Consider the following 72,089-nt stretch of genomic DNA (forward strand, 5'->3'; position numbering starts at 1 on the left):
TGTCTCACAGAATTTACACTCCGTAGGCGGCTGAACTTTGGCAGATTTTCAGCCTTGTATTGTTGCCTTCAGTCGCATCACATTTCCCCACCGGCCCTTTTAAAGCTGTTTTCGGTGTCCTGTCTGTCTTCCTTTATTTTGCTCCTAGCAGGAGCTGACAGCCTCAACAGGCTTGAAGGAGGTTCATCTCAGGGGGTGCAGTGGCGGATCAGAGTGGGAGTTGGGAGAACAGGGGAGAAAGAGGCAAGGCATGCATGGATGTAGACAAGAACACAAGCAGGAATCCTAATTGTCTGTTAAGAGGACTTTTGTTCTATTGCGCAGGGCTGACAGCATTTTCTTTATGTACCCACTAAAAGGTCCAGTGTGTGTCTGTGTGTGAGTGTGTGTCTTTTACATAGCCACTAACAGGTCTCGGATCACTGGGTATGAAAAGAGCGGCTGGTAACCGTTGTGTGTCTGCCGGTGGAAGTCTGCCCTGTGATTGGAGGGCTGGAGTCGTGCTGCCCGCTGCAGGCAGGAAGGGTTATTTTGGATTTGTGAATGGAGGCCATGTGGGCTGTTGGGTAATCTGTGTGACGAGTCACTGGGTACTGGTGTATAATGGTGCAAAGAACGTGACTTCTGTTGTGCACATGTGCTCCCATTCACCAAACTGATAGTTGTGTTTTAAAGGAGTTTAAAGGGGCATTTCCACATTTCCTAATTGTATAAACTAGGGGTTATATCTTGAGATATTAATGGCTTGTGCAAGTAACTAAATGCAAGTTTTGAGGCTGGCTAGAAAATGCTAATTTTGTATTGCCTTTTGAATATTTTACCTGTAAACATCATTACCATTGGATACTCCACCAATTTAGTGTGGCATTGATGGACAGTTAAAAAAACACAAAAAAAAACACACCTTCTTAGTCTCTGTTATAACCATGGATGATGTCTGTTTTGCTGGTGTTTGTCAGTCTACTAAGTAGATATTGATATTTAAATCAATATAAATAATTAAGTCACACTTTTTTTAATATATATAAACATGTGATGGAAATTTCCCCCAAATCAACTAAAATAAATAATTATCATTGGAGTCAGGAGTTGAAACTGTTCTAGTTAGCTTTAGTAGGCTTTTAAGAAGATTTTATTGAATCAAATTGTTGCCTCTGGCTTATGAAGGCATCAGTTCCACAAAGTGGTTTTCACATTCAGAATTTTTTTTTTGGTCATTTTAGTAATTAGTAATTTTTGGCAGAAAAAGTTTTAGTTAATCCGAGTCTGCATTTTGATTTACAAAAATGTGCTTGTTTTGTAAATTTTGTCAAACAGTCAAATCCTGTGCTCTCATTTTGTGTACTTCCGTTTGTGAACTAACATGCTAGTGCACTTTAGTGTAGTTTCTTAAATTACGTCCAACTACAGTTGTCTCAAATTGCACACTGCTATTCTGTATTAACCAGAAATAACTGTAACATTTAAATGCATCATCAGCAAACATATCTTCCAGCATAATTTGGTTATTTTGCCTAAAAATGAACGTGTTTTCATTCCCTCTGTTTCACAGAAAAACACTTTTGTGTGGACATGTAGGTACAGCTTGTATTTTCATAGTACAACTGGATGTTGTTCCAAAACAGCAGCAGCTTCTCGCCTCTCGGTGGTCTCGGTCTCCCTATTTGTGGATCAGTATAAATACACTATCCCGGTACTCATAGTACACTGCATGTTTCCATACCTGCCAATGTGAACACACTTATTCACTCAAAATAGCAGGTGTGAGTACATTAGTACATCGTTTAAAACATGGCCCTGGTCTTTCCTCATTTTTGACTAAATATGTATTAACTTAGTGATTCACCAGACCTCACCGTGGCAGCACATTACCATTTGATGAATTTGGGATTGTTATCCGTCTTGATGGAGGCGACACTATAGTGCTCACCACAGGGGCATTGGTGGAAGCTGTGTTGCACTCTGGGGACTCTGAGGATCGATGGAGGGGCGGCTGGCTGCGATCGCCTCTGCTCAGCTGAAATAATGGCAAACAGCTCCGGTCTCTGTGGGAGTATTAGAGCATGTTGATAATGGCAAGGCTGCTTTTGAGCAGCTTAGATGTGCTTTAAACAGAGAAACCAAGCACTCAGCACCACTTAAAAAAGAAAAGGAAAATAGAAAATCATACAATCAACCCTTAAACACAGACTTTTCTAAATATATATTGTAAAAAAGTGAAATTGAGATTGAGTTTTTATGTACAGTATAAGACAATGTTTTGATTGGAATCCTGTGATGTTATTTGCTCTTCTACTCAACAGGGATGAAGGCAAATATTGGCAGATTGGGATTTTAGCTCTTCAAACATTTCTCAGGGCAAATATGCTTTGGAGGCAGGAATAATATTGGCTGATCTGAATTGCGTGTTCACATGTAGTGTTTATTTTCCTAAAAAATCCAAAAGAAGTGACTGCAAGGTGTTCCAACCTTTGCTGTGTCTCTCCTCTGACAGAGGTGGAGCAGAGATTGTGTTGTTCAGGTCACACAATTAAAAATGTTGGCCATTATTTGTGCTGGAGGGAAGCAGTTTGATGCAGTTTCTATCTGGATATAACAATCACTCTCCTTAAATGAGTCTGCCTTTGTGCAATAATGTCAATAGGTTTTATGGCGGGTTCAGACTATTGGATGCTCACTGTGTCAGATTAGATGAATGTAGAGTAAAATACTCAGACAGGACACATGACAAGAATACACGTTGGACAATGACTATCAAAGCTCGCCATTTTGGGCGCCCTCCATGATGCCATTAGGAAAGAGGTGCCAGAGACCTACTTCAGGAAACAATGGAGGTTTGTATGCTACTGACTGTTTTGTACTTAGAAAAGCTGAAAACAAACAAGCAAACAAGCAAACAAACAAACAAAACGGGAAGACATAATATATATAAAAAAAATAAAAATCAGACACTATCAAAGTAAAACATCTACCAGCATTCAGACACTTGATTTGTTCAACTAATAAAGACTTCGACTTGTTGTTTTCCAGCCTTTATGAACGTCATTAATAATGGCTGGATTCATTCAGGTGTGACACTTCCACTGTCCTGTCGTTGTGAATCCCGGTTTACGCTGGAATTACACATCTCCAAAAAGACACATAAACATCTCTGCAGGCGTACACAGCGAAGTGTGTTCTGGGTAACTGTAGATCACAGAGGAGCTGGTGTACACACATCCAAAATCTTAACAAATGAGGACCCGATTGAATAATTTAACTTCTAAGGGGATGCAGTTTGAAACTGAGATAAAATCAAATGTCAATGTAATATAAGCTAGTAAAACAGAAATGTATCCAAGCGTCTCCAGGAGAGGTTCAATTCCAGCCTGACTGGAAATAAGAAATGAAAACTCATGTTATTGACTACATCTATTATTTTTCTGCTGTGACAAGTCTCAATGTTGTTGTAGGGAAGGTGCAGGACTCAGCCGAGGCTAATCATGTACTTTTGGGGAACATCTCTTTGTAATAACAATGTCACAAATGATTACGTGTATAATGCAACACATGGCGGTCGTAGAGACGTTTTTCAGCTCCTTATTGTCGTCTTCTGGTCTCAACTCTACTGTTTAGGTTCATTTTTACTCCTTTAACAATCTTCTCTCCAGCAGCAGGCGGCTGATTACAGTGAAAAACCTACAAAATAAGCCCCAAACTAGTCAGCACAGTTGAGCAACTGCAGAGAAAGAGAGTAGCCTGAATACTGTTGGAGTTAAGTTCAATGTCTCTCAAATGACTTTAGGACTCAAGTCAAGATGACACAATTTAAATCTGTCTAAAATTGCATGTTGAGTTCTGATATTAAGAAGAAAGAACTCATCACTTTCATCTTATCTTATTCAATATTCTATTTCTCGTGCATTATGGCACTCTGAGGTCAACAGGGGTCAACATGCTAACAGTGGTGTCCGAAGATTGTTCCACATAAAGACAATAAAAAGTACAAACTGTCCCAAGAGTGCTCAGACTGTGTGTGTTAGTTTGTCTGTTTATTGTTGTGTACTTACAAGTGTCTATAGAGCAGCATATATCAAACTCAGTCAGATGGGCTTCTGTCTCAGTGGGAATATACACAGTAGTATACAGCTGGCATTCACAAGGGACACACACATGGGAACAGAAATATGTGCAAAGCTGCCCCAGTTAAAAGAAAGGATTATTTCTACTGTATAATTAGTAGTTGTGGGTATCAGGTGGATTTGGGGCAATTCAGCATCAAATAAAGTAGTTGTCTTTTTAGTGCTGCTCAGATACAGCTAGGCCTCATCAAAAACAAAGAATCTTAATGATCAATATGATAATTTCACATAAAACCTGTCACTTCTTGGTTTAGCTGTGGTTTTTTTGGTCATGTGGTTTGTTTTGATGATGAGAGGTTGCCGACTTTAGACGAAGAGTTAATGTTTGGCGATAAATGCCCGTTTTGTTTGGAAAGGCTTACTTTGTGCTGTGATGTCATCAGCAAAGCTTCTATTGAATGTTTTTAATCACAAAAATACAAAATTGCAAAATTGTAAGCCCCCACAATTATTGTGGAGATTGCTTGTGTTTGGGTTAATTATTGTGATTGCAAGATTGTGATTTCCTGAAGGGACAAATAGTTGAAACCATTTAAGAATGTATTACAGTATATATACAATGTATTAAAATATATAATGGCAATACAAAACAGCAACATATTTGTCAAGATATATTGTAGTATTAAAACCTGCATTTGTAGCAACCAAACATTTGTGAATAAGCCTCGTGTCCTTACACATAAATGTATCAGGAGGTGGAGCTTCACCGAAACAATATTGCGGCCGCTTTGACGCCTCTGCAACGACAGCAGTCGATGAAGTATCTACGTTTTTCTATATCTATTACCCAAAGACTTAGAGAAGAGCATCTCAATCCAGACAAAACATATTACCGCCCGTGTGATCACTCATGTGTACTCTGGTGTCTCCATATGTGTGTGTCCTATGAGGAGCCAATGAGATGAGGGCCCCGAGGGGCCGGCTAAATGAACAGGGTGATCATTCTCAGGCGATTTTCTGCTGTCAGGACCAGAGCAGAGGAGAGGACGGTGAATTGGAGGATGTATACTGCATTTGGGCTGAAACGTGCACATGAGGATGACACTGAATAGGTGATATTGAGTATTGAATAACGCCTGGAGCTGCAACAACGTCAGAGCGACGGAACAAGAAGTTCAGGAAGCTGGTGTAAGGAAAGTAACAAAAACGAGAGGAGAGAACATGAAGCGGATTTAAGCTCAATTTTGTGGATGATCTAATGTCCTGCTTTTCCCCGAAAATAAATTAATCATCTGTTATCCTGATGTGAGTAGATTGCAAAGTTTCTGTGAGTAAAATCAAATATACCCGAATCAATACTTGTACACCAAAAAAAAATGAAAGCGATGAAAGATAGGCAAATACATTAAGGGATGTAATCCTGTTTGAGCTCAGGGGTCAAAGGTGGCGCTAATCTTGTGGTATGAGATGCAAGAGGGAAAACTTAATCCCTCCTCCAGCCGTGCATGAATAATTTTTACTTAACATACCCCACTTTCGTGATCTGACACATAAACACGGGCTAATATACGACATGTGTTGCATTGCTCTTATGAGAAAAACACCATCAGATGGAAAGATAATGGGTCAAATAGATGAATGATAACGAGCGTGATTAAAAGTCCTATTGTTTAAATCTGACAGAAATCCAAACTGTGTTAAATCACGACATAATAATGATACAATCTTTTATTATTGTAATCAGGGAAAAGCTTAATGACGGACTGAATGTATAATTATTCCTGTAAATCCATATGAGCGGTGCTTAGGAAGCATTTTATTTTACTGTAAGCCGCTGAATGAGAAAATGAACAACAATGACACGTGAATTAGATAGGAAGAATGTTTTTGAGCCTCGAAATGAGCTTTTAAATTTTTATAAAAACACACTTGTGGAAACGTTTTCACGAGGAGAATCCCCTCTTTCCATGACAGCAGGTTTTTATAAAAGGTGAAACCGGAAACTGGATGGGATTACTCCCATATTGCGATACTCTCTCTCTCCGTCTTTAATCCCCTTGCAGAGAGTATCCCTGTACAAGCGCTGGATAACAGATTTATCTGGGATAACATCCATGTCGTTACATAGTCTCCCCTCCTCTCAGAGGCCAAGGGGAGCAATAATCCATCTCGCTTTACAACAGGGATGTTAAACAATGCTAGCAGATGTGTCTGGAAGCCTACGGAAATGAGGACAGGCTTTCCAGCAGGTAGTCTTAATCTCTTTTTTTCTCTCCTGATCTGTCTCTGTCTCTCACACACACTTGTACTTTATCTCTGCCTCCGAGTGCCGGGACATTAAACGGCCCATATTTCCCACTTTTCTGGTGTTTCACTTGCAATTTTGATATCCATAACAAAATATTTTTGTGGTTTTAATTATCAAAAACTTCCTTAACACTACCTTAAAGTATTTTCAGGGTAATTTCACTACCTTCATTTATTTGCACATATCTCGGTTATTGTTGGGGCAAACCATTCATGCTATATCTTGTTTTTTTCAGGACAGTTTAGGCTATCTGGATCTTTCATCATATTGTTTAATAATACTTAGATATTTTTTTATATTAGCCTTTATAGCAAGGAAAATACTATTTTCGTCCTATGAGATTGTTTTGTTTTTACATGTATCTCACCAGAATATATAGTCAGTAGAGATATTTTCTTTTACAGTTGTGTAGATGAGATTGTCTCGAATCTGGTAATATATGAACCATGTTTGTGGGACTCAGCAATTTGAAAATAATATTTGCTTCGTTCCTGACAGAAAATAAATGTAACTCCTGGTGGCCCAAAACCAGGGACTCACACCCCCTGTGATATGTGCTGATAACAAATATGTTGTCATTATTATTTTTTTCAGAGACAGTTTGATGTAATATCAGCCCTATGTTGGAGACAATATGGTCAGCTGTGATTTCAAAACTGAATTCGCTTAAAACAGTTTGTCGTACAGAGAAACGACGGGTATCAGCAGAAGGGGGAAATTCTACTGTTTATTTTGACATGCAGTATGTTGAGAAGCGATTAGGAACTTCAACTTCGATTATCTCTGCACCGCTTAATCACACATACAAGGCAACGGACATTTCTGGAAAGCTCAAGTCGTGCAGTTTCATGGGATATAAACTTACATCTCAGTGTAATGAAAACTCTTTGCGCTGTTCAACCGAAAAGAATGCTCAAATTTTAATTTTAACGCAATTTGTGTTCATTGGGTTCTAAAGGTTAATATAGATTCGCATCACCTTTCTTAAATGTTTCTCTGGAAATCTACCAAGAACAGGCTAGTTTGTGTCTTTGAGACGTATTGGTATCATTGACCCTTTCTTTTGATTGGCTGACTCTTTACTCTCAACCGCAGGTTTTCCTCAGACTTGTAGCTCATTAGCTCCGCGATGGAATGACCGCTTATTGTTTTTCTTTCCATGTAAAAACTCGGACGTAGGGTCGTGCTGAGAGCGGACTTATGATGCGAGTGTGAGTTTGTGACATCACAAACTTACGCAGGTCCAAGCAGCACCGTTGCTGAATACGGGCTGTGTGTATTTCTCCATGGATTGAACTTTGTGACACTTTCACAGTGTCTACGAAGCACCTTGACCTGTTTAATAACCAGAAGAGAAATGGAAAAAGGACTTTCTACAACACGGGACCTTTAACCTGTTGTCTCCAGCAGTTACAGTTCAGTAGTTTGACTTCGTTGGATGCGACCAGATAAGTCCGTGTGTGTGTTGGTGAGCATTCATGCGTGTGCGTACAAGTGCTGCTGCCTGTGTAATAATACATTTTAATGGCAGAAAACTGGGAGGTAAACTACATCATGCCGCTGGTTCTCCTTGTAAAACCCGAATCAATATGGAATGTGAGGTGTTCATGCTTCAGCTAACTGCAGACGGGTCAATACCAAAAAATGCATCAAGGCCCAGAGAGAGGCTCTTTGCAATTACAACTCATTATTATTCCATTAGGTTCCATAGAGGAACACTTTTGTCGATACGGGGAGAGCGGTGCAGCACCTGCAGGCTCGTTCCAGCTTCTTAACTAAGTGTGAATGTTGTCTGTTCTTCCATGCGGAAAAACACCTTCATCCCTTCAACTGTGTTAATCTTGTAATTTAAAGGAGTTAGAGGGTGTGGCTCTGGTGATTAACCCAGCTCTGCTGCAGAGATGCAGCCATTCTGATAGTAGCATTGTCACCTGCAGCTGGGCATTAGGGCAGATTAAGGTCACCCTCGCGAGCCCATACAACCCCTCTGACTGTTCTTGAGCTGTGGAGGCGGCACGGCACTCCACGTCTTGCCTCAGCAAGATGTCGGACAGTCGAGATATAGACGGTTAAACAGGTCAACCTAATTCCCAACATTGGAATTGTCAACATGCAACTGTGTCTGGATAATGACGTCAGAAAACACACACATTTGGTCTAAATTAAGACCAGAATTAGACACTTTACCTCAACATTCAAAATATAATACCATAGAAATATGTTACTTTTTAAAGAAAAGAAAACAAATGAGCTAATTCACAATTCAGCAAGCTTTTCAGAGGCACATAAGATATGACAAAAACTCACATGAAGCATTGAAACTGAATGAGACATTTTTACAACACAGTATTGTTTGTTTTAAATACTGAAAGGCTACATTTTTTGTACAGTTGTGATAATATTTTTTCTTAGCATTTATTACACCCAGGTTATTTATTATTTACATTTATTAAAATATTTTAAACAGCTAGGCACTGCAGTAGAAATGCTATAGGCTGCCATAAAAGTAGTAGTATTGTTTTGTTATGAATAGTGGTTAGATGAAGGCTCCATGTCACTCAATTTGTTGAAATGAAGTTTTTTCAGGAGTTTATTGGACAATATTTTGCCTTGGTGACAAAATTGGTATCTAGAATCCAAGAATTTCAGTCGTACTATTTCGACTACCAAATTTCTGGTATTGTGACATTTCTGAGAAGTATAAAATGTGACAGAAACCTTATTTGAGTTTTAAGGTTTGACTCATGTTGTATCTGCTTACATGGAGGAGGCATCGTTTTAGACCAATAGTGCAACCAGCGAACAGCAGTGCTATCTTTACATACAGTGTACGGTGGTCACACTGTGTGGACCGCTTTTACACTAAGTTGAGATCTAATCACAGCGCATTATGCATTTATTTTCCACGTAACAGCATGTGTTCTTTGGATGCAGATCACATGATGATACCGAGTGTAAAAGGGGTACCCAGGCCTTATTGTGCTGTGAACGAACTTGGTCGTACAGCACCAAGCGTAAGTTAGAAAAGACTGAAGTACCACCAGATTTGAGGAAGGCCTGGTGTCCTATGCTGTGTTCCAAATGATGAAATAATTAAATACTGAAATAATTAAAAACTGCAGATATTTTGACGGGTGATGTGTTCACATGCTGAGGTTATTTCCACTGAGTGCAGAATGGTCGTATGCAGTCGGAAACAACACGACTCCTGCCCTACACGAGTTAGAGTCCAAACATGTAAGAGGACTACTTGTTAGTGTACTGAGGGAAGTATACCATTGGGAACACAGATTTCTCCTGACTTGTGACTCCTTATTTTTCTTGAGGAACCTTCCATCCTTTGAATATCTTTGGTCATCCACAAATGAGGAATTGTACTAATAGAGAAAACGGTGAACATTTTTGGTCAGGGTCTGTTTGAAGTCTCTGTGATGTTGCACCCAAACACAAATTGAGCCTAAATTTCCCCAACTGCTTGATATTAAATCAGATTCCTGAAGAGTATTCTTTAGGTTTTGACTTCTGTCCTCAAACTTTAATGTCAACAGAACTTTACCGTTTACTTTTTAAATTTTCGTCTCCAGTGCTGATGATTCAAACAGACATTCACTAATGTTAACTTGGACACCCTGAGTCCTTCCACTTCTTTTTTTTTTTAACACTGTGTTCAAAGCTGATGACAAAATAACAAGTTAAACATTCTTAAATTGAATTCAAAGTGCTGTGAATGTAAAAAAAACTAGTTACAAGCTCAGTTTTTCTGATTAGATTTTGAACCTGGCTGGCTGATGTGTTGATACATCAAAGAAAGCTGCAACTTCTCTGCTCAATGCACTTACATAGACTACTATCTTCTGAGGGTGGAATTTAAGTAGCAGTACACTGAAGGTTGGAAAAGCTCACAAATAAATCCTGCTCACAACCTACAGACTCACTTAATTCAAACAGCGTGGTGGTTCAGTGGACCATGACCTGTATTTTATAACTACACAATAACCTCATTGCGGCCACGACATGGAGGGGTCAAACAAGCAGCTCGCTCATTAAAACCAAAACCATATACACATGAAAAGGCTCCAAGGCTCACACAAAGGAACCGAACACACTCAGACAAATACGCACACTCACACACACACACACACACACACACCACACACACACACACACACACACACACACACACACACACACACACACACACACACACACACACACACACACACACACACAAAAGGCCCTCCCCAAAGCAGCATAAGTAGAGCTTATCCTTTCTTGGAGAGCTGTGATCTGATCTGGCTCCTACCTCTGATCCCTGTTCACCCTGTGGGTCAAACGCACACTCACGCACACACTCACTCGCTCTTCAACGGGCCACTGTGTGGTTTCTTGGCCAGCATGAAGATCAATGACAGGTGGAGAGGCTGCTGGGCGAGCAGTAGGTGCAGCCCTCTGATCAGGGTGGGGCTCTGGCAGGACTCAGTGACCCAGCAGGCCTCCGATTCAGGGACACAAGCAGGACGTCAAGGCTCTTCGAATGGAACCGTGGACACTGTATTTACTGTATTTATTTACTGTATTTAGGACACTGTGACATTACCTGTTCTCTCCAGAGTTAAATGAAGAGAAACATTGAATAAAGTCACATGTAAAAATAACTCAGTATCTGTTTAACACCATGATAACCTAATTAAATCCAGACTTTAGTCTGTTACATAAACAGGTTTTACAGATAATCAAATTTGTACTTAGCAGTCAGTGTTGGTTGTCATACTAGCTTGTATGTGGACAGTTTTAGTTATTAGAAATAAAGGAACTTGGTGGGAACCCATAACATGTTCAGCATGTACATCCTCACATTAATAAAGATAAATATTTTCCTAAATTGTACAGTTTGGTAGATACCTGTCAGCTCTAGCTGACCAACATAATGCATATTGGGGGGACGGCTGTGGTTCAGACGGTGGAGCAGGTTTGATCCTTTCATTTTCATCCTCCTATCGACGTACCGAAGTGTCTTTGGGCAAAACACTGAATCCCAAGTCGCTCCTGATGGGATCTGATTGGAAACCCGATGACACTATACCCGCCTAGAGCCCCCAGGCCTTTCAATCAAACAGGCACACCCCTAAACATACCTCTGTAATAACTCATTATTATAGAATTTTTTTCCAGGTGGACCACCAGAACACGGATCGGAAGGAGTCAATCTATAGCGAATAACACAATAATAAATTGTGGAGAAATGATTGATTTCTTATTTCATGACAGAAACCAAATGAGAGTCTGAGGAACCAGAGGCTTTTTGGAGTGAACCCCTAGAGGCTCTCGGTGGCATTGCACTTGAAAGCACTTCTGCATTGCCCTCAGTTTTCAGAGCCGGAAGCTACGTCCACTTTTATATACAGTCTATTGAGTGACCTGCACAAATCCCAGGGAAAACGCTGGCTGAAATGTATTATTACAACTCCAGAATTCACCCCGTGATGCACACTGATCCTGAAATCATAGGCATAATGTCCCCTGTGATATCCACCCGCTCGTCCAAACATGGTCGCTTCAGGCTCCAAAAAAGAGATAGCGATGGCCAAAATGCCAGACTCAACTCTTTAAACCAGAAGTTCACAAAGCAATGGATGATGTAGCCTAACGGTGGATTTTCACTTGTTGGCAACGTGAACGTGTACAAAAATCCTGCTTTTTACCATCAAAATATTTCAATTCCTGATGTGTTTCTGTGCAAATCTACCAGCTATTCAAATCCAGAGCTCTGACCAGAGCGCTGAAGTTAATGACTAAATCGGACCTCTCAGTCACTGCCATTTGTTTTCTAGTCTCCCCTGCATACATGCACTTCACTGATGATGTTGCTCAGAAACCTGATCCACACATCCCCCTTTGTACTATTGTTACTGAGTTATAGTCTCTTAGTTTGTGCCTTTTTTTTTTTTTTTTCTAATTTCAGCTCATAGTTTCACAGAAGAATTGCAAGCATTTTAAAGTAGGTCATGTCAAACAGGATTGATATGATAAAAAAAAAGAGCATGACACATGGGGCTCTAGTGACAAATCAGTTTTAAAAGGTCACCTCAGCCAAATAATGGAAAAGACATTTTAGTTTTGTTCAAACTGCTCGAAGCCACTTAGTAGAAAAATGTTTTTTTGGTAATTATTGTGATCGGACCTTGTAAGAGCCGGACAAAGACGACTTCAGCGTGGCCTTTGGTGCTGAGAGAAGTTAATACCAGGTCCTTATGTTTGAAATGGATGGTGAGGTCAGCGGTCAGCGAGTGCGGTTCATTAGTTTGTGACTGTGATTGGCTTGCAGGCATAAGGCTCTCCGCAGAGTGACTTATGGCTGTAATTTAGCCTTGATTACATATACCATTACTTTAACTCTAATTAGACTGTCACTCAGGGCAGGAATGAAGGCTGCAGTCAAACTGGCTGTAAGGGATTCATACTAAAAGCAAGGGTTAATGGCAAATATGTTGATTTCAAAGAAGCTCACTAAAACACCTCTGAAGCTTCTGGAAATGTTGAAAAACAGAAATCTAAACATCATCAGAGTGAGTCATGTTCACATTTTAAATAGTAAACACTTCTGAACCTCTTTATTTCATACATTGTGATGCAGCAGTGTATTAATCATCCCGCTCCATCCCCGTGTTGAATAATGAATCACTGCCTGGGCTCCGGCCCTGACCCCAGGGTCACGCTTTTATAGACGACCACTTCATCACGGAACAATCTGCCGGGCGACTGCAGACAAAAGACGCACTGCCTCACCTGATGACCTTGCCTCGTGATCCATGGAGGGAGGTTGAAGTATAAAATAAACAGGAAATAATAGGATATACAACCTATAACTGTTCATCACTGAGGAACATCAGGGTTTAAATTTGATGCTGCCTCTCTTCATAAATGTTTGTCATGATGAGGTGGAGAAAAGAATACTTTGGAGTGACTTTGGTCAGTTATTAAGTAACTGGAGCACATAATGATTTCCTTCAGGGTCGGTTGAGCAACTGGACGGACACTTCAGAGTTGGGTGGTTTTGGATATCTATCAGAAAAACAGAAAGTCCCTTTAAGGAACTGCCACGGAAGTTGAAGTAGTAAAGAAGTAGAACACATGTATTCTATCTTTATATGGATGCTTTCATTTGACCAAATATCTAATAAACATTCACTTTCATCGTAAGACCAGGGCAATCCTTTAGTGATGGCCATAAGCCATAAGCAACCCGGAAGGCTGATGAAGTGTGAAATAGACACGCCCATCCACTACAGCAAAATGTGAGATTTTCCTGTAGTGGGCAAAAATTAAACCTACTGCATGCTTTCAGCCATGTGATTTACAAGAAAATGAAACTTACAAAACGTGTAACTTTCACGCCAAGAAAGGCCAAAGCGTGGCTACATTACATATTTTGCTGTACTGGACAGACGTGTCTATTTCACGCTTTGCCGTGAAACTGGGTTGACAGACAGTCATGCAATGCTGACATCATATCTTCAATAGCGGAACACTTACTGATTTTGCAAAACCTAACTTTGATGTGTATCACAACAGAGTGTGCCTGATCTGGACCTGAATCCATCTGATCCAAACAGACCCAGTCGCACTGTGCCGGGCTTTTGGTACACACTGTTCCCACTTGTCAAACCCTCTAGACTTAAGCTCAAATGCACAGTGTGAAGTAGCAAGTGTGGGAGCGCTCTTACTCAGTGTTACCAGTATCAGTTGTATCATCCATGACTGACCTGATGTACAACTGTAAGACAAACTAATGCAACTAATCAATGTAATAATACTGAAAAATGTAGTTATTGTTTTGACAACATTTTATAATGAGAACATTTTAGAACAATATTCAGTCTTGATGAAAAAATGTTTTGGGGCAAAACTGCCTTGTTGAGTGTTTATCCCAATGGAGTGAAGTTGTTTTTTTTTTTTACAAAATAATTAAGAAATATATTGACACCAGTCAAGCCATGAAAAATAAAAAATGTAAAAAGATTTCCCCTCGGGGATTAATAAAGTAAATACCTACCTACCTACCTACCTACCTACCTAAAGCTACATAAAAACTGTATGTTTGCTTATAAAAAAAACTCCACTATACATTTGGCATGTGGCTAAAAGTTGAAAAAAAAAACACAACCATATTATTTTGATCATAATTATGAGCAACTGAGTCACAAACCCTTTCAGACCCTAGACAAAAAAAAAAAAAAAGGTCTAAGTGTAAGTCAGTCTGAGATTCTGGGAATTTGTGATGATATCTCCTACAGTGTTCATCCATCACTGTCATTTACAACTAAACAAAATCCAATATTATCACTAACAGATTTAGAGAAGCCATACCCAGTTTCTTCATGTTTGGTAATGTGACAAGATGTCTCAGTGGAGTAACCATCCAATAATGTGAATAACGCCCCCAAATTTAGTTGTAAGAGATTTTCCTGATACTCCTGTTCTCCCAACATTGTATGTGTGAACACCTGCTGTGTCCCTGTGGGATGTTTTGGGGTCGAACACACCTCAGTTGAGTGCTGGACATTGGAGGTCTTCACAGATCTGATTGTGCTGGTTAGGCTCTTGTTTCATTGTCATTATGTCAAATACACGAGTGGATCCAAATGGACCCACACATGAGCTATCTCTTCTCTCAGTGGCTTCGACTGTTGGTGAAACGGGTGAAAGTAGACAGCATCTGTCCTTTAATCACAGAAACAAATGATTTTTAAGTTACTTCACATTCTCCTGAAGCATTATTATTGCTATTATACTGCTGCTGCTTGTTGGAAGTGACCAGTTTTAACAAGTCAACTGCATTTTGTGTAATTATCCTCTAGTTTTTTTGGAATGGGACTGGCTTGCGCCCGGTCCCACTTAAATGTGTGTATGCTGGGTTTGGGAAGTTTTTCCACGGGTCTGTTTCTGATCTTGGACCCATGAAGACATCCACCAGAGATGACTCAACCAGGCTGTTGAAACAGACTACTGTAAGGACCATTAAAAGGTTAACTTCATGCTTTCTTTCTCTCTTACAAAGTTTTTTGCTTTTTGATTGTTGCCTCTCCATCCAGTTCCTTCGCTCGTGTAGTTTCTGTTCTTTCTTTTGCAGATGTCCCGTCATGGAGCTGCATGTCTCTGCTCTGCAATTGTCAGCCCCACCAACAGTTCATGTATTGGATCTCTATGCTGTCCTTTTCTCTCTCTTCTCTTCCCTCCCCTCCAACTGGTCGAGGCAGATGGCTGTCCACTTCTGACCATGGTTCTGTCGGAGGTTCCTTCCTGTTAAAAGGGAGTTTTTCCTTCCCTCTGTCTCTCTTAATGACAATAAAGTAAATGTTGTATTCTATATTTTTTTTAACATCCTCAGCTGCACTTGTGTATCAAGACATTCAGAGGATTTGAAGTCTCTTGGTTTTCTGAGGAATTAATTTCCCTGGTCTGATGGCAGCTGGTTAATAAAGTGTTAAACAGGAAACAGAATAATGATAAAGGGACTATTAGGACTTTATTGTATCAAACTAAAATAAATTACATCCCTTTTCACTTACTTCCAGATGGAAAGTACCAAGTTATAAGTCATAAAATAAACGGTATCATCATTTACCAGAAGTGTTAACATTTTATTTAGCGACCAGTTGTTTTCTGTCTCTATTTTAAAAAGAAGAAACAGCAGCCAAATAAACAAAGTTTTCTGCTGTTGTTTAAATAGATGGCGGATCTCTTTAGTTATTGCAGGACAATGCAGTGGTTTAATGGCACGGGTCACATCTGCTGGGGGATAATGACAGGGGTAAGCCAAATGGAACATCAAGTATGTGCGTATTTGTAAGTGTGTTGGGGGTGAATGTGTGTGTATGTGCGCACGCGTCCGCTCATGCACGCGTGGTTGGGAGGGGGAACTAATGAGTCTCCTATGAGCTATTACCCGTACCTTAGCTTCGCACTCTGCAGTAATAAAAGCTAACATTGCCGAGCTCCCTAACAGGAAACAGCAACACAACACATACTGCGCTGATAATGTAAGTGATGAAGCGTCCACTTGTGATGAAGAAGCCTCTTCTTGGATCAAAATCAATTGTTTCTTTATTGGTTTGTCATTTGATTAAGAATTTAATATTTCTAATGAAAAATTAAGAAATCAAACAGAATAAATGTCGATTATGTCTGAGAAATGTCTGAATGATTACTGAATGTGGCTTCAGATTGTCTTTTGGGATCAGGATCAGTCGACTATTGGCAGCTGCACTATATAGTCTAAAACTGTCTAACCTCTAAGCCAATTACGCAATAGGTCATAAAGTACAGTGTCAGCAGAGTGATAAACCCAAATCCAAATGGCACCACACTTGTTTATATCGAGACAATAATCGGAGCCTTTCTTTACTACAAGTGATTGTGTCGTAGAAATAATAGTATTACATGGGTTGTAATGTGGCACGAAGTTGCAGAGGATCCTGCATGATATATTGAAGAATCTAAATCAGTCAATCACATCAGATTAGAGTGATAACAGCAGTGGTTTGTGCACTTATTGCACATTATTTCCCAGGTTCCCCCAATAAATATACCACTGGAATTAAAGTGCCTCCGGCCATGACCCAGCAATCAAAGGTATCTGAGGTGAAAAACTGAGAGAGAGAGAGAGAGAGAGAGAGAGAGAGAGAGAGAGAGAGAGAGAGAGAGATCCCTGTATGCGAATCACCGTGAGCCTTGGTGGAGAGACGCAGAGTAATCCCGTGGAGTGAAGAGAGAGAGAGAGAGAGAGAGAGAGATCCCCGCAGCCGCGCTGCTCGGATATTAGAGCTTTATTCTTCTCCCCACGTTGCCAGGATGGCCGAGTAAGTGGGGGCACACACTGGATGTCACGCAAAAACTACTTGTACTGATTTGAGGCTGATTAGTTAGCTGGTTTGGGGCGGGAGTGCTCAATGCGCTCCGGACGCGCAACATGAAGGAAGGAGCGAGCCGCGCAGCGCACTGACGGAGACTCTCCAAGAGTTAGCGGCATGTTCACGGCGTTAGGATGTGAGCTGAACTTGTGGTAGAATGGCCCCTCATCTCGCGTGGATCTCTGAGGGATGGCAGCTTTTCACCACCACCACCACCACCACCACTACAACCATCATCATCACCACCACCACCCAAGTGTGGACCTGCGGCGGATCTTCCACCGGCTCACCATCGCGTCCTCTCTGAGCATCCTCTGTTTCTCCCTGGTCTATCTCCTCACTGGATGCTGCGAGTCGGAATTGACAGAAAACTCTGAAATCAAGTCACCCACGAGCGAATTTCTCGTGTCCGGGTCGGGATGGCCGTACGAGAGAAACGAAACCAGGGTTGCCAAGGAGGCTGCCACCGCGGCTGGAGAAGGCGCGTTCAGCAGCGGTCATCCCGGGCTGGAGGCGAACAGCTCGGGGAAAGAGTGGACAGCCACCCGGAGGTTACCCCAGGCTCTGATCATAGGGGTCAAAAAGGGAGGCACCAGGGCTCTGTTGGAGTTTCTGCGGCTCCACCCGGACATCCGCGCGCTGGGTTCCGAACCGCACTTTTTTGACAGGCATTATGCGCGGGGATTGGACTGGTACAGGTACGCACACTTTACGCAAGGAATCCATCCCCACGCAGTCACTTAATTTACTACTGAGTGTTCATACATGATTGCTATTTTATTTTTCTTTTTACAAACTTCATTGACTGGAATATATCTTATTTAAGCAGAAATGTGCAATTTCTGGGTAAAAAGGAGACGATTTTCTCATTCCTATTGCAGTTTTTTTCGCCTTTCAGCACTCCACTAATACATTAGTGATTAGTGACTCTTGTCATTTTATTAGTAAACTTTGTACAAGTAGTGAGTTTTTACATTGCATGTACATCGGAGAGGAACCTAATTAGGAACCTCCAGCTTCCTTTTGAAGAAACCAATCTCTTTTTGTTGTTTGCATACCCAAACATATCCACAGCTATTCTGTGGAGGGTTAAGTGACAGTCAAAGAGGCTCAGCCATCTGGCTATGCCAATCTGTGCATGTGTACATGCGTGTGCCTCCAGTGCTTGCTATAAGTGGTGTGTGTGTGTGGGTGTGCGTGTGCATGCATATGTGTGTGTGTGTGTGTGTCTGTAGAGTGGAGAGAGCGAGGCCTCATATGATGAGTTCTCACAGAGCAGCAGAGTAATCATCTCTGGAGCCGGAACCAGATGTTACTGTTGTCATGTGGCTCTGTTGTCGGCCTGTTCCATGAAAACTTGGAAATACTCCGAACACAGCACATGAGTGAGGCTGAGGGGAACCACTTCTAATTGAGGTTACTTACAGCTTTTTGATGATAATTTGTGAGGAGAGGTTTCTCAGATCACGCAGGGTTGCAGATTTCTGGGCTTCATTCTGCATACAGTAAGCGCATGCACCTATAGAAGCACAAACTGCTCCAAATATGACAGATTTAAAACACATCCAAATCTGTGGTGTGCTGCTAACCAGCTTACAGTATATTACAGGGGCTCACTAGTGGCATTGGCTCAGCTCTGGTAGCGTGTTTGGCATGTCAGCAGACAATTTAACCTATGACAGAGATAAAGTGAGAGGATGAAAGTCCTGGCTGATGTTTTTACACTGATGGGAGCACACGCACTGACAGAAAAAACAGCACCACGCCACAGCTGTGGGATGTAAACACAGAATATTCTGAAAATCTGGGAGTACTGGGAGAACCACTGTTTCCTCACATCTGCTTTGTGTGTGTGTGTGTGTGTGTGTGTGTGTGTGTGTGTGGACGTGACACCAGATTGTCACATATTCCCTGCAGGCCATATGGGCCTCGCTGCATGTCGCCTTACTTGACATCACTGTCAGCGCTGTCAATTGACCTCTGACTCCAGGTCACTTTAGGCTGGGAGTTAATGATGTGTTCACACCACTTCATAACAAACAGCACACACCCAGATTATACAGACCGACAAAGGACATGTCTCTGATGTTTGGAAAAAAAAGTTGCAAAATTATTTTAGTTTTTTGTGCTTGTAAGAAAATTCGTTAACAATTCCGAGGATGTTTTTACGAATAGAATTACAGTTTATTACATTACATTTTTTATTTTTTTTTTTTTTTTTTTTTTTATCCTTTATGATTAAATTACCAAAGTAATAGCTGAGGTCTGGGAATAAACAAACATAAGTCTAGACGAGGCACAACATTCATACACAGTTGAATCAGATTACTAATCCGTTTTACAGAGAAGGAAAAAAAACAGTATGACAAGTCAGATTGGAACCAGAGAGTAAACTATGATGGTAAACTCTTTACAAACTGTTTCAACATGCTTCCTGACCTGATGCTGATGTTGTCTGAAAGTTACAACATACACGTTTCAGTAAAATATGTATTTTTTCTTCTGTGAAAGTCACACATGAAAAAGTTTGAAGGAAAGTTTTTATCATACAGAAATTGGAAAGTCAGTGTAACAGGGTTCTTAAATCTCTTTCATTAAATCTGATTCAATTTATTGCTTTCAGAAATATTCATGACGATAATGCCATATTTTTGAGAGAGGTTAGCTTACAACAAGTCTTTATTTATCCTTAATTTTACTTACAGTATGAATCACAGCTTTTGGAAGTGTGTTTAATGAAAAATAGTCCACTGAAGATTTTTGTCTGTCTTTTGACCCGTGCGTCTTTGCAGCGGCTTGAAAAGAGTCTTTAAACTATGATGGACGTTTACAACAAACAGGTTGGGTAATCATTTTAGTGTTTGCCTTCAATTTGGTTTCCAGTTAAGTTTAACTAACCTGCGAGCTTGTCTGAATGCTCGTATTTCATGCAACATTTCCAGATTTCAGTAATAAGATGCATAAGTTCCAGGGGAGGAACTAGATACATGTAACACAATTTCTTCAATAAATTACAAAATAAATGTAATTATAATCAATTATAGTTACTGAGAAAAAATGTGTAGTTAAATATAAATTAGCATTCAAAATGCTGCTAATTACAAAGGGGTTACATCTTTTTAAAAAGCGTATATAGAATATAACATTCATTCTGCTGCTTTCCATTGTTTTGCCTTCTGTTTACATCCAGACATGCTCCATTCATCTGGCAGTATGTGCTCAAATTTGGAGCCTTGTTTTTGATTGGTTCTCTTCTTTGAATTTGCTCCGCCTCTCATCTGTCAATCAAATCATTGTGTGCGCTAAGCAACCACAGCAATGTTGTCAGAAAAGACAAAAAGATATTTCAAAAGAGTCCCTTAAGAGCCAGTGTCAAAAAACTGTGACCAGTATCCAACTCATGACTCAGCACTTGCAGAAAAATACAACATGAATTTACCCTGTTTACCACGTGATAACATGGATAAAATATGTGGAAAGGCTTAAACATAAAACATTTCCAAAACTACGATTGCCATGTGCAAAATCACATGTTTTCTATCCCGCATGTGATCACATGAGTTTTTTGGACAGGTGAAGTTCATGTGTTTTTTCTGTAACAGTGAAGTTGACCTGAATACAGATTTGGATTAAAGTTATGGGAACATCTTTCCTTTACTTTCGTCGCTTGTGATCTACATCCTCATGATTTGTTTTAGTGGTTGTGCTTTAAAATCAAAACATTTTGATCTTAATTCAAGTTATAGTGAAGAACTTTCAATAAAAGTTTGACAGCAATCAGCGTTTAGTTGTTGTGAGGTTTATGACCTCTGTTACATTTACTTTTCAGGACTTTTCAGCCCAATTTAAAACATTTAATAGAAAAGTAAACGAAATCTAACACATGTAATAAATTACATTACTTTGATGGAGTCATTAAAATTAATTATACCATTTTTATCAGGGTAATTAGTAATCTGTAGTTATCAATCGTACAATATACAAAGTAATGTAACACTGATGGGTACAATGTCAATATTACACTTATGAATTATGTAATAAACCAGAATCATACCATAGTGCCCTTTTCCCATTACACAGCACAAGGACGCTCATCTGTAGTGCTGACTCGGTCAACATGACATTTCCATGTAGCTACTTTTCCTTTCCGACCGTATAATGGACTATTAAAGAAGATGAGATATAATGTATCTTCCTTAGAATCATTCTTGTATTTGATAGTAAGGGGCAAGGGAGATCAGAGCTCCTGACAAAGCTCCACTAATGGTGTTTGGACCGGAGATTGGATCTGAGAGAGCGCTGCGATGAGCCCCGAGATGGGCTGGAAGTTTCCTCCTCACTGTGCTGCCTGGGATCGATAGTGCTATCTCCTCGCTCTGACCTTGGGTTGACTCCAGCATTAGAGCGGTTAGCTTTGGTCAGCTCGGCTTCTGTTACAATTAGCAGGAAGCTTTATCCTACATTGGCATAACCCCCCCCACCCCCTCCACACACACACACACACACACACACACACACACACACACACACACACACACACACACAGGGGGTCATGTTACACACAGCTTTTTCTCTCCAGCTCCAGAGGAATCCATTAAAATTACTCAGCTGGAAATTCACAACTCACTCATGATGCTTTCGGGGTGAAAGATGGCATGACAGGCGAGTGGTGAAAAAAGGGGCGATAAAATAGAGGGAGCAGAGATAAGGCTCGGGTGAGCTCGAGGTTAAAGGGTAAAGTCAGTGTTACCGCAACCTCACACATCTCTGCTGACCTTTGGTTCAACCCCGGGGACTGTCATTAGAGCCGGCCTTGTGTGTGTGTGTGTGTGTGTGTGTGTGTGTGTATAAAAAGGCGGACTTCTTCAGGGTCTGTCACAGTCTGGAGACCGTTTTGTCCTCCAGACAGCAGGGCTGGTAGTATTTTGTTCTTGAGGTACAGCGAGATTTATCAATATATTATTGACTCTGAGTTACTGGCACAGCTTTAACCTGAGAGGTTGCTTCCTCAGTGATTTCCAAGAAGTGATGATTTCACAAAAAAGGAAAAAAATCATAGACAGCCCGACTCTCTGCAAGAGAAGCAGCCAAGAGCTTTGTGTTTGGAGGCAGATATGAGTTTATGCCAACGTAAAACTCTGCAAATCAGTTGAAAACTCACGTCTCCAGGTGACATGTTTCCCTATAACTGGTTTTAAAAGAAGAAGCTTGTAAAAAGGCTTTAAAAAAACAGCATCCACATGACGGCTACATGTGTGTTATTATGGTCGAATACTGAGGAAAAGGATGACAAATAATTGACGAGTTAATGCTAACTAACGTAGCGCTATTGAACTCAAGTTCAGTGCCATGTAAACTTCCCGAAACTGAATAAAGAACAAGACTTCACTGCTAAGCGCCACTCTAACTTAATCTTCGATATACTGTATACTAGTTACCTTGGCTCCCACCTTGTGGGTGTCCCAGACCCCAAAGAATATTTTTCTAATTACCTGTAATACCACAAAATATGTAGTAAGGTAACGATGAGCGCCGTGTCAGGTGAAATAATTCTAAACTCATGTTTTAGTGCAGATTCAGCTCGACACTGTAGCACTTAAAAAAAAGAAAAAAAAGAAGCTTACTTAATTATCTCTGAGTTTGGTTCAGATTTACATGCTTTTTGTTGGTTTTGGTGTGTTATGTCTCTGTTTCATTGTCTTTCTGTTTATGTTGGAACTACTTTCTTTTGAGTTTAATCAAATTGAAGAGCTTTATAATCCAGTTGCAGGGAGAGGTGTTCCCAAGCTGCCACCTTCATGAATGTGTAGGCGAGGGTCCCACATCGCTCCGTGTTTGGATGGTTTTATGAAATAGTTTGTTTTTTTCAAAATAATCAAAAGTGTTTTCTCTAATCTCTAATAATAACAATCTCATAGGGCCTTAGTTTGTTTGAATTAATTTTGTGACGCCCTTTCTCTCAGGACGTAGAAGGATGAGAAAGGAGGACTGAAATTACTCCGTCTTTTCAGAGTCAGCTGCTCCGATGGCACCCGTTCATTTGCAATTCATATTGAACTCGTTAAGGGAGGCTTTTAAATTCATAGCCATACATTGACGGCTTTGTCCCACCGATGACACAGCACATGGTGCTACTTGTGTTTTTGTGTTTGTACAATGGAATATAATTGCCATGCAAATCGCAGAAGAATGGTTGCCAAAACATTTGATGTTCAGCGGGATTTAGTGGGCGGGAATTAGCAGTGAACACGAAAAGTGGATTTTCTGATGAATCGGATTTGATACTTTTTGTATTTTGGACTTGTGTTGGCACTGAAACATCACACCGAGGTGTGAAGTAGTTGAAGCTACAGGAACAGAATTAGTTGTGGCAGCCGTGTTGGGTTTTGTTTGCTGTGTTCAGGCTGGGGTTCAGGTGTGGTCCGTCCTGTCCCAATACTGTACTGGAGGTGATCAACATAAGGCCCAGACGGGTGGGGCAATCTAGCCCTCATTAGGGCCCTCTCCTGGGGCGTGGAAAGCAGAGGCGGAGGGGGTGGAGGTTGGGGGATGGGGGGGTCAGGAGCCCCCCTCTATGATGGATGTCTCCTGGAAGTGGACAGGGCACAACCACAATGGACCCGACCCCTTAATGGTCCCCCATTCAGAGGAAATGGATGAGCGGCCCCCCAATAACACACTCATGCATACGTGCGAACACACAAATACACACCCAAATCTCATATTTGACTCATAAATAAGCAGCCAGGTGTGTATAATGAACACAGCCAATATGCTGCTGTTCTTTGATTGGCTATTGTTTTCTCCTTGGATCGAACATCAAAGATGAACCGACCAGATTTTACATCTTTGATCCACCACACCCTCAAATCCTCCGATTCTTTGATGCATATTTCCTGCTGTATTTGTGATGGACATTGCAATTGTTTCCTATTTAATCACACACACACACTCACACACACACACACACACACACACACACACACACACACACACACACACACACACACACACACATTAGCACAACACACATCACATGACACAGCATGCTACTGATGGGGCTCCAGAGGGTCCTGGCTCCCCCAGTCTCCACCTGCCACTCTTGGTCTCAGCTGAGGCCCAGTGCTGCATTACCATTCTCAGTCCATCGCCTCGCCTCGTACACCACATCAAATCGCACTCATCCCAATACATGTAATCCCTACTGTTCCTGGTTGTACTCCGTCCACACCCTCCTACACGTAGTTACCCTAAGCCCCCACAGGATCAATAGCCAGTGGCCTTGACTGGCCTGAGGTAATTCACCAGGGAGGTGCGCTGAAATATTGGAAAATGGATGACAAAAAGAGGTTCCTCAAAGCCAAACAGAAGCTTATTATAAGCCGCTGGATAATCCCTGTGTTCATCATCCTGGACGTTTGATCTCACACTCAGTAGTAAATGAGCAGTGTAAGGATGGAGCTAAAACAGGGCTTTTAAACTGCCAATTAATTCTTGCTATCTTTTTTTTGGAGGGGGATTTCCTCTGTCACACATGGTGTCTCCAGCCGGGTCCATTCACCTGCCAGTGTTTGGGTCGAACACATGGGAGGTTACTGTTTAGGCAATCGAACCGTCCAGTAGGAGTCACTGCTGTGGCACAAGGAGCAGCTTCTCACTGACTGGCTGACCTCTTAAATAGCAAAGGTGGAAGTAGAGGGACATTTGTTATACAACTACTGTTAAAAAACATATTTGAGAAGCAATTTCACTTTATAAACAAGTGACTTTGATTTGGGAAACTGTGGATCATGTCTTGCTTCTACCAACAGACAGTACTGTGGTCTCTCAGCCATGATGGGGGGTTATTTACTCACCTGGGAGGGGAGGTACTGTGATCAAGAAGGTGGATCACTGTGGTGACACTCAGCCAGTGAACTCTGGTTGTGCTGACTCCTGTGAATTCCCCAAATTTGTGAATCTTGACTGCATAATTTATGTTTTTTCTGGGGCAGCTGTGACCTGGAAGTTTAGTTGCAGTGCTGTGGACTATAGGGTTGCCAGTTTGAGTCCTTTCAAAACATTCAAGGCCAATGTGCTCTTGAGCAATGCACCTAACCTCCAACTGCTCCTCAGGTCGCCTACTGCTCTGTCTCTCTCTCTCTGTGTGTGTGTGTGTGTGTGTGTGTGTGTGTGTGTGTGTGTGTGTGTGTGTGTGTGTGTGTGTGTGTGTTTTCACTTCTCGTGGATGGGTTAGATGCAGATTGTGGCTTCCTGTATCTAACTCACTAGCAAATAAGATGAGTCTTCTTCATGTCACTCTACTATTCAGGTCAGTTTTCACTTTGGCTCTTGTGTGGAAACACTGGATATACAGACTGGATCTATAGAACTGTAGATAAAGTCGGGTGAGGCGTCACCGTTTCCTCCCACTGTTCAAACGTGAAGCCAAAATGTTTCGTGAAGCCATTGACGTCATCTCTGCAGTCGTGTCTGAGGTGGAGACGTGGTCGCGAGGCTCAGCCCACTTCTGATGACACACTCCACAAACTCGGCTTCCATGGACTGTAGTGGATTGACTCTCATCATTTATTTAATAAAAAATAATTTGCAGTTGCTATTTGTCTCGCTAGCCAGCTAGCGACATATCAACTGCATTTTTCCCGTAGATTGGCTGTGCTCTTAGTTTACAAGATAAAGATTAGCATAAACTCACAAATCGATTTTATTTACTTCAAAACACAAACATGCATTCTTTTTATAGTAACAAATTTATCGCAATATGATTTTATGTTTTGTGTTTATGACCTAAACTGCACCATCCATGTTCATGTTTTCCATGTTTATTTACAGTCTGTGTGTGGAAATGGAGGAAGACATCGTGACCAATCAGATGGAAACATGTTTATAGGCCTTTTTGGGAAGTGAAAGCTGTGAGGAGAGCTACACCCTTCAATCATTCATGGACCTGGTGCCAACAGAAGTTTGCCAAATTAGCTACTAACAATTCCTGTTGGTGATGTATTCATGGATGTACAGAAAACTATCACTGGATTACTTTAATACTGAGGAGATGTGACATGATTCTCAGGCAACTTCCAAACTGTATTTTTGTCTGTATTTCCCCAGTGAATTTATGGAAATGTATTTCTCAGGGTGAACATTAATGGTACTGAAATTAGTTTAGTTTTACATCATTAACATCTCGAGTAATTTTTTTTTTAAATCAAGTGAAGAAGTAAAAAAACATATATTATCTTGTAGTTATAAACAATTAACTTTACCTTTTTTTAAATTACTGTTTATTTTTGTAATGGGAAGTATAAGTTACAACATCGACAAATAATGTAGGAAAATGTGAGAAGCTGATGAGTTGCTTTTTACTTGTTACAATGTTACAAACCAAAAATATACAGTATATGCAGTATATGCAGTATATGCAGTATATGCCACACTGGCAGGAAGTCCTTCGCAGTGTAAATCATATTTAAAAAAATGATTTACCTGCTTGTAATTCAGCAATTTTTTTGAATGTTGAACATCCTCTCCGTGAACACAAAACTATTACACCCCCAAGGGAGTAATTATTAAACAACACAGAAGCTGTAGTGTGTCTGATTCTGAGAAAATGTTGCATAACTAAACCTCCAGTCTTCATTTATTCAGGCATAAAATCAAACTGAAGTCACAGTTAACGTCACAGACGTTTCCTCCGGATCACAAAGTTTTCTGTGCCAGGATAAAGCCATACTTAGCGATTAGAAAAACGAACAGCTATTTTGTCTGTCAATTAGTGCGTCTGTGCTCACCTCATAGCAGAAGCATATTTATGATAAATCTTTTCTTTTGATGGGGCTCTTAGGGGCAGTAATTAGCTCTTTGTGCTAAGGTAATGGTATGGGGCTCTTGGCTCTGAGGCTATTCACGGACAGACTTCTAATGGAGGCGTGTTTGTATCCACTCCCATCATTCCTTCATCAGCCACCCACCCCTTTCATTTAAAATGCTCCAGCAAATGTTCACACACACACACACACACACACACACACACACACACACACACACACACACACACACACACACACACACACACACACAAATAAAGAGTCTTTAAAGGGTCTGGTAAAAATCCACCACACCCACCCTTTATGTCTTCAGAGCGTTTATGTGTGTTGAGTTCTTCTGAAAATGTATTTTTCTACGTGTATGTGTGTGTGTGTGTGCTAGACTGTGAGAAATGGGTCCACTGGGAGAACAGAAGCATGATAGCAAATGCTTGACTAATGAGTGAATAATGAGTGTATGTTTGTGTTTTGCAGTGTGTGTGTGTGTGTGTCTCTTTGTGTATGTGTGTGTGTGTGTGTGTATGTGTGTGTGTGTGTGTGTGTGTGTGTTTGTGTCTCTGTGTGTATGTGTGTGGCCATGTACACGTGCCTCCATGCATGTGTGTGTGTGTGTGTGTGTGTAACAGACTGTGCGGCTCCTCCTGCTCAGGGTATTGGAGTTAAAAGGGAAGTCTTCAGGCTAAGTGGCGGTGAGCACTGCCTCGCTCTGATCAGATCAAATGAGATCACTGTGTGTCTGTGTGTGTGTGTGTGTGTGTGTGTGTGTGTGTGTGTGTGTGTGTGTGTGTGTGTGTGTGTGTGTGTGTGTGTGTGTGTGTGTGTGTGTTTGTCCGGTTTATGAAAGTGGGGCCTGTTTGGGGAGTAGGAGGTGGGTGTATTGACAGGAGGTTGTGTTGCAGGCGCATGTGAAACCCGAGCCGATACTGGAGGACAGTGAGAGCATCCTGTCCTCTGCTGAGTGTGTCCCCTCCAGTCTCTTTCTGTTTATCCTCCTTTTATTAAAGTCTCATTTATAACTCCCCGGGAACAATTTTTATTGACTCTGTTTTGTAATACTGAAAAGAGGAGACTGCGTAAAAGAACCAAGGGCACAACGTGAGGGTATAATGTGAGGGACGACCAAATCAAATACAAAAAGCATCATGTAACACGGTGATAGTGACAGTGAACCACTTAAGCTGGACTTATGAATAGTCTCATTTTAACAATGGATCAGATGAGTGTGTATTGTTAAAGGGGCCACTCAAACCCACACAGCAGTATCACCAAACTCTGGTTTCCATGGCTCTATGGGGCATTTTAGCGTCTTTCAGCCGGTTGGTTTGGTTTTACAGCCTGTTCTACCGTTTTGGTTCAGTCTGAAAGCTCTCGTCAACCTTCCAGATGCAGCAGCAGCTGTTTCCAGTGAAAAAGCTCCAGTAAACCCTTTGAACATTATTTGCCCATCACCAAACAACAAAAAGACCAAGTTAGCAACTAATTGGTGAACATAATGGAACAGTTTGCAGCTGAAGATATAACTATTTTTCCATGAGTTTGTAGAAACCTTAAACAGAGAAAAAAGGAAAATTAATATTTAAACTGTAATATGTTTAATATCTGTTTACAGCCTGCTCAGCTGCTCACAAGAGGTCAAAACAAACAAACAGCAAGAGCAAACAAGAAAAATAAGTTCATGTTGCTTCAATATATTGAGATGTGCAGCGGTACTTTCATCATATTGAAGAATGGTCATCAGTTTTATATGTAAATGAAAATAAGTGCATTTGTAGTCATGGTTCCAAAGGTTTGATTTTCATGGATATTTGAAGAGGATTTGATTGATTAAACAGTTAAGTTCTGGACAAACATTTATTGTTATCGTTTGGGAAGTTTTGGATCAAATCCAACTTTTATAAACCCAAAGAATCCCAGGTTTTTATCTTTGTTTGCTTATTTACTTCAAATTATATTCAATCACAGTAACAATGTAGCATTTTTTTTAACGCTCTTTTCTTTTACAAATTTTGAATGTATTCTTTCAGACATTTTAGACAACCACTAATTACCATTCATAAGTGAACTAAAGCAATGGCTGAAGAGTATCAATTCATTTTATTTAGCATATTAATATTAAATATAAAAATGAACTTCTAAAATAAAAACCGATACGTTTATTCAACAGGAAGAAAGCTACGTCTAAACATGAAGCCTACGTTTGAAAACAGTGAGAGAAAATATGAAGGATTTGTAGTTCCAGTAATACTTAGACTGAGACTTTAGACTTTATTAATCCCACATTTTTAAGATGCTGACTCAGATCATGTCGCTGAGGCTGTGAGTGTTTGGTCAGTCAGGTGTGCGGCAGGTGTGATGGCAGATGTCCCCGAGTCCCCAGCCGGTCCTTCGGGGCCTCTGGAGTCATTTATCTCTAAATGAGTCCCATCTGCTGGGCTTCTGGCGCGGAGGTGAACAGAGAGAGACACATTCAAGGAAAGGTTTCTGTGTTTATGTAGCGCTGCTGTCACCGGCGTGTTTGTCTGGATCAACGGAGATCTGCTGCACGGACACTCTGTCACTGCTCACACTGTCAGAGTACGGTGTGTGCCAAAGTAACGGATGGAGTGTGTGTTCATATGACTGAGTGTGTGTGTGTGTGTGTGTGTGCTTGGTATCACTGTATGCTCTGAGATTTCATGACTTCACTATTTACAGAATTTTTCACTCAAATATCTGCGTGTATCCTTAACTTCATGAAATAATGTAACTCTGCATCTTTACTCATAATTGTGCAGGTTTCAAGCCTGGCTGAAAGGCCAATAGTTCATCTTTTTGGAAAATACATTCACTTTCTTGCCAGCATTTAGATGAGAAGATTGATACCATTGATATCGGTTTGTCAAATGATAATTTTATGTTTTTACACACATTTCAATATCCCATTTTATGGTAGGTTGTGGAGAAAATGCTATAAAATGAAAAACAATCTACCTCCAATACTTTCACTTGATGGTGCATTCATGAAATATGGTTTGTTTTCCAGATAAATTGAGCTTTATTTTATAGCAGTTCCATCATATTTAACTTTTTTATTTGGGATTTTAAGTAGATCCTATATAAAATCAAGTTTGTGGTCCTACGTTTAGAGAAGAGGAGCTTGACACTTTAGTGATAAACGTTTCCGCAACTGATTTGATCTATGTGGAAATATATATTTTTAGTTGTCTGCCTTTTATATGATCTATTGCCTGCATATCATATCAGCCTCATACTAATGGGAATCTAAGATCGCATTGAGGTCCATCTGCAGCAGCCTATTTCTATAAATTCCATATATTAACCTGTTTGTTCTCATGTACTTCCAGAAGTATGATGCCCAAAGCCCTGGACGGACAAATCGTTATGGAGAAGACGCCTCGTTACTTCGTTACCGTGGATACACCAGCACGAGTCCATTCCATGTCCCAGGATGTGAAGCTGATTGTGGTAGTCCGAGACCCTGTGACCCGAGCCATATCTGACTACACACAGATCATCTCCAAGACCCCCGACATCCCTCCCTTCGAGAGCCTGGCCTTCAAGAACCGCACCACAGGTACGCTCTTACCTCTCTTCCACCGGGCCGGTGCTGGTGTGGAGCCATTTCTGCCTTGTTACCTTCTCACCTACCTTGTTTCGCTGTTATATAAACTGTCTTTGCATTTAACAATAAGACATCGAACATATAAGGCCAACCGAGACGATATATAATATGTTGATTAAAATATGGGTTACTCTTATTTACAAAGCTTTGATCATTTAATGGTGAAATGGTGTGTCCCTGAACGCCTCATCAACTCTACCCCATCTAGACCAAGTGTGTATTGTACTCAGACCTTAACCCGCCCACAGACACTGTCGTCAGTGGTTCCAATCTTTTGGACCAGCAAGTTTCTGGAGCTGTTTTGATGGCGGCTTTATGCTCTCTCTTAACCATCAATTTGATCTCTTTGAACTAACTCAACCTATTAAGCATTTATAAGTAGGATAACCACATAATAGATTATTCCAAATAAATATTACACTATAATGTAGTTGTAAGCAGATGATTTAAGGGTTTATTAATGTAAAATAAAGTGCAGTTCATCAACAGTTTTAACTTCTTTATCTAAGCTCTCTAATAATGTCATATTTTATACTATTTCAACTGTGTAATAACAATGTCATTCATTATCTGGTCATGCAGCAGATTCCATGTATGAGTGTTCAAGAGTAATAGGTGTTAACAAATACTTTATTAAAAACATGTGTCTGCTTACAACTACATTATAGTGCGCTAGAAACCATTTATTAGACATATTAGCCTATATGCTGCTTATAAATGCTTATGAATAAAGATATATATATAAAATTATAATGCAGGTCAGCTTTGTGAAAACAACGGAACATTTCATAATCTTTGGTAAATGTTGCTTTTTTTTGACATAATGAGAAGATTAGCATCACTGTAATGCAGGTAGATTGAGGAGCTCTCGGAGGGCAGAATGTTGGAGATATCTGGTTTACAGAAAAAAACTGGCCAACAGAGGGAAGCTCGCCTGACCAAAGTTAAAAGAAATGGACCTACCAGCACCTCTAGAGCTTATTGTTGTTGTTTACCATTTGAATTCCATACAACCTCTAAAAGACTCCAAATAATTAATTTAAAAATGTAAAAAGTATTCAGATTCACTGATGAGCCAAAACATTGTGACCACCCCTGCCTAACCTACTGTTGGTCCGTCACGTGCCTCCAAAACAGCCACAACTCACTGTGGTATGGACAAGACCTCAGAAGGTGTCCAGCGGTATCGCGCACTGAGACGTTAGCAGCAGGTCCTTTGAGTCCTGGAAGGTGCCAGCATGAGCAAACTTGATCTAGCACATCCTCTGACAGCAGTTTATGGTTTGTCCCTCCTCGGACCACTCTCGGTTCACTCTTGGTTGGTACTCACCACTGCTGACTGTGAACACCACAGAAGCCGTGATGTTTCAGAGTTGCTCCAACCTCGAAGTCTGGACATATCAGTTTGGAACTTGTTAAAGCCGTGCATTTCTTTACGCATGCCCATTTCAGCCACATCCGACATGATGGTTTTGAGAGCCGAGGGTTTCCTCACCAAGGCCTTGACTTGCAGTGTTGTTACGAGATAATAGTATTCATCTTTGTAATGTTTTTGGTTCATTGGTGTGAGACCCAAGAGAAAGAACCATGGGACAATTAATGATTACCTGCTCATGCTTAGCTACATCGATTAAAGACAGTCTCATCTTGTTTGATCCGGCAGTAGAGATAGTGGGCCAGTGGCCATTTATTCCAATAAGAATAACGACGATTTTGTACAAATCATGAAGTGCCCTTTCTCCACCTTCTTTTTCTTTGTCTGTAGGTCAGATTGATTCTCTGTGGAGCCCGCTGTGGATCGGCCTGTATGCCCAGCATATGGAGCGTTGGCTGGCCTGGTTCCCCAGGTCTCAGATCCATCTGGTCAGCGGGGAGAGGCTCATCTCAGACCCGGCTGGAGAACTGGGCAAAGTCCAGGACTTTCTGGGCCTCCAGAGGATTGTCACGGACAAGCACTTCTACTTCAACAAAACGAAGGGCTTCCCCTGCCTGAAGAAGCCGGAGGGCAGCAGTAAACCTCACTGCCTGGGGAAGACGAAAGGGAGGACTCACGCCTCCATCGACCCGGAGGTGATGCAGAAACTGAGGGATTTCTACAAACCTCACAACCAGCGCTTCTATCAGATGGCGGGCCAGGACTTTGGGTGGCAGTGAACCTTTGATTGTGTGGAACTCAAGGCTTTTGTTGGGGCGGCTTTGCTAAGAGGGCTGTGCAAATCTGGTGTCTGATTAGGACAGATGCAACAACTCAGAGGGCAGAAAAGAGAGCCAATGATCTGCTTCTGAGCAGCCGTGCAGCATCTCAGAGACTAAATAATGAAAACCCAGTGTCAATACTTTCAACTCTCCCAATCAATCACCTTGTTTATAGCAAGAAGGCTATGTCATTTTATATACCTTAAATGTTGGGTCAAAATGGTTAAATAAAGCATTTTTGTGCGAAGCCGGTCATGAGGCCGTGGTTGCTATAGGTTGCGGTTGTATAAATGTTGAACAGTGAATCACAGTGTAGCTTTTAGGTCTATGGTCTGCTGTTAAATCCTAATGCTCAGTAGGGTGTAGTAGCGCAAGGAACCCAAGAACCGATGCATTTCCACATGAAACCCAAGAACCGACGCATTTCCACATTCCTGAATTTCCAGAGCTTTCCTTTTCTACCTGTTTGTTCTCCTGTCTCACTGGTTAAGAATTTAAGGGCAATCAACACATCCATATTGAGTATCGTCCTCCAAGCATTGTTTTAGAAAAAAGGGGGGATGAATCTTTTATGTGGCAAGCAGCAGAGGGGTGAGCGAGAGAATCTTTGTATGAGCTCAGATTTGACTGAGTGGTTTTGTATTCTTGAATAATGAATGTGGATAAATGGATGTAGGGGAACTAGTGTAGATCACTTGCCTCTTGGCACATTAATGTGCTTGGGCTTAGGTTAGCATCCTACTGCAGAACCAGCCGGGTGTGCTGTTCCTTGAAGGAAGTAAAGGGACCAGTGGAGGACAACCGATACAAACTGGGTCAAATCAATGTGAGGAAGTTCGACGTATCAGTGACCATTTCTGTGGACGTGATGTATGAAGCTGTCTTTGCTTCTGCTTACAGGGTTGTCTGTTTTCAGTTTGCATGTATTTGCACTAGTTTGAAAGCATACAAAATAAAACTATTTTTAAGCAAAGACATTTTTTCTCACAGTTCCTTTTTCTCCTTGTCTGCTGTTGTTAATGAACCCTTATGAGTAAGGTTGTTGCAACTGCTGTGCAAATGTAACATGTAATAGGGTTGCTGGGGCTTCAAACTGCTTCGGTAATGCGATACTAAGAGTCCGGAGGTCCCTATAATAATGTGAATAATGACCTGACATTCTTGAATTTATTCATTCTGTTGGATTGTTTGGGTGATTGAGTTCAGAAATGCTTAATAAAACATTCCCTGTATGTGTGCATGTGTATGAGTTGAAGATTTGATCCGAAATGCAGTTGCTGGGTCTTCATCATCGTTAACTTCAGAGTAAGGCAACACCGCCATCTTGTGGTCAACAAAGGAAAGTTTAGAGGAAAAGTCCAGCAGAAAAGATGGTAAAAAAAGTTCTTTATTATGATATATGCTCATCTTTTAGCTTTAAATTAAATATTGTTATGGATTTTTTTTTCATATTAATATATTAGGTTGCAAATAATTATCCACAAAAATGCAACTAAGGAACACTACACAAAAAGTGTCACAAAATAAAGAAGTCATGACACATAAAAACACAGCAATCCATGCTTCAGCTTATACTGCAACCCAGGGTGGTGAAACTGAGTTTAAACTCAAGCAGAATAAACCAGAAAGTTGTTACATTTCACTTCGAACTCAACAAATAAATACGTTTTTTCAAATGCACTTAAATTGAGTATAAATAACAATCCTGATCTGTGTCTCTCAGTACAAGAAAAGTACCTCATTATCAAGTAAATATTAACACAAAGAGCTTCAAAAGAGGCGCGCTCCTCTCGCTGATGAGTTTTGGCAGTTTGCACAGACAGCTAGACATTTCTTCTGAAGCAGTATTTAGTCGGAGAAACAGCGTCACCCTGGTTGAAATGTTGTGAGCGCAGAGCATGCTGTGTGATTGGAGGCATGCTGCTGGAGGAAAAGGCACTCAGCGTGGCCTACGGGTGTCCTCCACCCGTGGAACCAACACCTTTGTATTCCTCTGCGGGTGGAGGAGCAAAATCCACAGGTCCACCCTGCGTTGCTACAATCCCTCAATCCTCAGTCCAGGGTCTGCTAAACACTTCTTCACAAAAACTCGGAATTATCTTGAAGTACAGGGAATTACACTTGACAAGGTGTGTTTTAAACTACTTAATGCTATTTGGTTCACATTTTAGGTGGGAGGCAAAGTATAATCACTAATACACAGTATCTGCACCATATTACGACCAGTATGTGGGCCTCTCTATCACTAGGCTGTCTAACAATGTGTATCTACAGCTGAGTCATGGACACACAGCTGTAGCAACTTTGTACACTTTCCTCAATGACTAAACTCCAACAATCCAACCCAGTATCACGGCAAAGCATGAAATAGACACGCCGGTTGACTACAGCTAAACGTGAAATAGCTACGCTTTGGCCTGTCTAGACGTGACAGTTACAGGTTTTTTTAAAGTGTGAAACTTACACGCACGTAGATGTCTTGTGACGTGGGATCATGTGACCAAGGTCCCACTACAGAGGCATCGAAGGACATTCCCTGGTGGAAGGGGTGGCTTGGTGGCATTTGTCATAGACTGCCATGTGAAACATTTCAAATCCAGGACGTGACAATGGTTTTGTTGAGTTGTGTTTTGTTTCCCAACCCACATGTTTTTTCTCATAACCCCAACCATGTGCTTATTCAGGAACCCCGACCACGTGTTTTAGCTGCAAGTTGCATTTTCCTGTAAATCACATGACTCTACGCGTGCAGTAGGTTTCATTTTCATCCACTACAGGAAACATGTAACTGTCACGCCTAGACAGGCCAAAGCGTGGCTACTTCACGTTTTGCTGTAGTGGACGGGCGTGTCTATTTTACGTTTAATACCGGGTTGAACAATCATTGAGGCAAGACTCTTTGACTCGAGTGAGCTGGTTGCAGATGGTAAAATGTTGGCGGGGAGTGGTTGGGGTGGGGTCAATGTTCATCAGGTTACTGTCCTTCCTTTCCTTCTGGCTTTTGGCTTTTTTTCTTAAGTTTACTCTCTTTTTAACTCATAGGCTTTAAGCAGTGACCCTTCATAGCAGTATTGCTTCGGCAGAGGTATATTGTTTGTTTACACCAAGTAACGCAACCGTAGAACCGATATGGTGGACTCAGCGACATGTTGAGTGGTTCAGACCTTAAAAGTGCTACGTGTAGCATTTTAGCATCGATATAGCCGGGAGTATCCTGGTTATATGTTGTGGTCGTTTACACATCTTATCCTGGTTTTGGAAACGTGGATAAGGCCTTAACCCAGTTTTAAAAAGCCTCGTATTTGAACTTTTTTGTTGACACAGAAAAAAGTATCGAAGATGAAATCAAGACTGCCGACCAGAAAGCGGGACACTGTTTGAATCATGTAACGTCATATGCTGAATATCGTCAAAACCAAGATAAGATTTAATAACCAGGATACTAATTTCCAGTAAACACAATCAATTTGGAGATATTCTAGTAGTTACTGTGAACAAGTGAGACCACTGTTGAGGAGACTACAAACCTTCAACTTCTTTTTCTGGTGAAAAAAAGCTGAATGATGACAACTTTTTAAAAAATATTTACTGGGTATTTTTGTGATAATTACCTTGAATTTAGCATAGTGTTAGTTTGTGTTTTATCTTTCTGACCACTTCTTCTAAACCACAACAACAATAATCTAACTGGCTTAAATTGTTGCTAGCTCGCTACAGTAACCGCTGTTGTAACCTATCTAGCCAATATGAATAAAACATTGCATGTTTAAAAGACCAAGAAAGATACTTTGGAGGACATTAGAAATGTTTTATAAAATTCAAATGTTGAAAAGTCTCATCTTTTATGTTAGTTGTGGAGGTCTAAGAAGGCTACGTGGGACAGTCGGCAGCAATGTTGTCAATTCTTAAAAAAGTCCCAAAAAAAGTAAGGAGCCACTGCGTAAAATAATAAATGTGGATGGTGAGAAAACCAAAATGGAAAATGTAGTTTCAACTTTAAAGCTGCATTGCTCAGTATTTTTATACCAACAAATAATAAAATGACAATGCGTAATATCCACAGTGATGAACCCAGATAGAATTATTACCCACTCAGCAGGTCTTCTTAGCTCTGCAGAGCGTTATAATGACTTTCAGCTCATTCTTTTGGTTTTGCAGGTTTTTACAGTTTTTAAAAGTTAGCAACACCTTTCATGAGTAAGTATTTCAATTTATGACACTTGATCAACATCAGCACCTGAGTTACACACATTTTTGTGAGTATGGATTTGCAATTTCAACATGGAAACTTGAGCAGAGCACACATTAGATTTTGTGTCAAGTTTTTGGGGAACAGAAAGTCGTTACAGGGAGCCAAATCCAGCGAGTAGAGATCGTCAGGAGCGTTGTCATGTTGATGAACCAAAGTGCCATTACACCAGAGTTCAGACCAATAGCACCAAATAATCAGACGCCTCAGAGCATCACGGCAGATCTCGCTATTGACAGTCTGACCCTGCGGGGTCCAAATTCATGGTGCACAATACCTCCAATGAAAAAAAAAAACCTTCTGACAGTGTTGTTCAGCTTTTGGAAACACCTCACCCAAATCATCACTTCACTGCTGTAGGCTCTCTGAAGCATTTCAAGGGTCTCTGTTGGCAATTTCCTGATTTTGATGCAAAATTGGATTTGCGTTCTCTGCTCAAGTCCATATTGAAATCACAAAAGTGCACTTACAAGTGGTCACAAAACGGTGTGTAACTCAGGTGTTGGCTAAGTGAGTGACCTTGTAATACTTACTGATGAAGGTCGAAGCTTCCCTCGGCTCTGTACTCGTCACGGTGCTGCGCTCAGTTCGTGCGCGACAAGACCAGACTAGACTTTTTGACGCCTCTCGTAAAATAATAAATCACCAGAGCTCTCAACTATGGTCTCATTTTGTTTACAGTATTTACTCACACTGATAATGACATATCGATCTTTCAAAATGCTACACGCTGCTCGTCTAACAGTACTCCTCTCCCTGTGAGTCGGGCAGGTCGTTGAGGTCCAAGAAGATGGAGGTGTTGGAGAGCTTGCGGCCGTTGGACGACAGGTCCAGCAGCTCCTCGGCAGTGCTTGGCACCGAGCTGATGTACATGTCCCACACCTGCTCAGGAGAGTCCAGCTCCAACAGCTTCTGCTTGATCTTCAGGTTCTTCTCAATGTTCCTGCGCTTGTGCTTGAACTCCAGGATGGTTTTGGTGTAGCGGTTGATGGTGGTGACAGAGGACGCCATGCAGGCCGTAAAGGAGCTCCACGCCAAACTTTAGGAGAGAGACGCCAACAGCCTGAGCCTCTTCATTCTCATATTATAGATTTTAATGCATTGAAAAAATAGACTAGTTCATGCAACTATTAAAATGCCTCCTGACTTACAGGCCACAAAGGAAGATGGGCAAGACAATTCAGACTGCAGTGTGGATGGAAATGTGTGGAAAAACACAGACGGGGAATGACTTCTAACTGCAGTCACTGCTGCCGACATTTGCACCCATGAGGGATGTGCATGAACCACTCAGCTATAGAAAAGGAGGATTTTTCAACCTTATATTGTAATGAATGTTTTTTTTGACTTGTTTCTAAAATGAAAAATAATTACTTCTGAAAGCAGGTTGTCTTATTATTTCATTTTCTTGACATAACAATTACTCCATGACAACACAACAAGACAAGCTGTGAAGAGCATTTTTGTCATGATAGAGTAATAATTATTGCGTGACAGAGAAATAAAAGCTGTTTCCCTTCATCTTAGTGTTCAGAAGACAAACAATACTGAAAAAAAATAATATTTGTTTTCACAACTTCAAATAATAAAGTTGTAATGTTGTGAATTTAAATACAGCATAATAAGATGTGTGAACTTTTGTTCGTAGGCTGTTTGTCACAGTTTGGACAAGATCCCCTTTAAAAGGAATCTTCTGACTTTTTTTTCTCCATAAAGAACAGATTTTTCCAATTTTGTGACAAAACTGGGAGCACATCTCTGCAGCCAGGTTCCAACAACCCTCAGACTGTTATACTTTCAATTTTTTTCATTTCATTTTTTTTCAACAGATGAAAAGATCAATTGAAGTACAGGCTGGACACCCACTGCCTTTTTATGTGTGAACAAGTTTCACCTCTCAGTCAGTCATTAACCTGAAAGTCAGGGCAGTCATCGCTACACGGTTATTTCAGAAGACCACTAAATAAAAGTTGAAAATCGCTCCTTCTATATCGCATCCATCTTTTTCAAATCCAAACACCTGAAGTTGGTAAAAAAAACATCAAATTTCACTGAACCACAGTGCACATGTTTATTTCAATACTTCAAAGGACACTTTTAAACATCATTTGTATTATTGGTTTGCATCCGTAATAGCTACTGTCAAACAAAAAGAAAAAGAAAGCTGAAACGATAACACCAATCAATAACACTATGAATTGTATGCAAATGCTGTTGTTCTTACTCCTCTGACATATTAAACTGCTGAATAAAACAAGCAATTTGAATGTGTCAAAAATGTAGAGTGACATAATTAAATGTCTTGCCGACCTCTTACGTAAAAGGAATGATTTTGTTCAATTTGTTCATTTTGATTGTTGTATTGTTTGTCTTGCATTAATGATATTCTATCATGTATCCTCACTGCTTGGGTTTCCAGCTGGAAAGCAGCTGTTAAACAGCCGACAGCTGGTGATGCTTTTCATTGAAATGCAGCTAAAAAAGAAAAATACAGAAGAAGAAAGAGAATGCCACTCACATGTATGACCAGCTGTAGTCCCACGTCTGAGGTTTCCAGTCCTCTGGGCCCAAACTGACAGTCAGCTGGAAGGCTGTGGTGTACATCATGTGGGCCACCATTCCCAACAGACCTGCCACACACAGAGGGAACAATAAGTTGAGCGCACACCGACAGTGTCCTCTGACACCTCTCAATAGTCACCACTTGGTGGCAGTGTTGCATAATGTGAAGCTGGCGAGCCCCAACAGCACATTGAAGATGTGTCAAGACACAAGAGCAAATTAATCACTAAAATAAAATCTGTCATCTGTAACTGTGTACAGTTACTCAAATTCTGTATTTAAGGACAGTTTGAGGCTTCTTGTCACATTAAAGATGTCTTAGAGTCTTTAGCAGTTCAATTAAAAAGTGATTTCCCTCTGTATCGCCAAATGATTTTTAATTAAATAATTGAAATAAAAAGATTTACATATATTTATGTCACATCTTCTCATGACCCCTCAGATTTATCTTGTGACACATGTAGGGGACGACAACCCCTAGGTTGGGAACCACTGGACTAACTTGCAAAATCTTTATAGTACTTATACAATGAAATATCAATAATAATAACCTAATAATGCCTCTTGGGTGAACTCCCAATACTCTAAATTTACTGATAATACCTTTGTACATTTAATGTGATACATTTTGAATGCAGGACTTTCACTTATAATTCAAGTTTTTGTATTGTGAAATGCTTCTTCCACTTCTTACTGCAAGGAAATGTGAGGTAGACTGAGGCCGCCACATTATGCAGCTGATTCTGAGGTCTATAAGTCCGTCATACCTGGAGGCGCTGCTGTTTTTTGGCTTAAGTATGATTACATCACCAAACCAGGATCACTCATCATGTTTATTATTTATGTGGAGCCAGGCACAGATTTTGTGTTTCTTTGTTTTTGTTTTAGCACATTCTTATGAATTCTTATGTTGCAGTAAATCTCGGTGCGCAGAAGTGTAGACGAGTTATTTACTTATGCATGAATCGCAGGCTTTGGCTTGGGACTTGCAAATAGGATCAACTAGCGCAACGAAGGATATGGAGGCATAAATATGGTAATGACATCCAACCTCTCAGTGTTTGTGTTTGTGAAATGAAGACAAATAGAGTCAAAGACAGAATGGAGGAAGAATTTACTGCTCGCTTTGCTCCGTCCCCTGCAGCTGCTGCTATGCAAGCTTTCGGTTCTCGCATGGCCATCTGCAGCTTACACAATGGAGATAACACATGGATAACAATGGAGGTTTCACTCAGAACTCATTGGGATGTTTAAAATAGAGCAGCTTCTCATTTCCCAGATAGAGACGGTCAACAATCAAAACTGCTACGAAAAGAGCAGCTGCAGTTAGATAATTATCAAAAACTTCCAGAGTGAGTTGGCTTAAAACTCAATCTACTGATGGCTTTGGCTGGAATTAAAGTAGTTACATAAGTAATACTGTCAAGTTTTTCTCTACTATAAGTCACATAGTTTGAATTTGTTTTGTGGCAACTACCCAACGGGAAACTCCAGAGACTGAAGGTGAGACTGTTTTAAGTCCTAGACACTTGTGGAACAGAGACTAGCCCGGATGTGACATCAAGACTTCGGCTGTTTATTCACACCCTGTTTAAAATCTTGAGAAGTCCAGCATTTGACAGGCCTGCCATCAAGCCATGATTGAACAACTGCTATTTGTAGGCGGTTTCAGCGACTGTGTAATGAGTCCAGTCTGTCCACTGTCCTCTGGGTCCAAAGAAAATGGTGGAGATTGTACCTAATTTAAGGTTGCTACATCTTCCACTTTCCAATCAGTGCTACCACTTCTACTTTCCCCAAGCACACTTTTCCTCGTCTCGTCTTCTCTTCTGGCCCTTCTCTGGTTTTCTGGATTTCCATCCATTTATTTTTTTACTCTTTATGCCTGTGTTTTTTTCCCCTCATTTATGTGCCAGGTTTTGTCATCTGAAGCACAGTTTCTGGCTCGCCTCACACTGGACCTCTCATCACCCACAGAGCAGAACAGGAGTAAAAACCAGCAATTGTAATGTACCAATCCGATTATAACTAAACCCACTCCCAAATCCATGGATTTAACAAGAGTGCACCAGATTTAGCAGCGAACATCTAAATTCCCATCTCATCCCTATCAATGGTCATGTTTATTCTTCAAGATTTCCCAGTGCAACATTATCATAATGCTATGCAGATCAGAGGCAGCTTTGTGTCAGGATGAGTGGAACAAATCACAGCTCGGAGTTTCAGCACGCTCTGTCGTATGGAAATGATGCGTGTTCTCCTCACACAAGGTCAGATTATTCCATATGAAGTCAATACATGTCAATCCAAGTTATTTATGTTTTAGTGCCAAAGCACTTAACATGGACACACAGCATCAGGGACGTGACACTCCTGTCACAGCTGAACTGTAATGAGAAAGTGGTTTGGTGTCGTCTGCAAACACTGTAGAGCCCTTTAACAACCACTAGGGGGCAGCAAGGTTTACCTAAATAAATGAATACATTTATGAATAAAATTATGAGAAAGTACTTTTTAATGGAATTAGGATTTGTTTCCTTCTTTTTATCTGTTTTATTATTCTGCACAAGAATAAATGAAAGTTTTACTATCATTATTATTTCTTTATTATCCTGATGTTCAGAAAATAGATTTTCTGTCAAGCTGCAAAGTCTCTAATCCAGTGATTCCCGATGTCAGATCAGGTCCCCAAAAGGGCAGCAAGACAAATTTCAGGGGTTGTCAGATGATTAAACGGATATGAAAACAGAAAATATGAATATGCTTCTGTTACGCCAAGTTAATAACATCGGTCACAAGCTGTGTCAGACTTGATACTATCAGTTTTCTAGGAACATCAGATGAATGGCTGCTGAATTGCAGACATACAACAACAAAAGCTGCAAGCAGGGACTCGTCATCAACTCGTGTCGTCCATCTGCAGTGCTCTCGTCAAAAATTCAAGCAAAACAATATGCTTTGGCTCTAGTCATGGACGCTGCTGTGACATATGTGAACAGATAATTCCGTATACTGTCATATACTTTCGTATACTATGTGCTATATACTTTGTGAGAAGTTTAGTCTGATTGTCAGAGACGTGGTGTTGTGTTATAAATGGCATTCTTACATTCTAACACTGAACATTTTGAGTGTATAAGTGCATTCACAATGATAAGTGTGAAAACACTGCAGAAAGTGTCCTCAAAACAATCCAAGAATTGAGTGTGAAACGACGGACACTCAGTAGTCGCCATCTTGGCTACGAAGCAGAAAGGTAGGCACCACCGATGTAAAGTATTTTCAAATTGTGGCATCTGAGGAAGCTGCAGCTGCTAAAAAACACGTCACAAAAGTGTTTATTTTTCCAGCGTACTGCTGCTTGACAGAAAGCATCAGTGTGTTTATTGTGTGCATTCAACGGAGGACACGAAAACCTGCTAATTTCTGGGTAAAATAATTCAGGGCGACAAATATGTTGGCAGGTGATGCTTTCAAATGCTTGTTATTTCTGGTGAAGAGACAACTCTACTCTACTTGAAATCCCATTACTACACAAGAGTATTCTACGTGAGTGTACTGAGGGAAGTACGCTATTTGGAACGAAGCCATCACTATCTCACAGCGTGACGGGATTAAATACAAAAAGTACATATAATATACTTATTTATCCAAGATGTTCGAAGGTACTGTGCAACATATTCCCTTTAACAGTATGGACCATTTGGGAATGCTTTGTGCCATATTATTGTGCCAAAAATAAGACAACTAACAGGCTAGAGGAGTCTTTGTCTATGATAAAGCCAGCAGTGGTAAAGTAAACGCAGATGGGAGAAACTCTTGTCACTTTAAAAAAGATGGAGTAACCCAGTGATCTATCATGTGACCACGTTATTTTTTATATATGTGTACAGATGGTTTGTTACAAGTCTTTTGATACTGTGCAACGTATTCAGTCATATTGAACATTAGGAAGTATTTGTCATATATTTTCCATGTCAAGGGCCAAAAAAAAAAAAAGACTCGAGAAAGGCCAGTGATGAACCCTTGTCTACTGATTTAGCTGGTGGTAAATGATAACGGTGGAACATCTCATCGTTCTACATGAATCAACCGTTCGCCATGGCACTTGCAGCTAGTCATCCTTAAAAACAATTTAATATACAGAGCAACACCAGGGACGAGCCAAGGAGCTCCAGTCGCAGAATAAATAGCAGAATAAACGGTGAACTCGTATCGAAGAGTGATAAGGAAGAGATCACATCTTCAGAAGTCAACCCTGCTCCATACCACAAGGAATGTATCATTATTATGAAAACATGTTCATACAATATTTAATGCTGGTATGTGCATTATTAAATACTGTTAGAGTGTGTAACCTACAAGAAGCAGAGAGGCTCAAAGGTAACTTGATTTAAAAAGAATAGAATGATCTTTTTTTCAAACACACATCTCCTGTTAAATAAAGATAAATAAACAAACATGTCGTGGATTTAAACAATGGAGCTTCTTAAAAAAAAAAAAAAAAAAAAAGATTTTAAATACACATAAAGATGACATATTACATAATGCTTCTCTCGTCACATATGGCCATAGATCTGATTTTTGCATGAGAAATGAAATGAAATATTTCACCACGTTCCCCCTCACAGTTTCATCTGTGATGTCTCATACAGTAATATTTCAGTGTGCAGAGACCTGAAGGGAACACAAGATGAAAACACTGTGAAGCCATGTTCTCTGTCATTTTCATCCATACTGAGGTGTCAAGAGCAAATTACGCAAACTGTCATGACCACTTTTACTATCTGTAGAAACCCAGAGGACCAACAGGCTTTGCCCGGAAAAACAGCAGCCGTTGTTGTTTTTTGCAGTTGCAGCAGAAAAACCGAGCAAATGCTTGTTTTTACAAGACGTGGCACATTTTAATCACCCAAGTTCAGCTCTGCTCAAGTTCTTTCCTCACATCAGAAAAGTGATCTGACTCACACAGGTCTTGTTTCCATCATCACCTCACACATCCTCTTCAAATATTCTCATCAGAGCCCGCGTGATTGACAGCTGTAATAAAGCTTAATCTGGTCCCTTGTATTGGCTCCTCTGGACCTCATTACCGTATCTGCTCTCAATCTGTTCACCCCATTAAAAACAGAAACAACTTTTAAATGCCTTTCTTAATTCAAACATTTTACAAGTGCACTAAACCGTTTGCAATCTTAGCAGCTTCGGATGCTGTTTAAAAGCCTAAAACACTGCGACAGATGATACAAAAGTGTCAAACTGAGTCTTTGTTTTCTTTCTTCTCTCAGTTTGAACTTTACACGGTTCACTCAAACAGCTCACTTCTCCAGACAGCAAGCCACAAATAAATAAAACATATCACATGCAGACGGGGTTGAGAGGTTCACTTACTATTCGACTGAAAGTTAGAGCAGACAAAAATGCCAGTGCAAGATCATGAAAACATAACTCAGTGAAGCTTGAGTTTACGGGTGCGTCAGCGGCAGGAGAGCCGGCTGGGTTCAACTCCTGCCAGCTCCAAATAAAAAGACGAGAACAAACAGGATGACAAAAAGGATGGTCAACAATTTATTTATCTTTTGATACAATGCTCCTGCACATGGTGTCAACTCTGTGAACCCAGTGGACTCCCCCTGCCAGTAAAATGCACCTAAACCCAAATATATTTGTACTTTGGTTGCACCTATCCATTTTAGCATCTTTCAGTTAATTGTTTTGTTTTTACAGCAGTAGCATGCAGAAGTTTTGAGTGTAAAAGCTCTAATAAACTAAATCGTACTCTACCCGCCCACCACCAAACAGTAAGCTGACGCATTTGCATTGATGACCCAAAACATAGATAATAGGAGGGTGGAAATTAGACTTATATTTGCCCGGTGACAAGAAACACAGCTCCACATGGATGCTGATGTTTCTCTGTGTCTGCTAGATATGTGACTAGCCAATTTGTTAACCCATTAGCCATAACAACTTTATGAGGTCATATTGTGTAACTCAAAGTTCCTGATTTGGTTACTTGGTTCTTGGTAACTACTCGAGGTCATGAGACTAATGAGGCTCCAATAATGTAATACAAAGTTGAAATAACTTTCAACCATTCAGGGCACAGCCTGATCATTGTTTCACATACCAATGAGATCAAAGGGGACTGAGCGAACTCTGTGACTAAAATCAAAGTGTTAGTCAGTCTAGGAGTCCAAACCTTCACTCCAAACTGTAGCCTCAGTATGTAGCCTCAGGCTTCAGCAAGGTCTAATATGCCGTGTTTCTGAAAAGAGTTTCTCCAGATCTTTGACAGAGGTGTTGCACACAAATTAATCTAAACTTTGTTTGCTGATCAGGGCTATTTATTTATAGACATAATGTTGGTTGCTTCAAGGAACAGAATACTCGCTGGTGTCCAAATATGATAGCAACTTTAAACCCAATAGAAACATAATGCAAGATTCTGTAATTTGACAACCTGTCTTATTCTTCTATTTGGGTCAATGATGACTTTTGGTTTTAGCTGTAGGACAGAGTGGTACTGAGCTTGTGATCTGACTCCTTTAAAAGAAGCTATTAGGTGTATTTCGTGAGCAGTGTATCATTTTTTTCTAGGTTTAAAACAACTCAGACTTTTTCAGAGTGAAAAACCACCTCAGTAGTACTACCTGGGAGTTTCTAATAAGATACAATGTTACAAACTTTAAACATTAAAGAATGTGTCCAAGGTTTGGGCGTACGTTTTATAGCGGTATAATTCTTCAGCTCTTTTTTATGCATTTCTAGAATTTGTCAGTAAAATGCTGTGACTCGCTGCTATTGAACAGAGTATCTTTCACTGCTGACTCACTGCCCAGAGTGTGGAGGTCAGGATCATTTTCAAAGAGTGGATTAGAGAGAAGGTCATTGTTAATTCCTCCGCTGAGAGAGGGAGGCAGGCTGAAAACTGTCTGGAAATCTTCTCAGGGGCTGAGAGGCTGAAACTGGCCTAAATATTGGAAAAATGACAGCATGGAATCAGAACTAAAGACTCAATTGTTTTTAAGTTGAGCTGAAACTGAACAAAATTAGGATGTACAGTATATCCTGGACTGTACTCAAATTACATCCTTGGTCAAAATTGTAATTACTGAAAAGCAAAATAGTAAATTTCATACTTTTTCTTGCAGTTCCAGTCGGCCTACCTTTATCTGTGTTCACCCACAGGGCATGACGTTTTAGTTCTGACTGAGAATGTTACTCCAACATTCAGACAAGCATGAAACGGTTCGTAATGCCACTAAAATTGCAACAACCACATGGACACCAGTTGGGAACTTACGTCATGACTCTGGATGTTACTTTTGGCATGTGAGTCACGTGCTAACCTACGCTGTGTTACAACAATATATGTTTCTGTGAGTTTGTACACTCACACCTTTCTATAATGTAGGACAAACACTGTATGTGCACGAGCTGCGAGTGACTCAGCAGAAGTTGAAATAACACGTCAGAAAACAAAGTTATCTAACCTTCCCTTTCTAGGAAGTCTGCCTACCGTGCTAGCTGGAATACAAACTCACTATCATCATGATGATGTTGAATGTTGTAAAGGGGCACTGATTGAATCACTACGTCTGACAGTGTTAAAAGAGGGGAACAAAGTCTACACAGACTATACAGGCTATGACGTTCTCTCGTAAGCAGTGCAAGCAAAACTGGTATTTAAATGTTACTCAGCAATACCAGACAAAATGAAAACCCAAGGGCTGAAATCTTTTTTCAGCCTAAAAGGTTTTATCAGGACCTGACGTTAGCCGTTTGCTGGTATGTGACTCTGTTTTGTCATGTGGCTCACATGCTAACACATATAGTGGTAAGATTACAGGAAAATGTTTTTGACAGTCGGGTCCTTTCTACCTTAGTGGTCTTAAAATTCTTCACAATTTGCTTCCCATTTGCCCATTGACACACATACTGTCACATACCAATGGTGACAGAGCTGCCATGTAGGGTGCCTGCCTGCTATTGAGAGCACCTTGGAGTTCAGTGACTGCGCCCAAAAATACATCAGCATATGGACAGGAGGACCCTGGGACTGAAGTGACAACCTATTGATAAGTGGGCCACCCGCCGCTCTACCGTCTGAACTGTAGCACAATGGTTGTAGCAATAAGTCTCCCCAAAGTTGTAAAACAGCACACGAGTTAAATCACTATTGGTAGATAAATCAAACTATATAAACTAGTTGAAAAGGTGAAAAAAGCTTGTAGGCTACCGAGGCTTTCACATTCCCCTGTTAGTAGTTGACAGCAAGTCTATTTGCAAAAACGCCTCTCTCATGTTAGTCAGTGGCACCTAAAAAACGTCCACTGAAAGGCTTAAAGCTTCGATCCAATTTCTACAAATATGTATGTTACTCTTGTCATGCAGATAACATGTTCACATACAGAATGATATGTTACGGGTTGATGTGTTTCTATTGATCAATGAAACAGAGACAGCTGCTATGTATAACCTCCACCGCACCTCTTTCTGGAGGGAGAATTGGCTAATTTCTTATAGGTTCCTCTTTTTGAGTACACAAACGTATTAACAGCACAATGCATAATGGCTAAAAACCTGAGCTATAAAGTGTTTATGAAAAAGATGAAAAAAAAACACCATCAATGTTCATAGGCTTCTGTTAGCCTTTTGTATTAGTATAATTTGACTGGGCATCTACTATCAATGCTTGTAGAAGCGGTGCCACAAATGTGTCCAAAACAGGTTTTATGAAGCTTACTTGATAACAGCTTCAGTATCTGTAAAGTTTAGGTGTCCTTATACAAAAATGTAGGAAATTCAAATTCCATTTCAACTTAAATAAAAACAAGAAAACCAACCGTTGAGGGCCACCACTGAATTCAATTTTTTGATTTGATTCAATTTACTACACCCAGCTTGATAGCAACATTATGACGCTGCTCACCTGAGAGCACGGTGAATATGGCAGCGAAGGCGTTGAGCTTGAGGCCGTCGATGACATTGCCAAAGTGACACACTTCTATGGACATGAGGATGCCTCCGGTGGCCAGCAGGAGGATATACAGGCACTCCGCAACGATGCACAGCCACAGCACTCCTATGGAGACAGGTGGATAGAAAAGAGGAAGAAAAGCAGAGATATATTCATGTTGTGGGGATGGGAGGGGGGTGTACATGGGTGAGTGGATGATGGAAGGCTGGTGCACGGGGTTGAGAGAGATGATAGATGGGGGGTGGGGAAGCAAGAAAGAATACTGGTGAGAGAGGGCAAGAGAAGGCAGGGACGAGGAACGGAGGAGGAAGGGGAAGGAGAATGAGTCGAGAAAGGTGGACCGGTGACCCCCATCACCCATATCATTAACCTTCACAAGTCAGAGAAAGGATATATGATCTACCGAGAGACACACAACATCCACAGATCAGAATCCGTGCGTGGTTGGGTGAAATATCAACGGATTTGAAAACCTGTAAATATAAGCTGTGGTGTAATTCCGTATATCACCCAAGGGCAGGCAGTTATTGTGCGGTTAATTAATCACAAGGAGTGCAAGAAAAGTAATGTGCCTGTTCCCCAAAATATCACCGTATGAATTATGAATAGAGTTACAGCCTTCACCTAAAAGTCTTTTTTACCTGCTCTAAATTGAATTCCACAATTCGGTGAAATATTTCTCCAATTCAATTTGGAGTAGGCAGATGGAAAGGATTAGGAAATGTTATTAGAATATATTTTAGGCTTTAAAGCTGTCTGCAATTAAATGTGTCTCAGAAGAGTTTTTTCATTACTTTGCTGTGATATACCGAATATTTGATAGCAGAAGAAATTACTGTAAAAAAGACGGATGTTCTCAATTTGATGTAAAGCAAATGGGATTGGGTGTTTAATAGAACAACTATCCTGTCTATAAACTGAGTCTTTCAAGCTGTTTCAGCGGATAAAGATCTCTTCATTTTAGGCAGTATCAATTCTGCTTTTTAGTAGAGGCAAACGTAGTCACGCATCGCTTAAACGCTGTTTACATCTTGCATTTTTTTCAGCAATTTGGTGCACATCCGTCAACAGCACGCAGCTGGAAAAAGAATCAAGTCAATCAGAGGTGTGTAGGTGAGATTAAAGGATAAATACTGTGCGTTTTTGAATATTTATGTCACTCAGTACTGTCTAAGGCTCTCAGCTGCACTCCCATTAGCTCTAATCTTTGAAAATACAATGTAGTTTTAGTATCTTCCTAAAATAGCTAGGCACTGCAGTTTTTTTTATTAAACACCCCCGATACAGGATGAAATAGTTTATTGGTCGGGTTCTATTTTCAGTGATGGATTAATCCACATGTGGTGCTCGTGAATATTTCTGACAGCAGGACAGTGTAAGTGGGATTAAGTCGAAATAAACAACAGCTTGTTCATGTCTATTGCATAGTAGAATAAGATATATCAGGCTTTGGAGACACACTTTTCCCTCTGTTTTTCCTTGTTAAAGAGGATTTAGGGGGATTTCTTCCTTATCTGAATTCAGCCTGTTCTCAATCCCAGAGCGTCAAATGCTGCATGACTTTCAACCAGGAGAGCAGTGTTAGAGTCCGTGAGAAAGCAAAAGTTAAAGTGGATTTCTTTTGAGTAAGATAAGGAAGTTACTTAGGTAAAGTAGGAAATTCAACTAACTTAACCCTCCCATTGTCCTTGGGTCAAAATGACCCGCAGCTGTGTTCAACCAAGTTCTATTTTATTTTCATATTTTTTGGGATCATTGGTGACCAAGGAGGCTGTGAGGGTTTCTCTAAAGAATGATGACCAATGATCCCTAAAAATATAAAAACATAGAAATAAAATAGAACTTGGTTGAACACAGCTGCGGGTCATTTTGACCCGAGGACAACACGAGGGTTAAGTAACTGACTTCACTCATGCAATGTTACTTGTGTGGATTTACCTTTTTCCTAACCCTAACCGTTTTTTTGTTGCCTCACCTAAGGCACCTTGTGTGTCTGTATGAGACATCAAAGGGCACCCGTGCATATCTCTGAGATGCCAGCAGGCTGTGACAAAACTGCCGTATTTGACGCCCCAAGATGAGAACGGGTTGCTGAATTGAGGGTCTAATGAAAGAGAGATTCATACAGGCGTCACAAAAAAAAGTTTCCCATGTTTTCCACATGAAAGACACATCTTTATCACGTTGCAACATTTGACATGGGGAAAATATGTGGAAGCGTTTTCACATGGGAATCTTCATAGGTTTACACACTACACTATGAAAGTGTTCCAAAGCCATGTTTCCCATGTGCAAAATACATGTTTCACATGTGCATTATCACATGTGATCACTGGAGTTTTTGCACGAAATTCATGTGGTTTTCCTATAAGGCAGTGCTTGCCAAAGCAACCTATGGGGTTGTTTTTTTTTTTTATGGGTGGACAGTCTTATGACACTTTCTTTATAAAACGTACATATTAAATAGGCTTCGGTAGGTGGATTCTGTTACTCTTTTGTTTCTGTTAGTTGGAAACCCATTTCCTGTCTTTATGCAAAGCTAATGATCTCCTGACCTCCTAAGATTCTCTATCAACTGTCTGGATGTGGGAAAACCAACTGGCAGAAAGAAACTATCCTCCCATAAAAATGACTCCATAGGTTGTTTGTGAAAACAGCTGATTTCAAATCATACACTTTTGATTGTAGCGCCGCTCTCCACTGGCTTTACAAGGAGTAGAAACATATGGTCAGTTTCAGGAGTAGTATGGGGTGGATGAATGGGTTAATAAAACACTGGATGCTAACACATAAGACTGCTGTTTGTTTCACATTTTAAACCAAGTCCATTTTTTTTAAACCAGACTATTCCATATGTTTATGATTGTAACAATCACAAAGAAGGTTCTCTAGTTTAACCCATACACAATATAACCAACTGGTTCTTGTGCCTAAATCGAACCACGTTGTTTTTTATACTCCTGCAGGTCATATTTGCAGGTTGTGCCTGAAATGTTAGACATTTCGACACAGTGGCCAAGGATTCCTTATCTAAAATGTCCACTTGAGTCTAAACTGCATACTTAGAGTGATGAGAAAACAGCCCCAATGTTGAGAGAGGTCAGATTATTTCAAGCCTAGAGATGACAAAACTGATCAAATAAGGTCTGTGTTTCTTTGCTATGTTCAATTTCTCAGCTTCTCATGATTCCTAAACCCTTATTTTGCATGTCATTGATTAGTTATAAGAAGTCTGAATATTTCAATGTCCCTGACGATGTGTTTGCACAACAACATTTGATAAAAAAATATATTCTTACCTCTTTCATTTGATGGTGCAACATAAATGAAATTCCTGCAGTTTTCACCTGTAAAAGAATGTAAATTAGAAATGTAATTGACACTCAATGACAGAAACCACAACTGCAACATGCTGATAAGCACAACAGGGTCTTCATTTGCATTCCATCATTTTTACAGATTGAGATAGACAGTCCCCGGTACTTTCTGAGAAAAAGACAAAGCTGTGATGTAAAATTTAAACAAAAATCCCCATTTGCTCCAATCTGTGAACGGATTTCCTTTCTGTGTTTTGCTGTAACAAGCTTTGCCACCATCCCCCACACCAGCGTTTCAAAATCTCCTGCCTCAAGAGCATCTTGTAGCAGCGTTCAGGCCAGATATTCTACTGTTTATGCAACAAATGCTTTCATGACACTCTGGAGACAGACACACATTCTTCAGCCTCATATTGGCACAGCTTTTGGGAGGGTGGGCGGAGGAGGGGGGGGGGGGGTAAACTGCCCTGAGCTGTTTTGTTTGTTGTTGTTTTTTTAACAACTGGCCCTTCACACACAATAGTGAATGGTGCAGGTGAGAAACTGAAACATCATCTTTGAAGCAGGTGTAATCAGCCTTTAACTTCGCTTGTTCCATGTTTTAGGAAAGCATTACATTCCAATTCATCTTTTAATCCAAATACACTGTGTTTTGCTTTGTTAGTTGTTAGTTTCTCAAATATTGATATGTTGTGCTTTTCTTAGTCTTGTATATGATATTAAACCAAATTGACTTAAGCCCATGTTAATTTATTTTTAAATTGGATTTCAAATTGCACTTTTTCGTTTTTTCCATTTGACTATCAACTTTCATTTTTGTGTATTGTTTGTGACAGTTTTTGCACCATACATGTTCATCCTGACCTTACTATATTGATGAAAATTCTGCATGTGGTTTGTTACTCAATAAGCACATTAGGAGTTTCTGATAATATTGTTGATATCATTTTCAAAGCGATTTCTGAGAAAAATCCACAAATCCAAATTTTTTTTAAAGTACAATTTATGAGTTTCATTGAAAATCAAATTAAAAGCAAGAATTGGATTTCTCAGACTGGACCGACGTGGCTCTCCGTCACGCTGCTCTCTGCGCGCGCTGCCCGCGCGCTCCGCTGCGCTCCGGTTCCACAGTGTGCCCGGTGCCTCCCGTGAATAAAAACAAACTCACCGGTCATGTTGATGTTCTGCTCGCAGGAGAACCAGATGCCGGTGTGAAACTTCCTCATCACGTACTTATCCTCCCCGGTCTCCCAGATGTACTGCACCAGCCGCGTGTCGTTGATGTTGGTGCTGTTGAACCGGAGGCAGAACGACTGCCTGGCGGTCACCGGGCCGGTGCAGAAGGGCTTCGCCACTTTCCGCGTGCCCTCGCACCAGTAGCTGGTGGTGAGAGCCGACACGGCCAGGAACAAGGCGAGGAAGTTCAAGGTGAGAGCCAGCGATGCTCTCCGCCGCCGGTCTAGCCCCATAACGGCACACCGGAGGAGTGAAGACGCCTAACTTAATCCCTTGCCTTTGTGTGACACCGGATTCTGGCGATTTTTTCTCCTCAAATCCTCATAATCCGGTTATTCCCGTTAATATATCCGCGGCTAATTATCGCGGCGCGTCTGGCTCCTACAGTGCACTCCGCACATCTGCTCCTCCGGTGCAGCTGACTCTCATTTTGTAGGCTGCCATCCCACCCCCCCCCCCCCCACCTGATACACCCCTCTCTGTCACACACAAACACACCTCTTCTCAGCCTCGTGTCACTGAGACGATAGCGGAGCTCGAGCTGTACAACTCCTTGATAGGATTACCGCACTCCACAAAAATAACATGTAATACCATCAAGTGTTGCCGTGGTTTCACCAGCTGTTGTCAGCGGTCCTACTTGTCAGTGCTCTCTTGTTTTCCAGTGCAGCTGCCGGCACTTGTTTGAGGGATGTTTATGCCTCAGTGGCTTCCTAGAAACAAAGTAGAATGATGCACGTCCCTTGCGTCACGGCCAATAATGACACACAAACTGCTCTAAGAACAGGTGTTATCTCATTGGCACTTTTAGTATAGGCTATATAGTTTTTACATAAACTTAATATTTCCACATGTTGGTACTCCAAACATGTACTATGCACCAATAAAATGTATTCAACCAATTTGAACTTTGTGAAGGGTTATTCCATCACTTTAATGTTGCACTTCCAGAAAGGTGGATGTATTAGAGAGGATGAAAAGCGAAGCAGGAGAGTTTGAGCTATGCTTACTTTTAGTTGCATTAATGGTTCAAGCCCTCAAACTCTGGTTCCTACATTACCCACAAACCCTCTTCTTCCATAAAGGCGAACTCAGGTGTTATTATGTACATTTGTAGTATCCAAACCCCAGCTGTTATGACATCATTCTGAAATCATCAGTGATGTCAGAGTAATGTCATCCAGAGTCACTGTGTTCACCATCTTTTCTGAAAAAAAACAACAACTTTCAAGCCAATAAACACTTCCTTTTGTTTTTGTCACAGAAGACTGTAGATTCCCCTTTACTGTTGAATTAACATGTAAAATTGGTGCTTTAATGGTTGACTGATTACTGAATTTATCCAGCTATGTTTGCACTGATCATTGGGGGGGCGGGGGGGGGGGGGACACACACACATTCAAATATGTCATTAAATACAGTTATGAAAGACTAAATAACTGATAACTGAAGAAGTTATTTACTGACTCGTCCACATCATGATAAAGCCTGTTTTTAGTAGTTGGATGGAACTATTTCAACAGAATAAATTCCTTTCAACTATGTTCAGAATTTCAAGGGAGATGCATGTTAACCACTAACAAACCAGTTTTATATAGTAGGATCCCTACATATTACTGGAAAAAGACCTCTGCTCGTGACATGTTTGGACATATTGGAAATGGTGGCTGTGTCGTTGCAGACTATAAGTGAATGTATCTGAAAATAAAAATAAATTGCTAGCATTCCTATCGACCGCTATCAGAAAATCATTAAGTATTTGAATTTTACAGTGAATAAAAAAATACCAGTAGATATCACTGATGTTCACAACATTTACTCATTTATCAAAAGGGCAACTATTTCAATTATTAGAGAAACCAGCCAGAGGTCAAAATCTGGTATGTGGCTGGAAGATGTTTGAAGCGCAGGAGGGCTTTTGATTAGAAATAGATACAGAAAGTTGTAGCGTTTGGCCGACCAATGGTTACTTATGTTTTCTCATATGAAGATTGGATATTGTCCAAAGAAATCAGGCAGGTGAGTGGGAACAGGAACAGGTGAATATCACATAGTGCACCCTGGGAAGTTTAGAAACCAGATAACTGGATATGGAAAGGGCAGAAAAGAGTAACATGTGAGAAGTGCTGGTGAGAAATAAAGTCACGGCTGAGATTAGCAGCTTCTGCAAGGCACATGCATACTTTGACATCATTCTCACAGGTTTGAATGTGGATACAAACATATATAGTTGTTGCATTAGCAGATCTGCATCATAGAAGAGTGGAGTATTAGCCTTGAAGCAGTTCTGTGCGAGTTGCATAATGCAGTTACAATAAAAAAAAAAAGGCTACATACTCTATTAATAAATTAATAAATTACTCCCTACCAAATTATTATTTTACTCTAAAATGGCAAACAGTGGAGCAGTTGCAAAATATACTCCACATTCTGAGCCTGTAACATCTGCAACATCTGCAGCAGGTCTCCCTCCAAGAAAGAAGAAGGAGAAAAACTGACTGCTGACAGGAAGTTTATCACCCCACAAACAGACATATAGCACCTCTGTGTAATTGCTGGGGGGGAATTGCTCTGCTGGTGTTGGGTCATGGTGGGCAGGACAGCTATCAATCAGTGACACAGACACACAGGGAGTGTATGAGGGTGGTTAAACTGTTGGTGCTGGAGCTGTGCTGTGTCACTGATGTGTGAGCTGATCTTTACCTCTGCAAATGTTTTCCTTACATGAATGTATTTTTGCTTGTCAGAGGATTTTCAGAACAGGGTAACATCCATCTGTAATTTTTTCTACCTACATGCTGTAGATACATATAACAGAGAGCTAAATTGATTGTGTGTGTGTGTGTGTGTGTGTGTGTGTGTGTGTGTGTGTGTGTGTGTGTGTGTGTGTGTGTGTGTGTGTGTGCGTGCGTGTGTGTGTGTGTGTGTGTGTGTGTGTGTGTGTTTTAGAAGGAGGCCGTCGAAGAACGGCAAACGTTTGTCCCGTGAGATTAAAAGTCATCATTCTTCTTCCTTACCGTCCCCGATCCACTGACCTACACACACACACACACACACACACACACACACACACACACACACACACACACACTGAACCAGTGTAGCAGTTTCATGCTGCTGTGCCCCCAGAAGCGATATAATATGCTCCTTCAATTTCAGCCCCCTTCACATTCTTCCTCCCAGAGTCGAACTGTAATTTCTTAATTAATTTCGGTGATGTATGCACTGCCTCTGCTTCCCATCATGTCCAACATCACCTCACCAGGCACGTGTGTGTGTGTGCATTTGCCTCCCATGGGGCACGAGAGATACAATAATCAATATCAGGTTTCTGTCTCCATAGTTCATGGATGTGACACACACAGTTTGATCCCTCCTCCCCCGGCCTGTTATCCTGCTCCGAGGCTCTCTGTCACCTTCAGTCTGATCTGTGCTGTTACTGTAGGAGAAGGAGGGAGGACTCGCTCTGACTGGAATATCTGGCTGAGGAGACCCAGCGATGCTGCTTGTCTAATTTTTTTTCGGTCTGAAGTCGGAGGAGAAAAACTCCAAGGACAAGCGACGCGGCACATTCCTGTCACATGTGATAACCTTGCGGGGGCGCCGATAAAAGATCTCAGGTGTCTTGTGTGCCATCTGCACTCATGAATATGTGAGGGTGAGCAGCAGAGGCAGGGAGATAAATACTGGAGATGTTTAATCCTCCTTGGTTCGCACAGCCAGCTCAGGTGAGAGGAAGGGTGAGGTCAGAGATGAGCAATATAAATGTCATAATTTTCACATTTGTAAATATGAAATGTATTTTATGTATTGATAAAAGGCAACCAGGTAAAGCGGGAAACTACTTTAAAAAATGACATGAATATTTTCAAATTGCTTGAGGACTGTGAATTCATCAAAAACACAAAATTCAGGAAACCAGCACATATTCTCATTTGAAGAGATACAAATCTCTTTAATGTAATGATTGGAGGATGGAGGTGGTGGTGGTTGTTGGCGGGTGTGTGTGTGTGTGGGCTACTGTGAGGGTCAGTAAGGGGGCCCAACAAACCTTGGGGGCCACCAAAGGTGTGGTCAGGAAGGGAAGTTATCTATTGTCTGTGCTGTGCTATTTCCCAGCATGCCCTGCTTTACATTAACCACATTTCCACTTGAAGCTGCTCAGATCTTCACCACAATGATGGATCTTCTAAAAAAAAAAAATTCACATTTGTCGTGTGAATGTAACAGAACAGATTGACAAGCTCCGTTTCATTTCAAAGCGACCTTTGTAGTTTTTATGTCTCATATATCACAGCTGCAGATCAGCTGGTTAATGGAGCATTCAGGTGACCACGCCACACTCTAATTCAATTGCCTACACCTACATATATAGCTCACAGCCAACCCTGCTTTTTCCATCCCCCGACTCTTCATCTCTGTCCCCTACCGTTATCATCCTCCCCAAGGTAACTGCCATTCATATAAACTAATTAATCATGAATGGTGTGGTCATTGTCAGTAAATTGCTTTACCAAAAGCTTGAACTAAAACCGTGACGAACAGAAAGGCAGAAGTTCAGGGACCTTGGGAGGAAACGGTTTTTTTTTTCAGCTTTATGCAGCGTGCAGCAAAGTGGTTCGGTATATTGTATTCCATTGGATACCTACACTGTGGCACACTACAGCAACTTCTCAAGAACTAGATACATTTTCGAATCCAGACCTGGACATACAGAGAGAAATACAGCTCGTCCTCATGTAGAAACAACAGAAGATGACCTTTTCCAGTGATTCCCAAAATGACGTGAGTGTTTTCTGCGCCCTCTATAGGACCAACACATCCTCATACCAATACAACAGAATAAATAATTTTACAACATATTGCCAACATATACGATGGATCAAAAATGTCTAAGATGTACCAGTTGTACGTGGAGCACAGAGAAGCTATGACCTTAGTGAGTAAGTACTCCAACTTTTGTTACTTGATCAACATCAGCACCTGATTTGCATACGTTTCTGTGACCACTTGTCAGGTACAGCTGTGATTTCTCCATGCACCAGAAACTGGATCAGAGAGTGCACATTAAATATTGTGTTGGGAGTAACGACTGTGTTGTTGAGGTCGAGCCAGTTCAGGTTTTTTGCCCCGATTGTTCTTCTTCAGACGCCTTTGAACGTCACAGTAGAACTCGGTGTTGACAGTCTGACCCTGGGGGGCAAATTTAATGGTGCACAACCCCGTGAATGTCAAAGAAAACCCACCTGGTTGCGCCGGTGACCTGACTCATCCTCTGCCCCTCTTGAAGTGTGTTTAAACGCCAATTTGAATGTCACTCAAAAACACCTCGCCCAGCTCTTTGCTCTGTTGCTGTCGGTTATCTGAAGCATTTTAAATGTCCCTGCTGCAGATTTTCTCAGTTTGACAGTGAATTTGATGTGCGCTCTCTGCTCATGTCCACAGAGAAATCGCAGGCGTGTGCATTAGGTTCTGATAATCAAGCAACCAAACTTGGAATACTTACTACAGCTTGTCCCTGCTCTGTGAAAATCATAGTGCTGCGTATCGGATCAAACTATCAAACTTTTTAATCCACTCTCCTATGGCCATTAGAGTCTACCAGCCACTGGCATATGGGATCTTTGTCATCAAAACAATCAAGTACTAAACAGATAGTTCATAAATGGTCTGTATATTATGTCAGTGTCACCATCTTCCCCAAGGACACCTCAGCATGTGAACAAGAGGAACCGGGGATGGAAGCGGCAACTCTGTGACAGGAGGGCAACCCAGTCTACAATTTGAGCCACAGTCACACAGCTAGGAAACGATTTGTGTTAAAGTAAGTAGGTTAGTTATGTAAGGTACATTATGTAAGTTGCGTTACGAATCAAAAATGTTACGTACGCTAACTTACTATGTACGTTAAATTGAGACTTTTATTTTAACACGGTACGTAAACAACAGTTTCCTGGGTGAAAGTCCAGTGCTTGATCCATCCAACCAACCCCGACCTCCTCCCTACATGGACTCTGCAATCACTCTTTACACTACAACACCTGACTTCCTTCTTTGGTCCTGTCATAATTACTTCGGTCACTGGAGGTCACAATACAATTAATATGGCTCGTATTATTCTGCTGGCAAAGTCAGATCTTACAACTGCGTTTTAGGAAAGGAAAGTGTGGAATATAAAACTCAGACCTCCTCGAACTATACTGACAAAATCAACCAGGACTAAAACCATGGGGACTTATGAAATATTACAGCTCGTACGGGACACTGCGGTTATAAAAAAATACTCGAATGCCCTGAATGTCTAGAAGTGCCTATATTTGTTCGCAACTAGGCGCCTGAAAAGGGACAGAGCTACAGTTTATTCAGTGATGGAGGGGAATAATAGAAATAATAATTAGTATAAAATGAGACCAGCTACATTTTATTGATGCTCAATTAAAATTTTACAGACCACTTTTATTGCAGCGGTTAATTCTGAACCACGTCATAACTGAAGCAACCGGATTTACATAATGAAGATAATAACAGGGAAAGTAATAATGCTTTATATTTGAGGGTCTCACCGTATTCTGAACACATTTCTCTTCAATTATCTAACAGCCTCATTTTAATAAAGATGTGCAGTTTATGTGGCTATAAAATACCTTTAGGTTCATTTAGTTGATTGGATTTTACATTCATTACTCACTTATCTGTATGCTGGGGAGTCATTTGCAGAACATATTTCCACTATTAACATAAAGACGTCTGTTGTGTTGTTTTTGTTTGATTAAAAAAAGCCTGACGGGCCTCCGCACACATGAAATATGCTTCTGATTGCGAACGCAACAGTGGAGCCAGGTGAGTCATCTCCTTTCCTTGCTCCCTCTCGCCATCTTTCCTTCCTCTACAGCCCCCCCCCCCCACCTCCTCTCTCTCTCTCTCTCTCTCTCTCTCCCCCCCCCCCCCCCCCCCACAGTCTCTCGATCCCTCCCTGTCTTTGTTGATTCATGTCTGTGCTGAATGATTCTGAGCTGTAGCTAACAGATAGACTGTGACAGATGCTGGCAGCTGACTCTTTCCTCTTCCTCCTCAAACGCATTCATTTACATAATTACTCACGCCACCAGCAGCGGCCACACATGTAGAAGTCGATACATGCACACAGTTCACATACAGAAGCAAATAAAGAACGTTCCTGTAGTTTGTATCAAAGCGGCACAGTTGTGTTTCTGCAATGGGTTTTTATTTGATAGGGGTTGAGTTTCTGAAGGTGGAGCTCGTTTCGCGTGATGTTGATCCACGCGGCTGCTCTGATGTTCACCTCTTTGCCACTCCATCTTTCACCCCCATTTCTGTGCAGGCCAGATAATCATCTGGAACCTGAAATGCCGGACTGACAGAGCTTTTCTTGGGCAGAGTGGAACAAAAGATGTAAAATTGCCAAAAAGCCTCTACGTACGTGACCATGGATGCTTTATTTTAATGTTAATTCCAATCAGGGCAGAAAGGTAAAACCTCTTTGTGCAGGGTTCCAACATTTCGGGCTCCGTCTGGTAGATTAAAAAATAAGCAGGCAAATAACGGTGCGTGGGCCAAATCTAGTCCTCCAACAAAAGGGTTTAGTCCCCTGATAAATTCTCATTGACGTTAATGCAGGAAGAAAGCATAAATATTTTAGCAACCTTTGCAAGTGCCAAACTGTGATGGGTAGATGACAGCTTCAGAGCAGCGGTTAGTAGCTATCAAACATGGTGAAAGGAAGAACAGCAACTGGGTTGTAGGCGTCCAAGGCTCATCGATGCGGGTGGAGAGCGAAGGCTGGCCCGTGTGATCCAATCTCACAGAAGAGCTACTGTAGCACAAATCGCTAAAAAAAACCTCCATGTTTGATGTGCTGCACATGATGACACCAAGTGAACACATTTCTCCATTTAAAAAGGCAGAATGAATTAATGAATAATTACAAAAAGGGCAACATGTCTGATACCAATGAAAGGATTTACATTTATTTGAGATTACACTATCATCTTATTTATAATCTTTTTTTTTTTTTTATAGGTACCAACAAATCTCTTGAGGATGTTTTAGAATAATCTTTGTAGAAGAAGCAATAATTGATCTCCTTTCACACTTCGTTTGCTTCACTCTGAGATACCAAAGGGTTGCAGGTATACAATAAACACAGTAATTCCTTTTAATTTGATAATTTTTTAGGAGGAACAAAGCGTTGTTTCAATGAACTCAAAGGCAAATTTGCCCACATCAGGTAGTTACTCTGGATGGCTTTGCTTTGGCCTCCAGTACTTTTGTGAGGAACCTTGGAGTTATTTTGGACCAGGATATGCCCTTTAACTTGCAGTTGTAGCAAGTCTCTAGGATAGCCTTCTTTCATCTTCACAATATTGTTGATATTAGACACATTGTGTCTCAGAAGAATGCAGGAAAAGTCAATAACATTTGTTTCTTTTAGCTGAACTATTATAATTCCTTATAATCAGGATGGTCTGACGGCATTTAGCAATATTAGCTTCTCTTCATCGGCTCCCTGTAAAATCAAGAATATAATTTAAAATCCTCCTCCTTACATACAAAGCTCTCAACAACCAAGCTCCATTACATATTAAAGACCTCAAAATTCCTTGTAATCCCAAATGAACACTTCACTCAGGATTAGTTGCAGTTCTAGAAGTTTTCAAAAGTAGAAAATGTGAAAACAGCTCCAGCTTTCACCCACGTTTTGAGAACATTATAATGCCAATTTTGTGGCAACTCTGTTTAAATGTTTTTGATTTTATTATTATCTATTAAAAAGAACTTACACTGTCAAAATGTTTTCTACGATTTTAAAGAATTCACATGTATGTTTTATAGATAACTCTTTGTAATCTTTGGTGTTAATAACAACCTGAACCTTTTTCTGAGTGTTGTGTTGAGAATGTTCTTTCTTTGTCGTCATGTTACATTGTTGGAATAATAATAATATAATCTGTTACCTCATCAACATCCCCAAACCATCCTTTGAGTTTTGCAGTGAAAACATTATGTCTTAGAGAAGATTTAACCTTTTAGGAATATTATTTGACTTGGTCAACATACTTAAAGGATTCCTTTTCGTTAAAGCATAATTAGAGCTTGTTGGTGATGTGCTGCTGGAGCCTTTCTGTGTGAGGTTTGCATGTTCTCCTTGTGCCTGCGTGGATTTTCTCCCGTTTACTCCGGCTTCCTCCCACCGTCTAAATACATGCTTGTTAGGTTAATTGGTGATTCTAAATGGCCTGTAGGTGTGAATGTGAGCATGCATTGTCTGTTCCTATCTGTCTGTGTTGGCCCTTGTGACCCTGTTCAGGATAAAGTGGGTATAGATAATGGAAGGATGGCTGAAACTTGCAGGTAGCCAAAGCTGTGGGAACGTACCCTGCTAGCTGGGCAGACCCGTCTCCTGTAGAACCAGCTCCCAGTTTGAGTTCGGGAGCACTTAGCACTTAGCTCGACACTCTTTTTCACTCTCCATGCATTTATATGGTACGGTTACATCTCTAATTATCGCTGTACCTTTCTGTAGGTATCTCTGGAGCTGCATATTTCTGATCTACGGATAACGGCCCCACCTACCTGCCCAGTGTTTCTTTTTAAATTGTTTCTCTATGCTTTTCTTTTCTGTCTCGGATCTCATCTCACCCAAACCGGTCGAGGCAGATACTGCCAACCCTGAAACTGGTTCTGTCTGAGGTTTCTTCCTGTTAAAAGGGAGTTTTTCCTCCACTGTTACCAAGTGCTTGGTCAAGTAGGAAATGTGAAATTGTTGTGTTTCACTTTATAATTTTAATTCTGTCAGGTACAGCCCTGGAATCTCACAATTTGGAGCCATAAAGTTTACATAAAACATATGTAGGCTACATGCAAATGATAATAATGAGAAACACAAATTAAGGACGGTGATGGAATTATTGCCACATAATAGAAAAACTCAAGCAAAAATAATAACATTTGCAATGTATTTAGCTTTAATAATATGTGCTGCAGCATGTGTGTAAAATTTGTCATGAAACCTGTGCACCGAGCCGTATACTGGGATTTAATGACCGATGTATTCATGAAATACATTCAACATTTAATCACAAAGAATGCACATGCGTTTGTCCTCAACTCTTTTTCCTTAATGACATTTATACCATGAAAGCAATTATTGAAGCTTTGGTGAACATTTCTCATTAAACCCTGTAAACACATCTATTTTCTGGCTCCTGACAGCGTCTCCTTCACTGAGGAGGTTCACTCTCCTGTGTTTCCTACTTTGACCTGAATGTTCCATCAACTGGTGGCTTAAATTATTTGGTTGTTGGACAAACCACAACCATGGACACCCCCCAAAACACACACAAACACTTATAAAGCTCCACCTCTGCTGTCCAGCACATTGAAGAGAACATGGCTCATCACATCCAGTCCACCTTCAGCCCTCAGCCGCGTGTCATGTTGGTTGACCACGGCCTCTGAGGTCATCCTCTCCCCATCGCCTCCCCCCAGACCCTCGTTATCTCATCATCTCCGTGTTTTTTTTCCTGCCGCTGATGATGTCTACTGACTGTGGCTGATTATGAGCACCTGTAATGACTCACAGCTCTAATGCACCGCATTTGGTGAAATGGACAATCATTTTCAAGGTTGAGAAAGTAAATTTCCAGTGAAATCTTGTTTGTGAGCGTCTGGGGGGTGTTACCAACTGTGTGTATGTGTGTGTCTGTATGTGTGCACGTCTATGCTCCATAAATGTCAACACATGTGTAGGAGTTGTAACAGGGCGCATCCCTGGCTGCATGTCAGTCTCTCACTGAATGTCACAGCTTCTCTTCCTAATAAACTAACCCCACCTGTGGTAGAAACTCATTCTCCCTTAAATGTGATTTACCGTTGACAATAATGTCTAAAGTGCATCACTGACTCGTTACCTCCCCGGCTAATGGAGAGGCTTGCTGCTGTCTTCCTCTCAGCCAGTTTGTTGGAGTCATTACTCCTTTTGCCCTGCACAGGCTCTAGGAGCTCCAGTTCAACGCATATCATTAATCAATCCTAAACACACTGTATTCACTGTTCCCGCAGGCAGTCAGCGGGGAGCGGGTGAAGAAATCAGCACCCATTTCACGAGCTTTTGGGTTTTGGAAATCTTACCTATAATGTTGCTTTGAGGCCAGCGAACACCCAGTAACCACAGTTTACAACTTTACATAAAATGAGGGGCGACAAAAAAAATATGTGTCCAAGAAATTTTATATACAGTGACAAAGAAAGGGTCAAATAACCCAATGAATTATCTTAGATCTTAACGAAAGTTACAATTATGACTTCATACATACCTTTTTAGTAACACACAAATCATTGTAGTAGTCTTGTTTATATTGAATACATTAATCAGATCTTCATACTATGTCAACCCCCAGGCTAATTACATCAACATAAGCTAACTGTAGTCAGGAGTGAGAAACCTCGGAGTCCAAACAGTGAAACAGGGTTGGAGGTGTTGGTTAGAGCCACAGACTGTATATAAAAGTGGACGTAGAGTTGCTTTGCTCCCTCTGACCCTAAACAACTCACGATCACTGAGAGAACAATTGATACCTGAATTTTTCAAGGTATCATAAAGGGTAATATAAGCTGAAGCTCAGTAAAAGTTGGGGGACCCTAAAACCCCGGTACAGTCAATGTACTACAGAATGACTTCATTCAAAAATGAACTCTCCTCTTCTTAGAGTGGACTAGTCAGAACCTAAACCTTCCAGTCCAATAAAGATGCTGTGGAACGATGTCAGATGGCCAAAAACACCAGACAACTAAGTAACATGGCTGAGCAGCAGTTCTGTTAGTGAAAATAGACCAAATTTCCCCCATAGCCACCAGAAATGCTTATTAGACACTGTTGATGCCAAAGGAGGTTCGACTATACATCCAAGGGTTCACTTACTTTTTCCCAGCAGCAATGGGGATGTTTAATGGTTTTTAACAGTAAAAAAGAAACCTAGTGAATGCAATAAAAAAATAGGCATACCATACAGAACATATTGCTCCAATAAATATTCAGTCCCGTTAAAGACATTATCAACCTAATCTGTCAAATAATCCTAAAACTATTTACGTCATGAATTGTCTATATTATAGATGAAAATCCAGCATCACATAACAAAAGCAGACTTCACGCAGTGAGACATGGCAGATGGCTTCATTCATAATGTTTGCTCATCATGTCAGAAATGAAATGCAGGTGGCATTACTTGTAAAGAGTATTATGTGAACATCATTTTCAAGAGACATGGAAAAAAAATCTTTCCTGTATTTTATGTTATATGTGTATGTTCCATTGAAAAAACAACAACAATATACAATAAGGAATGTATAAAATGGCTCCTGGGGTTTCCAGCCATCATCACAAAAGTGCCAGCTGGCTCGGTGGCCTACTTTACAATGAGCTGATTTTGAAAAGAGAAAGAATCTCATCTCTCCTCCTTTCACACTTCTCTTGTATTCTGAGAGGTTATAAGGAGTCTCAGGTGGCGGGGCACATGCGCCAATTACACAGCAGATAGAAGTGCAACAGGAAAGCAAGGACAGTCATAGGACTGGGAGGAAAAATCAAAGCCGGGCTGTTACAGGAGAGCGAGGCCAAAGCCAGATGGAGCAGATAGGGGTTACGCCTCAGAGACACCGATTTAATCTGCATCTACATCTGCACAATATAATTGGAGAGTGGAGCTACGTTCGACTTGAGAGCATGTAACATGACAGGCTAATTGCTGGGACAGGTAATTGGAATAAGGCCAATAAAATTGTAAATTTAAGTCAGTTCACCCAAACTGCAAAAAAAAAATCACATTCTCTCAATATCTTAGAGAGAGAATCTCAAAAACACAACTGCTGGGATGTCGTATTTATGAAGCCCAACGTTGGTTATTTGTGGAGCTGTTCCTAACAGAATTTAGAGCTTTTTTCTAAATTAATATCCCAAAATAGCCAGGGGCTTAAGGTATTAAATGGTGGATGGAATAGGTTGTAAAAATTGCATCATCATTTTAAAGATATATTTAATCAATATTTCATGTGCAGCTGGTCTCATTTTCCAGTAGTATCTACAGATTTTGAACACTGATTAGGCAGCCACTCAAAAGCCATAGTGATTAAATTATTATGATTACAGAATTTTCAAATTTTCCTTACTTGCACATTTTAGAAGCAAAACATATATTTCATATTGTATTCAACAAACTGAACTAAGTTTCAATAAAACAACAGCCCTACTAGATTAATACCACTTATAACATTTATTTTGTAATGAGGGTGAATTGACCTTTTAATCCATTATATGCTGATATTTGTGTTCCTTCATCTATTGTATGAAACTGGAAGGAACACAACAGCAGCAGAGATAAACCCAGTAGTGGTACAGTGTAATGTCTATAGCATTTCTCAGTATTATATAGCTGCACATTCTTCTTTCAAAATGCTCCATACTGCACATCTTCATTGTCCACGAGCTCCATTTAGTCACCTTCATGGAGCACATGAGATATTAGGCATAATGGCAACTATGGAGGGTCAATAAGCTTTTAGTTACAGTTCACTTAGACCCTGGCACCGACTTAAGATGTACGACCAAGTAGCACGGGGACTCCTGTATTAATCTCACTGCTGGTTGGTGCGCTGCTAATTTAATTAAACCCGGCCTGATGCTTTTCTCCCGTGGGGAGTAATACGTTGATGAAAATAATGGAGGCCTCTACTCCATTGGAATTCCAAATAGTGGTATTTCTATTTGAAAGCAGAGCGCTTGACTTCATTGTGTGATTGTTTTGGGTAGAAATTCAATGAGATGCAATCAGCCCCACAGCGCATTGGAGCGGGGCGGATGTGTATATATCTCTACGCAGTTAGGTTCATCAACTAGTGTGTCTCACTGAGTATCTGGAGTGACAATGTGAACAATCAGAGAATAATAGAACCTTGTTTTAAATATAGAGCTACACACAAAGCATACAGCTTGTGTTTCATGGTCAGACATGTTCACACTTAAACATGTTATATGCACTGATTTACAGCCACTGATGCTTATAAGGAGTGAAATATTGTTGCTGAATGAGCTTCACTCCATGAACGCAGACATTATTTATCTTTAACTGTAAATTGCACTACACGTGAAGTTCCTGCATTTCTATGGGAACCTACAACTTACACCCTGTTCAGCTTGAATTTTTTGACTCTTTGGCAAACTGGCACTATTTAAAGTATGCCCAATTAGCTATTAGCACTCTTAGCACAAGAAGTGGTGAAGTTGCACTACCCCATTCACGGTTGTAAAAAAAAATAATACATGAGCAAAGATCTGATCCCATTTGATGCAGTGCCTGCAGATGAAGTTGCTATAATTTACCACAACTACATGAAAAATTAGCTTCTTTTTTTTTTAAATAATTTATTCAATAAAAATATCAATAGATAAAATATTATTCTGTGGAAAAAGTAAGAAAACACTTGGTGTCAGAGCTTTGCATTGCTCCCTTCAGCAGAAATAACTTCTCAGGCATTTTGCATAACTGTCCACCAGTCTTTGACAACAGATTTTTTGACTAGTTTTTTTACAATTTAAAATTCTTTAAAGATTTTCCCAGTCTAACATCTTGATTTCATCTTAAAAATAATCACTTTGAGAGAAAGTTAGAAGCAAAAGAATATATTTTTCTCGCACAGCCTGTGCAGAGAGATCCTGGACTCACACTGTTTGAAGCAAGTTGTGGGTTGCCAGGTTGCAGTGACGTTTAGGCTGAACTTCGATGTGAGGTGTAGATTGTTTGTTTGTGTATATTGTGTATACGATCTGGCACCTTGGGTAACGTCAAACAAATATTCAGAAATTAAAGATCTATTTATGATGAATAAACGGGAGAAAAAACAAAACGGTAAATGCCAAATACAAAAAACACTGGAAAAATGGAAATGTTGGCAGGTATGGCCTAAAGGGGGTGATGTAAAGCAATGTAAACCCCATACCCTTACATTCCATCCATCCATCCATCCATCCATCCATCTATCTATCTATCTATATTCTCCAAAAGTTGCCCTTGAGCTGAATCTGCTGGAGCGATCCATCTTCCACAAATTGCCACTCATTTGAAATCTATGCTTTCTAATTGAATGATTTATTTCAAATAATTTGGAGATCGTTTTAAATCCCTTGCCAGACGCATGAATCCACACTGTTTTTCTGATGGTCTTGGAGAGCTCTTAGATGTTGGCATGATGACACCACACACTTCAGAAGCAAAGACAACATCTCACCCTATCAGAGGAGGAAATAAGAAAGGTTGCACCTGTCACTTCCTGAGAGAGTTTAAATCATGGCACATAATCTGGAACCCCTGATTCTAATTTTATGGATTTGATAAATGTAGGGGTATATTCACTTTCCCTATGTAACTGATATTTTTCAGAAACAGGAAAATATAATTTTTTGTCTCTCTTTTGTCTCATTTAATGTCTCCGTTTCAAAGAGGGTACAATGTTTTTTTTTTTTTTTTTCTCCAAATCTGTCAGAAAAGCCAACAATTTCTGTATATATTTTCTCACATCTGTATTTGTATTAACAATGGGTAAAATCATCATGTGTGATGTAAAACAGGTCGGTTGTAATGATAAACCCACAGAAAATTAGCACCAACTCTGCAACTCCCTCAGATCTTTATGTTTTAATTATCTAAGCCTTAACTTTGTTGTTTTATTTTTATCTCATGGTTCTAATTTCAACTTTCCAGCAACATCAGGCTCCTGTTTTCACACAGTACACCGACAAAGACAGACCCACAGTGTTAGCGTTCAAAAATAGTGGGGCATGTAACTGCTTAAAATGCAGATATTTTCCTCCTTAGGTGGCCAGAAATGTCTTCAAATTAAATGGGATACATTTATTAGCCTTCTTTCAAGTTTGAGACGAAAACATTGACACAACTTCCATGTCTGTGAGGAAGGCTGCTGGACAGAGCCTAGCTTAGCATAAAAACTGGAAACGAGGTCTTTGTCCAAAGTTTAAACTTTTTTTAAAGTCTGCCATAAAAGCCACAAACTGATATGTTGGTTCATGCCTGGATTAATCAAATGTTATTTAATTAGCTTTAGAGATGTTGTACCAGGAGCTAGCATATCTTTTTTTAATTCCAGTGAACCAGGCTAGCCCTGGTCTACTTCCAATCTTAATGCTAAGCTAGGCTAATCATCACTCTGACTCCAGCTGTATAAATAACATACATATATGAGGGTGGTGTTGATCTTTTATTCACATGCTGTGTTCAAATAGGGTCGTGTTTACAATGTACTTGAGAATAGTCCATATGAACACCTCCCTCATCTGATATTCACAACGTCGGAACTTGAAATTTCTATTAGACCCCTAGAAATTAGTTTTACGTTGGATGTTAAGCTGTTAATATTTTAACTCTTGAGTTTCTCTTCATAATTTAGATAATAGCCTACGTTTGAGGAAAATGTTGATCTTCGCAATGGCCTCATCTTTTCCCTCTGTGCCTTTGTATTTCCTGCATTGTGATAACCTAACCCTAATTCCCTGTGACTTCTAGACACCATCTACGTTGCCTAGCAACGATGGCTTTACGCATTGACCACTTTAAACCTAAGCATACGGTGCACACGACTTCTCATGTTGTAACCAGAAAGCTTCATTCGCCCACTCAGAAAGGGAGTTCAGATCATTATTCATGCTCATTTGAAAACCAAAAAGTGTCAACTGAAATTATCAGGCCAGAGGAAAGGTTACAAAATGTCACCGGGTCAAAATCAATAGGTTTCCTCCTCCGGGAACATGAACAGAAAAGTTCACCCCAATGTGGACATCCGTTCAGTGTTCGGCTGAGATAACCAGCTGCTTCTCAGACAGACAGAGAAAAATTATGTTTCGTAACTTTCTTTCCCACACGGGTCAACAGTTTAGTTCTTCTGCATTCTTCTCTGCTTTTTCATTTCCCCACAGGAGTGTTTGGAAAGATACTCAGGACTGCTTTCATGTGTTACCTGGTCATGTGACAGACACATCACTGCCTCTCACTGCTACAGCAGCAGCAGCAGCGGTGTGGCAGTCAATACTTTGCTGTTCTCCCTGCAGTAAAAACGTAGCTGTCAGCACATTAAGTCCTGGAGGCCCTGACGTCTATGGAGCTCCCCGCTTTAATACTCCAACTCCTATGGCAGCATTTCAGGATAGACGGCTTTAAGCTGTTCTATTTACTGTCAATAAAGTGTTTGTCGGCTGTTGCTATATTTTACCGTGCCACCACGGACAGATAAAACCTAAGTGCGCTTTGGAAACCCAGCTGCTGACCTGTCAAAAATATTAAATTAATTTAATTTAATTTCTTATATGGATGACTTACTGTATGCAAATCCAAGAACTGCCTCTTTCTGGACTGTATTCAATATGTATTTTGAAAGGCATGCATTACATGAAATATAATAATTTCTATTAGCAGCCTTTACTCATTTTCTCTTCATCAGATCGAGGGGAAATTTCCCTCAGTGGTTCTTGTAACATTGAGGAACTCAAAAACCTATATTACCTGAATCATTTACTGTCACTGTCACTCTTGATAATCCGCAGATCTTCCTGTGAATTATTTTGTTTGAAAGTTTTGTATTAAAACCAGATCCACCCAGGTAAATGATAAAATGACTTTGGTAGACTACTAGGAGGTTGACAGTCATGGATGCTGTGGCTGTGGTTGAAATGTGCAACCCACTTGACACATTTCACCAACATTGAAGAAATGTTCAGATTTTGTTCTTTCCACAAGAGCCCTTTAAGATTGTTATTTTGAGGTGTCGATGAAAGGCTTTGGTTATAAGTAGCATTATGACACAAAATTGCCAAATCGGCTTTTTGAAGGCCAAAGACAGCCTGTGGCAAAGCTCTGACAGTCAGATAGAAACATGCATGGATGAATACGCAGTGTGATTAGGTCAGACAGGAAGAGTCCCTGGATGGAGATCCCAAATGCTGTCAGCAAAACGGCTGTTCCAGGCAATTTATTTCTGTGTTTACTTTGAGTCAGACTGGAAAAAGAGACTTTAAAAAAATTAACATGTCAATTTGATTCCATCATTTATGGAAAGCTGCAGGGAGGTCACACGAGTTGGCTTCACTCCTCACTTCTGTGACTCTGAATGCAAAGTCACCATGACTCATCAGCTACAACGGACACATACAACAGAAATATTTTGTAAATTTTTTTCCAGGGGGCATTGACAGAATATTGGGGCGTTTGAAGCAATCTTTTTGAAAAGGCGGTCATTTGAGTAGCCTGGCTCCGCCCACTGTCGCTCACAGCTTCAGTTTTCTTTGCTGTGAAAACAGTCTGGAAACTTTGCACCACTGACTGTATATAAAAGTGGACGTAGCTTCCAGCTCTGAAAAATGAGGCCGATGTGGAAGTGCCTTAAACTGCAATACCACCGGGTGCCACTAGAGGTAGGCTCCAAAAAGCCTCCAGTTCCATAGACTTCCATTCAACTTCTCATAAAATTCTCAGTCAATAAAATTTCTCAAAAGTTTTCTGTATGTCCTTCATTAAATTCACTCTTCCAGATTAGTTTTCTGCCATCCATTTGAAAATATCCCGTTATTAATAAAAAAAAAATGCCAGGTTTTGGGGGGAGTGTCTGTTTAATTGACAGGCCTGTGGTGCAGTCAGGTTACAGATATCCCTGGGCGGGATGTAGTATCACCGGGTTTACAGTCAGATCCGAGTCAGATTGACTCTTGATTGGACGGCTGTTGACAGTGATGAGCGCAG

At 40.6% G+C, this 72,089-nt stretch overlaps 2 protein-coding genes across 2 annotated transcripts; one reads left to right on the top strand and one right to left on the bottom strand.

Moving 5' to 3' along the window:
- The first annotated feature begins 17,156 nt into the window (after positions 1 to 17,156).
- Positions 17,157 to 34,157, top strand: hs3st3l (heparan sulfate (glucosamine) 3-O-sulfotransferase 3-like). Its single transcript, XM_069156225.1, has 3 exons — positions 17,157 to 17,977; positions 30,448 to 30,677; positions 32,491 to 34,157. The coding sequence occupies exons 1-3, from the start codon at positions 17,469 to 17,471 to the stop codon at positions 32,877 to 32,879; spliced, it is 1,128 nt and encodes a 375-aa protein (XP_069012326.1). The 5' UTR covers positions 17,157 to 17,468; the 3' UTR covers positions 32,880 to 34,157.
- A 130-nt stretch (positions 34,158 to 34,287) lies between these two features.
- On the bottom strand, positions 34,288 to 53,683 carry gsg1l2b (gsg1-like 2b). The gene is made up of 5 exons (XM_069156226.1): positions 53,201 to 53,683; positions 52,015 to 52,062; positions 48,668 to 48,820; positions 39,689 to 39,800; positions 34,288 to 38,209 (listed from the first exon to the last, which is right to left on the bottom strand). The coding sequence occupies exons 1-5, from the start codon at positions 53,499 to 53,501 to the stop codon at positions 37,909 to 37,911; spliced, it is 915 nt and encodes a 304-aa protein (XP_069012327.1). The 5' UTR covers positions 53,502 to 53,683; the 3' UTR covers positions 34,288 to 37,908.
- Positions 53,684 to 72,089: the final 18,406 nt, after the last annotated feature.

This window comes from Embiotoca jacksoni, unplaced genomic scaffold (assembly GCF_022577435.1).
Source record: "Embiotoca jacksoni isolate LCO1_2020_lvr unplaced genomic scaffold, fEmbJac1.0.p SCAF_20, whole genome shotgun sequence".
Taxonomy (NCBI): Eukaryota; Metazoa; Chordata; class Actinopteri; family Embiotocidae; genus Embiotoca; species Embiotoca jacksoni.

Excerpts from the sequence above, each read along its gene's own strand:
- gsg1l2b (XM_069156226.1), bottom strand. The coding sequence starts at position 53,501 with ATGGGGCTAGACCGGCGGCGGAGAGCATCGCTGGCTCTCACCTTGAAC. Across the intron at positions 52,063-53,200 it reads GCAGAACATCAACATGACCG|GTGAAAACTGCAGGAATTTC; the intron begins GTGAGTTTGTTT and ends ATTCTTTTACAG. Across the intron at positions 48,821-52,014 it reads TGCACCATCAAATGAAAGAG|GAGTGCTGTGGCTGTGCATC; the intron begins GTAAGAATATAT and ends CTGTCTCCATAG.
- hs3st3l (XM_069156225.1), top strand. The coding sequence starts at position 17,469 with ATGGCAGCTTTTCACCACCACCACCACCACCACCACTACAACCATCAT. Across the intron at positions 17,978-30,447 it reads CGGGGATTGGACTGGTACAG|AAGTATGATGCCCAAAGCCC; the intron begins GTACGCACACTT and ends ATGTACTTCCAG. Across the intron at positions 30,678-32,490 it reads CTTCAAGAACCGCACCACAG|GTCAGATTGATTCTCTGTGG; the intron begins GTACGCTCTTAC and ends CTTTGTCTGTAG.